This window comes from Oncorhynchus clarkii, chromosome 19, assembly GCF_045791955.1.
Source record: "Oncorhynchus clarkii lewisi isolate Uvic-CL-2024 chromosome 19, UVic_Ocla_1.0, whole genome shotgun sequence".
Taxonomy (NCBI): Eukaryota; Metazoa; Chordata; class Actinopteri; order Salmoniformes; family Salmonidae; genus Oncorhynchus; species Oncorhynchus clarkii.
Genome location: NC_092165.1, coordinates 14,217,289 through 14,268,911, shown reverse-complemented (window position 1 = coordinate 14,268,911; position 51,623 = coordinate 14,217,289). Strand labels below are relative to the sequence as shown.

General features: G+C 42.6%; 1 protein-coding gene and 2 non-coding genes across 3 annotated transcripts; 2 read left to right on the top strand and 1 right to left on the bottom strand.

The window, feature by feature from the left end:
• The first annotated feature begins 17,218 nt into the window (after positions 1-17,218).
• On the top strand, positions 17,219-47,596 carry LOC139375544 (zinc finger protein 208-like). The gene is made up of 14 exons (XM_071117374.1): positions 17,219-17,676; positions 18,088-18,206; positions 23,576-24,728; positions 28,989-29,193; positions 30,694-30,891; positions 34,630-34,937; positions 38,213-38,322; positions 38,556-38,667; positions 38,840-39,951; positions 41,829-41,919; positions 42,206-42,929; positions 45,521-45,539; positions 45,616-45,709; positions 46,135-47,596. The coding sequence occupies exons 1-14, from the start codon at positions 17,418-17,420 to the stop codon at positions 47,112-47,114; spliced, it is 5,484 nt and encodes a 1,827-aa protein (XP_070973475.1). The 5' UTR covers positions 17,219-17,417; the 3' UTR covers positions 47,115-47,596.
• A 206-nt stretch (positions 47,597-47,802) lies between these two features.
• trnak-cuu (transfer RNA lysine (anticodon CUU)) lies at positions 47,803-47,875 on the top strand. Its single transcript has one exon. It is a non-coding gene; the product is annotated as a tRNA-Lys (tRNA).
• Positions 47,876-48,507: 632 nt separating this feature from the next.
• Positions 48,508-48,579, bottom strand: trnae-cuc (transfer RNA glutamic acid (anticodon CUC)). Its single transcript has one exon. It is a non-coding gene; the product is annotated as a tRNA-Glu (tRNA).
• Positions 48,580-51,623: the final 3,044 nt, after the last annotated feature.

The window sequence follows — 51,623 nt, the reverse complement described above, 5'->3', positions numbered from 1 at the left end:
GTGATGAGATCCTGTCGGGCCCATTCATCTACCGCCTTTACGTCATGTTTCAGCATAATAATGCAAGGCCCCACATCGCAAGGATCTGTACACAATTCTTGGAACCTGAAAATGCCCCAGTTCTTCCATGGCCTGCATACTCACCAGACAAGTCACCCATTGAGCATGTTTGGGATGCTCGGGATCTACATGTACCACAGCGTGTTCCAGTTCCCGCCAATATCCAGGAACTTCTCACAGCCATTGAGTGGGACAACATGCCACAGGCCACAATCAACAGTCTGATCAACTCTATGTGAAGGAGATATGTCGCGCTGCACGAGGCAAATGGTGGTCACACCAGATACTGACTGGTTTTCTGATCCACGCCCCTACCTTATTTTAAGGTATCTGTGACTGATGCATATCAGATGCATATCGGTATTCCCAGTCATGTGAAATCCATAGATTAGGGCCAAATGAATTTATTTCAATTGACTGATTTCCTTATATGAACTGTAACTCAGTAAAATCTTTGAAACTATTTTTGTTCAGACCTTAAATCAAATATTTCATTGTTTAAATCATCTATTCATTATTGCTGTTTGTTCCACCCTATTGCTTTCATTTTCTATAAATGTATGTAGTTCTGTTCTTGAGCTGTTCTTGTCTATTGATGTTCGCTATTATGTCATTCTGGATTATGTTTCATCTTGACCCCAGGAAGAGTAGGTGCTGCTTTTGCAACAGCTAATGGGGATCCTAATAAAATACCAAGTACCCTGTTGTGCGTCATTCTACCCTGTTGGGTTGGTATTTTAAAATCAGAATATAACAATACAATCAAATGTTCTGCATATTTTTGTGGTAACTTATAGCGATATAAGGGGTAAACTAAACATTCATCCCCCTTTTAGACTTTTCCTAATTTTGTTATGAGAGTTCAAATGGATTTAATTCTAATTTTTTTCGTCAACAATTTAATCAAGATACTCTGTCAAAGTGGAAGATTTTTTTTAAATATAAAAATTGGATAACTAAAATACACAGTAATCATTGCGTAAGTATTCACCCCCTTTGTTTAGGCAAGCCTAAATGAGTTCAGGAGTACATTTCTATAGACAAATCACATATGTTACAAGGAATCACTGTGACATGATTATGCCCAGACACATCTAAGATAGTCATCCTTCTGAACTGAGCCGCAGGACAGGAATGCAACTGCTCAGGGATGTTACCATGAGGCCATCGGTGATTTTTAAAACTCATTGGTGAGTTTAATGGCTGAGATGGAAGAATTGAGGATGGATCAACACTGTAGGTAATGACAGAATGACAAGAATACAAATATTCAAAAACATCCATCCTGTAAGCAACAAAGCACTAAAGTAATACTACAAAATAAACACAGCAAAGGACGTTTTGGCCTAAATGCAAAGCCTTATGTTTTGGGGAAATACAACAGAACACATCACTGAGGTGACTGCCTCCTTATTTTCAAGCATGTTGGTGGCTGCATTATGGGTATGCTTGACATCAGCAAATACTGGGATTTTTTAGGATGAAAAGAAACAGGATGCAGCTAAGCACAGGCAAAATCCCAGAGGAAAACCTGCTTCAGTCTGCTTTACACCAGACACTCAGAGGAATTCACCTTTCAGCAGGACAATGACCTACAACACAAGGCCAAATATACACTGGAGTTGCTTACCAAGAAGACCGTGAACGTTCCTGAATGGCCAAGTTACATTTTTGACTTAAATCTGCTTGAAAATCTAGGGCAAGACATAAAATTGCTGTCTAGCCATGATCCCCAACACCTTGACAGAGGTTGAAGAATTTAAAAGAATATTGGGCAAATATTGCACAATAGCATACAGGTGTGCAAAGCTCTCAAGAGACTTACCCAAGAAGATTCAACGCTGTAATCACTACCAAAGTATTTACTCAGGGGGGTGAATACTTATGTAATAAAGGTATAATAATGTTGTAGTTGTCATAAATCTTCAAACAATGTTAGAATTTTTGTTCCACTTTGACAGAGTATTTTCAATAAATTGTTGACAAATTACAATTAAATCCATTTAAATTCCAGGTTGTAACACAATCAAATGGAGACGTTTAAGGTGGGCGAAGACTTACGCAACGCACTGTATTGTAATAATTATCATAAGAAGGACCGAAGCACAAGGACAGTTGAATATTTACCTTACTGAGGTGCCGTAGATGGACTCTACATTCTATTATTGTCTCGCTGTCACACTGTTCTTTCTAAGCTAGTCTGCTGTCATCTTGAAAGGTATTGATCATAGGAGATGTGATGTAATAAGCTGTACCGTAATTCAAAGAACAATACACATAAATACTTCATTTAACCACAGCCTTTGAGCTATGACGCCAACCAATAAGAGCCTTTCTCTTCAGTCGATACGGAAGTGAACAGGAACCAATAACAATTTCCACGTTAGCGTTTTTGTTGTTGTTTAGACGTTTGTTAACACCGTGTAACTCAAAATATGACTAATTTAACTGCACAGCATCACATTATTTCCCCCGGGCAGTGTTTACTTTGCGTTGTGTTGGGAATTTTCCAGTACATGTGTGCACATTATACATCTTAGAGTAGTAAGCAGAATAAGTGCACTCTATATGTGTCTAGGTCATTAGGCTAAGGGATGCCATTACCTAGTCCAGTGAGGTACATTAGACGTGCATTAGGAGCATATGTTTGTATTACTTAAGCACCATTAGACATGCACCTGCCTTGGGAGTGTGCATGTCTGTTTATTTTTGTACCATTGCTATGGCCTAACGTTTACTATTGCTATGGGTACGTGAATTATATGAAAAGCACGAATGGATTACATGTGGTGTATATCTATGTGGACACCTGCTTGTCGAACATCTCATTCCAAAATCATGGGCATTAATATGGAGTTGGTCCCCCCTTTTCTGCTATAAGAGCCTCCACTCTTCTGGGAAGGCTTTCCATTAGATGATGGAACATTGGCTGAATGGAAGCAAGTCTCCGCAGCACAAGAGCATTAGTGAGGTCGGGGCACTGATGTTGGGCGATTAGGCCTGGCTCGCAGCTTGGCGTTCTAGTTCATCTCAAAGGTGTAAGATGGGGTTGAGGTCAGGGCTCTGTGCATGCCAATCAAGTTCTTTCACACCGATCTCGACAAACCATTTCTGTATGGACCACACTTTGTGCACTGGGGCATTTTCATGCCTAATCAGAAAAGGGCCTTCCCCAAACTGTTGCCACAAAGTTGGAAGTGTAGAATAATCTAGAATATCACATTGCATGCTGTAGCATTAAGATTTCCCTTCACCGGAACTAAGGGACCTAGCCCGAACCATGATAAACAGCCCCAGACCATTATTACTCCTCCACGAACCTTTACAGTTGGCACTATGCATTCAGGCAGGTAGCGTTCTGCTGGCATCCGCCAAACCCGGATTCGTCCATTGGACTGCCAGATGGTGAAGCGTGATTCATCACTCCAGAGAGCGCGTTTCCACTGCTCCAGAGTCCAATGGTGGTGAGCTTTACACCACTCCAGCCGACACTTGGCATTGTGATCTTAGGCTTGTGTGCGGCTAATCAGCCATGGAAACCCATTTCATGAAGCTCCCGACAAACAGTTATTGTGCCAACGCTGCTTCCAGAAGCAGTTTGGAACTTGGTAGTGAGTGTTGCAACCAAGGACAGACGATTATTACGCGCTACAGCACTCGGCGGTCCAGTTCTGTGAGCTTGTGTTCCTTACCACTTTGCGGCTGAGCCGTTGTTGCTCCTAGAGGTTTCCACTTCACAATAACAGCACTCACAGTTGACCGCGACAGCTCTAGTAGGGCAGAAATATGACGAACTGACTTGTTGGAAAGGTGGTATCCTATGACGGTGCCACATTGAAAGTCACTCAGCTCTTCTGTACAGGCCATTCTACTGCCAATGATTGCATGGGTGTGTGCTTGATTGTATACACCTGTCAGCTACGAGTGTGGCTGAAATAGCCAAATCACTCATTTGAAGAGGTGCTATACAAAAGTATAGCTTGTGAGACTTCCCTACGACATTGTTATCCAATTAGTCTCATGTGCCGGTAATAACCTCTTCTCTTCTTATGTCAGTCTGCAGATTCAGAGGCTGCAAGTCCTGGGGTCAAGCTGGAGAGGACTGGAGGAGAGGAGCACCAACGACACAGCAGAGACATCCAGACTGGAGCTCCCCATGTAGCCACAGAGGTCCCCACCACCTCCGCCCCAGCGCCGCCCAGTACCCGACGTAGCATCACGGAGTTCAGTGGAACCCCGAACGCATTCCTCAAGTCAGAGACCAACACAGAGACTGTAAAACACAGGCTCTTACACCCAGGATCTGACCACGGATCAGACCCAGAGAGACTGGAGCGACTGGTCTGTCCTCCTGCTCCTGGCTCGGAATACTTACCGGTATTTCACCAGAGCCAGAGGACAGTTCATTCCTGTTGTGACACGTTAGACACTGGTGTTGATGATCTGCCTTGCTCTTACACAACAGAGATGGACCCTGGCAACATGCCCTTGGGTTTAGAGACACAGACTGATCTGTCTAAAGGGGACTGGAACCGGTATAGTAGTAGTGTATACTCTGAAGGGTGCCTAGATAAGAAAGGGGAGGTTATAGTCGTAGACGAAGTGACTGTGAAAATGGAGGGCGACGTTCCTCTGACACTGAATGCAGACAAGACTCACTTAGGACTTGGACACTCACAAGGTAGAGATGTCTTAGATTACAGGGAAAGTTTAGAGACTAATCCAAATGTTGCGACCCACTCCCCTTTACACATTCTCAGGGATCGCGACACAGTGTCCACGTCGATGGGGCCTTCCGATTCACACGGCCGCATCCTTTTCTATCAAGTATTGAACTCAAAGGACCAAAGGGCCCAGGCTCAGGAAGGGGGAGCAACATCAGGCAATAGTAAAGAGAAACGGTTCATCTGCATGTCCTGTAACAAAGGCTTCAGCTGCCTCCAGAACGTAAAGACTCACCAGAGGGTCCACACAGGGGTGAAACCCTTCAGCTGTACCCAGTGTCAGATGCGCTTCTCCCACTCGTACAGCCTGAAGAGGCACCAGAGGGTCCACACAGGGGAGAACTCTACAGCTGCCAGTAGAGTGAGAAGCGGTTCTCCCACCAGAACCCGCTGAAGATGCACCTGAAGGTCCACACGAGAGAAAGGTTGTTGGCCTGTACGCACTGTGGGAAGAGATTCTCAGAGAAGAGCTACCTCAGGATACACCAGCTTAAAAACCATTCACTGTACAACATAGAAAGTAACCATTCCACAAGATAGCTTCTGATGTTAGATCAAACCCTGCATTAAAGTCAAAGATTAATTTTCATTATTGTTATTAGAAAAGATCCACAGATGCATTTGGAATAACGAGAGTAACATATTTCAGTGTTGAATATTCCTGGGTAGAATACTGCATCCAGCCAGGTATGAAGGTGTGTGTATATATATATATATATATATATATATAAGCCTAAAAACTCTGTTACTTAGTGTGTGTAGGCTATATGATGGTCACAAATTCCTATTTCATTACTTCCATTCAACTACACTTTTAATGAGAAAATGAAGGCAGTTTATCAAGTTCATGCAGAGTTTTTGTTGAGACGTACAATGCCGTCAGTGTTCTCACCCCTTGACTTTTTCCACATTTGTTGTGATAGACTGAATTTAAAATGGATTAAATTGAGATTGTGTCACTGGCCTACACACAATACTCCATAATGTCAAAGTGGAATTAAGTTTAGACATTTTTACAAATGAATTAAAAATGAAAAGCTGACATAAGTATTCAACCCCTTTCTTATGACAAGCCTAAATACATTCAGGAGTAAAACTTTGCTTAACAAGTCCTGTAAGTTGCATGCTCACTCTGTGCGCAATAATAGTGTTTAACATGGTTTTTGAATGACTACCTCTTCTCTGTACCCAGTACAATTATCTGTAAGGTCGCTCAGTTGAGCAGTGAACTTCAAACACAGATTCAACCACAAAAACCTGGGAGGTTTTCCAATGCCTCGCAAAGAAGGGCGCCTATTGGTAGATAGGTCAACAACAACAAAAACATTGAATATTGCTTTGAGCATGGTGAAGTTATTAATTACAGTTTGGATGGTGTATCAATACACCCAGGTACTGCAAAGATACATGCGTCCTTCCTAACTCAGTTGCCGGAGAGGAAGGAAACCGCTCAAGGATTTCAACATGAGGCCAATGGTGACTTTAATACAGTTATAGTTTAATGGCTCAATTGGAGAATTGAGGATGGATCAACAACATTGTAGTTACTCCACAATACTAACCTAAATGACAGAGTAAAAAAGAAGAAATGTACAGAATCCAACAAATTCCAAAACATGCATCCTGTTTGCAATTAGGGACTAAATTAAAACAGCAAAAAAATGTGGCATTTTTAAAAACTTTATGTCCTCAATACAAAGCGCTATGTTTGGGGCAAATCCAACAACACATCACTGAGTACCTACCACTCTTCATATTTTCAATGTTCTTATCCCTTGCTTGCTAGCTATCCAACTATGGCTAACTTAGTCACATCAAACAATGCAGGCCGAATAACAACAAAGTAGCTGCATTTACATAAGCTGTCTTTTAGTGACATTTATTTGGATACATCCATAACAATGAGCTAAATGAGGCGCGATTTCACCTGGCATAGAAAATGTGCTCTCATGAGGACACTTGTTCAGAGGAGCTAGCTAACAACACAGCTAACACAATCACTTCAAACGGAAGCTGGAAAGACTGAAAACTAGCTGCACTTCGTTTTCGTTTTACCTGTTTTCTTTTGACATTTCTTTGTACAGTGGAGATCAAGTTTATAAATTGTCTGGCTGGGCTGTTGAGACAGCGGATTGCGCAGTGAGATGGAACAGAGTAGATAGGCATTTCAACGTCATAGTTTTAGCCGGTGGTAACTAAAACCTGGAATGCAGATTTAAACAGCTTCCAGGATTAGTCCCACCCATTGTTTAATGATCAACAACTAACTTGACAGAGCTTGAAGACATTTTAAAATAATAATATGGAAGTATTGTACAGTCCAGGTGTGTAAAGCTCTGAGAGACTTACTCAGAAAGACTCAGCTGTAATTGCTGCCAAAGGTTATTTTAACATGTATTGACTCAGGGATGTTAATACTTATGTAAATTACATATTTCTGTATTTAATTTTCAATAAATGTGCTAACATTTCTAAAAACATGTTTTCAGTTTGTCATTATGTCATTCAGTGTTGTCACGATACCAGAATTTTGACTTCGATATCGATACCAGGTTTAGTATCACGATACTTGATACCAAAACGATACCACAAAAAAAAGGCGTATTTGCCAAAGTCACAGAATGGCACTTGATCCAGTCAGATCAACTCAGATACTGCTCTGTTCAATCGTTGGGCATCTTTCGAGTTCAATATCATTATATTTTAACAATTATATTCAAATGTACTTTTTTTTTTACCAATCTAACTAGAAAACAACATAATGGTAATCCTTTATTTGAATGGAAAATCTGTATTGATACACTGGGTAAATCAAGATGTAGCCTAGATCTATTCACTATACAGGTGAATGCATATTATTCAATAGGAGTGTGTGCATGCATTGAGTAATTGAGCTTGTTTTCCTTTCCATTTAGGACATACTTTATTGGCAAGTGCTAAGAGAATATTATTTTGTTGTACTGATTAACAACATTTGCATAGAATAAACAATCTCTTCTTTTATAATAGTGTGCACTGTCTACGAAATTAATGTCATTCGTAGGCAGAATGTGGCTAGAATCTGAGTTTGTTGCTATGGAATCGAATGGAAACCAGATGGGAGGCAAAGGAAGGAAGACAAGTTCATTTATTTTTTGGGGCGAGGGAGACGAAGTTAATTAATAACGTTTTTGGTGACAATCGTCTTTGAAATCAGCTGGTTACTGCATGGCTTTTTCGGTCTGACTGAAGTCACCCTACAAAAGATGCAGTAGTCTCTACAAGCCAGAAAGTTGAGTAAAATGATATTTACTTACTTTAGCAGTTGTACATGTTGTTGGTCCTTTTGGCGGTTGGAGGTTGTTTACCTGACTTTTTGCTGTGCTGGTAGGTTCGGCCATCAGTATTTTCAATCTCTCCATTGCACCTGATGAACAATATGTCAACCTGATTCACCAACTACTTCTCAGATAGAGTTCAGTGTGTCAAATCATAGGGCCTGTTGTCCGGACCTCTGGCAGTCTATGGGGATACCACAGGGTTCAATTCTCGGGCCGACTCTTTTCTCTGTATATATCAACGATGTCGCTCTTGCTGCGGGTGATTGCAGGAACGCACTATTTGCATTTGAGACTAACTGACCAAGTTCGCTATCCATCCCAGCTGGCAGCAGAGGAAGAATTCACTGCAGAAGAGCTCTCATAGACTTTAGTTTCCTGGACTGAGAACTGAAAGGGAGAAAGAGTCTTGGACAACACGCCTTTTTCGTCTCTATCCCGGCTTCATCCTATCCTAACGGAATCCTACTGGGCAGGCAACATACAAGTAAATTACCCCATTGCATTATTAATTTCCTCTGAAAGTGGTGCTTTGTATGTTTAAAGTGGTGGAAGTCATTGGGTGTTGTAAGACTGCAGGTCTAATTTACAAACCCATGGTCAATACTATCCCTGGACTGTCCACATCAGCTGCTAATCGGTAGCCTAGTTCATGTCTATTCCTGGTTGGGGAGCTCTAGAGTTTCACAGTTGCGAAAGCCTATGTCAACATTTTCTCCTTCAATGAGTAAGATCATGCCATTCTCAAAAGTCCTGTGAATGTCCTGTTGTATTTGTCTGAGTTGAGTACGGAAACCTATTTCATATTGACCTGTGGGGCTTCTCACCTCAATAACTGTTGTACCCTATTGTACCCTGTCTTACATTGTGTCTTTAACTACCTAATTTTCCAATTCATTTAGTCTAGCAAATAAAACCTTGACTTATTTGTGACATTGAGTTAATTTGTAAGCGATTTGGTTCTTGAGGTTTCAGAGCTCGACAACTGTTGAGAATGAGAATATAGTAAATTGACAAATGATTAGTTAATTAAACGGTGTCTCTATATCCAAAACTTAATGGTGTCCCTCTTAGATTATTTGGATAACCAAATTCATCAAATAAACCTGATCAATTAATTAAATCAGTAAATTATCTTGAATATTAATTAGCCAAAAGTCACAACACCACCTAAACTGGTCATTTCAGGTGTCCCCGACATGCCTTCAGGCACTGGCCCAGCGGAGGGATCCCCGGCTACTGTCGCAAGGAGTTCTCATGCGCCAGGTGTTGTCCCGCAAGGTGGTCACGGCATGAGTGGAGACTACAGGGCAGACGTAGATCTTTACACATCGTGAGAAAAAGCGCAGTGTCAACTATTTTTCGCAATGAGAGACCCGAGTGCCCCGTTGGGAACGGACCCTCCTTTAAATGTTTCCGCCAGTGGTTCTGATTCAGCCCACATTGGAGAAGGTGTGCCGGGAGGGACCTGTTGTGCCAGGCACGCATGGCTGGAGATTTGGTTCCTATGGGCCTTTCCCCTGAGAGGGCCAATCTGATGGCTAGAGGTTTACCGCTGAATGTTATTAATCCATTCAGTCTGCTACCTTCCAAAAGAGGTCTATATGGTATAAGTGGCAAGTGTTTGATCTCTGGTACCAAGATAAAGGACTTGTTCCTTTTCAGTGCTCTGTGAGGGACATCCTTATGTTCCTACTGGAGATTTTTGAGCAGAAGCAGGCATTCTCCACAATAAATATGTACATGGCTGCTATCTCAGTGTGTCGTGGGAATTGTTGTTGGGGACTTCCACGTGTTATCTGTACACCCTCCGTGTACTCAGTTCGCCTTGGGGAACTCTAAGGTGATATTGCGTCCAAATGTGACCTTTGCCCCAAAAGTCATGTCTATGTCCTACAGTTTTTTTTTAAGCTATTTCCCTCTTCACATCCTCCTTTTGCTTCTGAATAGCAACAGCGGTTACGTGCCCTGTGTCCTCTGAGAGCTTTACGCACATACATTGAATGGTCCAGGGATATCCGGTTATATAACCAGCTTTTTTCCCCCCAGGGCATATAGCAGCAAGGGGCTAGGTTTACCTAGCAGTGTATGCGATCACTTGGGCATTGTTTAAAGGGTTGACTATAGGAGATATTTGTGCTGTGGCGAGTTGGGCATCTCCAAACACGTGACATTTTATTGCTTGGATGTCACAGCTCCCAGTGTAGCCCACAGTGTGCTTATGGCTGTGACAGGGGAAGTAACCAGGCAGGACACTGTGTGCTACATCTGGACTGCCCCATCTAGCGTGGTCAGGTCTGGGGGGGTCTGTCTTGGGCCATTTAATTTAGTGTCCGTTGGGGTGGCTTGGGGCGTGATTTATATATCCCCATAGTATGTTGTACCAAAGTTGACTGACTGAAAGGAAACGTAGCGTCAAGACTATAACTATTGTTCCCTGAAGGAGCGAAACGAGATAGAACACCTGTTTGGCCCCGTGCCGCCCGTTCCAGGGCTTGGTGAAAAGCATTATTCAATTGAAGTAATGAATCTGAGTCTCACGCTTATCATCTGTGGAAGGCAGGGCTTCCAGCTAGGCACGGATTTCATTGGCCTTCTCAGGCGTGATTGTAGATCCTTCAACCGACTCCCCGTAGTATGATGTACCTCATATCCCTCCTTCAGTGAACAGTAGTTAGTCATAACGTTAAGTTTTCTCTGCCATGTTTGTAAAGTCTATTTTGTAAACTCTTCCTGCAGGTGGTTGGCTGGAGGCCAACCAGAGGCGACATAGTGGAGGTCAGTGGATGGGACAGCGTCCACAACTCTGGGCTGGGGATCAACACTGTTAACCACAACCAGAAACAGACAGTCGAACACAAAACAACAACTGAATTCAGTCTCCATGACAACAGACTAGCTGATTCAGTCTCCATGACAACAGACTAGCTGAGATCAGGGCGATGCGTAGAGTTGGTCTGCGTGGACAGGGAGGTGTCCTTATGCGGCTAGAGAGAACAGACACTGACTCGGCTAGCAATGTGCCATCATGCTCCTATAGTTGTAATTCAGACAGACATATGGTATAGAATAACTACCTTCAAAGTAATGACTCGGGATGTCGGGTTTGAAATGAACATTTATTTTAGTAGTACCACTTGTTCACGTCACATTTAACAACTTTAGATTCTACAAAACAATAAAAGAAAGTTGCTAGCGAAAGTCAGGATAATCACTTGTACATAACTGGCGAGTTCTCTCTCTCTCTCTGGCCTGTTCTGGAACTTGCAGTCAATTACCCTCTTAATTAAACTCTTACTCCAAGACACTTCACATAACCATAATATCAGCTAAAGAATGGTTCCCAGATATCCTGTGTACATCTCAAGCCACACTGCTACGATTTCTCCCCATTGTGGACACTCCTGTGTCTGGTAAGGTTAGTCAGGAAGGAGAAGCTCTTGTAACATAGTTTGCACTTGAAGGGCTTGTCCTTGGTGTGAACGGTCTGGTGCTTTTTCACATAGTTTGCCTCATTAAAGAGCTTTCTATACGTGGGGCAGGCGTACGGCTTGTTGGCGTCCGTCGTAATGCTCGGCCTCCCCATGTTGTGACCCAATGACACCAGAGGAGATCGAAGCAGGAGCCACCACCCTCAGGTGGTTAGTCTTTGAGCTCCATCCTCTAACCATTGTTTGGGTGTTGTTGGGATTGTCTGCTGTGTTATAGGCTAGGTACCTCTTGTTGTGAACGTCCATCCTGACCCTGTCTCTATTGGTGGGTAACCCAGAGGCAGCTGAGGAAGGCTAGACCCAGGCTTTCCATGAAACCAGTCACTAGGCATTAGACCAGCGGTCACCAACCTTTTCTGAGTCAAGATCACTTTTGCAGTCAAAAAGCAAGCTGAGATCTACTGCTCAGATTTTTTGTTTTACATTAACCTCACAAAAACAGTTTTGTAGGAATGAGGTTTGGGCAGTAGGGCCTAATACATTATCACAGCATATTGGCTATATGATTGGCCTGCCAATATTGTTAATCAGACCACATTATATTTCAAAACTCGAGCTTTGATAACAAAATAGATCAGTTGGTTTAGCACGTATGAGGCACTGTGGAGCACGAATTTAAATATGAGGCTTTTTTATTTTACTGGACTGATGGTCAACGAGGTCAAATCACGACGTCAGTGATCTAGAAAGATGCCTGAGTTTCTGACTTGGAATTCCGTGTTGGATGATCGTTCAAAACTATTTTTCCCAATCGCCTCTCACGGTCCCTGCTCTCTCCTTCCTTTCCTCCGGCCAGGGAGTGTCTGTGATATCGCAGGATCCATGTTCCAGTTGATAGATCCTATAGAAGGCAGGCTGAAGTCAACACCTGTTAAGGGGTTACCCTTTGTTAACTTGCCATTTAAAACAGTCTTGTGAAAATACCTGTTTTTATAGAGGCAGAAAATCTAGGCTAGAACAAATACAGTTTAATATTTACCTTACTGAGGTGATGTAGATGGAATAAAGTTGTTCATTATTTTCTCCTTTATTCTTGGCAACAATTCTCAGCTTGAAATATACTGAACATCGGAGATTCAGACCTAAACGCAATGGCAAATCTTAATGCTGGCGGTAAGATTGTTTATCAAAAATGTTGATATTTTCACAACTGGAATTATGGGTGCAGTAGCTGGCGGTGGCGTGACAGGGCTGGGTTTTGATTAATAAAGTTGCAGGTGTGTCGAGGCTTGACCCCGGTTGTCAATTGTTACTACATCCACAAAGTCCAAATTGGCCATATCGTAAACATTCATGAATTGTTTGTTTGAATTGTTGGTCTTAATTTAAGGTTAGGCATAAGGTTATCAGTGTGGTTAATGTTAGATTTTAAGAAGCTAAATTGTAGAAGTGTGCAACTGCAGCCCGCAATTCGGGTCATTTCTATATGTGCCATTTTTGATTGGCATGGACCTGAAAAGACAGTGAATGATTCTAATCAAATTTTTATAAAACGAAACAGGAACTTGTTTTAAATAGGCTGTCTAAATAGTTACAGGCACCATAATTGCTCCCCTTGGGCATATATTATTAAGATAACAAAGACTATGGAGGATTTTACACACATGGAAACTTTTCACAGGAGCTGGAAAAAGATCCCGTATAAAGAGAGTACACATATATATATATATATATATATGAGCAGTATAAAGGTGAGTTGACATTCCCCCTCTCTCTTTATTCGGGATCTTTTTCCAGCTCCTGGGAAAAGTTTGCATGTGATATATATATATATCCTACCATTGCCGTTGATATGGCCAGTAGTGACTTGCCACATTAAAGGTAAATAAATAAACATGCTAATATAGCCTTGAAGCGGATTCAGACCCCCGGACAGCGATCAAAATTCCTGTGATTTGACAGTTTGGTCCAACAGGGGAAAGTGGAGGATGTTTTTTTTTTTACAAAATGATAAACAAAAAACAAGCAGTCATTTTAAATAACTTGATGTTCCTAAACAGGCCACTGACACCTTTCATGCAATGGGCATCGCACATGTGTCCAAACTTTTCACAGAAGCAGGACAAAAATAATGTCCAAAATATTTAAAAGCCTTAGACTAGACGTAACATAGTAAACATAAATCCGGGACACTCAAATTATACTGAACAAAAATGTAAACGCAACAATCAACAATTTCAATGAGTTACAGTTCATATCAAGAAATCAGTCAATTTAAATAAATTCATTAGGACCTAATCCATGGACTCACATGACTGGGCAGGGGCGTAGCCATGGGTGGGCCTAGGACAGCATAGGCCCACCCACTTGGGAGACTGGCCCACCCACTGTGGCGCAAGGCCAAGCCAATCAGAAGTTTGCAAGTGCGTAAAATCCTCCATAGTCTTTGTTATCTTAATAATATAGGTTAAAAGTGTCCAGGTGGCTTATCTCAAACGACACACAGGTGAATATGCCGGATGTGGAGGTCCTGGGCTGGCGTGGTTGCATGTGGTCTGTGGTTGTTTGGCCAGTTGGAGGTACTGCCAAATGCTCTAAAACGACATTGGAGGAGGCTTATCATACAGAAATTAACATTAAATTATCTGGCAACAGCTCTGGTGGACATTCCTGCAGTCAGCATGCCAATTACACTTTCCCTCAAAACTTGAGACACCTGTAGCATTGTGTTTTGTGTCAAAACTGTACATTTTAGAGTAGACTTTTATTGTCCCCAGAACAAGGTGCACCTGTGAAATGATCATGCTGTTTAATCAGCTTCTTGATATGCCACACCTGTTAGGTGGATTTGATTGTCTTGGCAAAGGAGAAATGCTCATAAACAGGGATGTAAACAAATTTGTACACAACGTTTTAGAGAAAAAATATTTTTGTGCATATAGAACATTTCAGGGATCTTTTCTTTCAGCTCATGAAACCAACACTTTACATGTTGCGTTCATATTTTTTGTTCAATATAGTATGTTAATTTGGTATGTTACATAAGACAGAAGGTTACTTATGGCTAAAAACTAAAGATGGATTGGAGTATAAAACAAACATTAGCAACCCAAAGGTTGGGTGTTCGAATCTCATCACGGACAACTACATACTACCTTTAACAAAACTCCTGACCCCTAGCCTAGCTAACATTAGCGACAACAAATTGGAATTCGTAACATATCATACGTTTGCAAATTCATTACATGTACAAATAGCAATTCGTGCCGAGTTTGGGAAACCCTATGTTAACCCATACCCAAGTAATGTTGTTGACTCATCCTATAGTCGTTAGAGATGGGGGTTTGAAATAATTTCACTATTCGAATAGTATGAATTTTGGACGGATATTCAGACATGTTTTAACTTGTGTTTTAACCGGAGTACTGCTGAATGAGGAAGAGACGCTGGCTCTCACTTGCAGCTGCGGAGGGGCCGGTGAGATGGTAGTGAGCAGATGGAGGGAGAGAGAGATGATCAAAATCCAGAAAAGACCCGTTAAATTCTACAACCACCTAAAAGGAAGCGATTCCCAAACCTTGCATAACAAAGCCATCACCAACAGAGAGATGAACCTGGAGAAGAGTCCCTTAAGCAAGCTGATCCTGGGGCTCTGTTCACAAACAGACCCCACAGAGCCCCACTTTGTTTACATACTCATCTCATATGTATTTACTGTACTCAATACCATCTACTGTATCTTGCCTATGCCATTCTGTACCATCACTCATTCATATATCTTTATGTACATATTCTTTATCCCCTTACACTTGTGAGGTAGTAGTTTTGGAATTGTTAGCTAGATTACTTGTTGGTTTTTACTGCATTGTCAGAACTAGAAGCACAAGCATTTCGCTACACTCGCATTAACATCTGCTAACCATGTGTATGTGACAAATAAAATTCGATTTGATTTGGACAGGAACACAATTAAACCCAACCAAATCATGAGAAAACTAAAATATATTTACTTGACACAGAGGATTTTTATTTTTTAAACAGAGCAAACTAGAATGCTATTTGGCCCTAAACAGAGAGTACACAGTGCCAGAATACCTGACCACTGTGACTGACCCAAACGTAAGGAAAGCTTTGACTATGTGTAACGGATGTGAAACGGCTAGCTAGTCAGCGGTGGGGTGCGCTAGCGTTTCAATCGGTGACGTCACTTGCTCTGAGACCTTGAAGTAGTTGTTCCCCTTGCTCTGCATGGGCCGTAGCTTTTGTGGAGCGATGGGTAACGATGCTTTGAGGGTGACTGTTGTTGATGTGTGCAGAGGGTCCCTGGTTCGCGACCGGGTATGGGCGAGGGGACGGTCTAAAGTTTTACTGTTACATATGTACAGACTCAGTGAGCATAGCCTTGCTATTGAGAAGGGTCGCTGTAGGCAGGCCTGGCTCTCAAGAGGAGACATACTATGTGCACACTGCTCACAAAATGAGGTGGAAACTGAGTAGCACTTCCTAACCTCCTACCAAACGTATGACCATATTTCCCTCAGAATACACAGATCCACAAAGAATTCAAAAACAAACCCAATTTTGATAAACTCCCATATCTACTGGGTGAAATACCACAGTGTGCCATCACAGGAGCAAGATTTGTGACCTGTTGCCGCAAGAAAAGGGCAACCAGTGAAGAACAAACACCACCCATATTTGCCTGTCTTCACTGGAGTATCCTAGACAGCTTGGCTTGCCAAGGTGCTATCTTCTACCCCATTCTGTAATCAACAGTCTACCTATTGGTTGCTGGCCAATTACGTAATTGTATTCCATTGTACATTGCAGTAGTGAACTGTCACGTAGTTGAGACACATTGAGCCTATTTGCCAGTTTGATTGGCTACACGTGAAGTCTACCGGTTGGCTACTAGTCTTTACGGGGCGCACGTCATAACTACATTGAAAAGTTTGTTTTATTAAATGAATAATTTAAAATGATTGTCAGAGGGTGGGTATAATTTGGGCAACGTTACAACAGGACTCTGTTCCAAAAACTTCGTAAACAAGGTTGCCACCAAACAACGCATACAAAGTTGCTATTTAATGTTTCACTCACCATGTTTATTACGAAAAATGTCTGTCCTCACTCTGGTAGCCTATGGACAAACATTAAGAATAAGCTACGTGGTGATTTGATGCCTATTCGGCAGCTAGTTGCGACGTGAATTGGCAAATCTACTCTGTATGTGTTGTTTGTTGGCAACCTTGTACATTACGAAGTTTTTGGAACACATTCCCGTTCTACAAATTATACCCACCCATTGTCAGACGGATGTTTTAATTAATGTATTTATACTCACAACTATTCGCATACTGTGGATATTCGAATAACCGTGCACATCCCTAATAATCGTATTTGTGGCCAAAACATACATTTGAGAAAACACTTAAAACCCCACCTTAAACTTTTCTCAATCAAAGGTTTAAAAAAGCTTGCTATTTCCTTATAGAGGATGAACTACTCGCGTAAATGTTTACGACCGGTATATGTTCACACCATTCCAACACAAAAAAATGTGATTTTTAACATAATAATTACAATTTTAAGCAGCACCGTATTTCAAAGCAGGGTACGCATATTTTTTATTTATTTAACCACACCCTTTGAGCTATGACGCCACCCAATAAGATCCTTTCTATTCAGTGTAAACGGAAGCGACCTGTAACCAAGAACCATTTCCACGTTAGCGGTTTTATTTAGACGTTTATTAACACCTTGGAACTCCGACTATGACTAATGTAACTGCACAGCATCACATACGTACCCCACGTACTGTTTAATTCGCGTTCGACTTGGTTGATATATGTTATCTCGATAACGGTAGCTAGTAGCTGCTAACAATGGCTAACTGTATGGTTTTTCACACTCAAATAGCCTCCATCATGGAGATTCTAGCGAATTCAGCTGTGGCAGAGATTTGTAAACTCGTAGACGACGACTATGCAGTGTTTCGTTTGGAAATAACTCAAAGCCAGAAAGAAAACAGGGCATTGCGGAGGAAATTACAGCTACAAGAACTGAAGGTGGCACGGGAGCGCGTCCTCGCAAGTCGTCCCAATAGTGTCAAGATCCTCGAACGATACAAAGGAATGACAAGAGGTACATTTTGATTTTGCAGAAGTCGGGGGCTGTTGCCATGTTACCCTCACCACGTGTTCAGATGCGTTACCCAGAATTGGGTCTTGGTCAGTTTCTGGTCACTTCCCCTGATTACTTGGCTATCTTGCACATTTTATTTTATTTGATCAGGCAGGTCAATTAAGAACACTTTTATTATTGCACAAAGACACAATATAATATTCTAACAAGATTATTGATTTACTGAATTGCCTATTGTCATATTCAAAAGAATGTGAGCATGGAACATAGTAAGTCAATCAATAAATAGTGTATCAAGAAGTTATGAGGTGTTTCCTTACATCTTTGCCAATTGTAGACTGTGTACAATATAGTTTTGAGCATTGACCGTACCTAACTTAACCACTCCTTTTTCCTCAATCACTCTCGCAGGTGAAGGACATCTCACTGGAAGCCACAGGAGCTTTGTGAAACCAGCGTGGAGAGATGACCAACCCGTAGCTCCACATGAGAGGAGTGGAACCTCAACTCAGCAGGTTATCGTGATAGAGGTTAGTGTCATAGTGTGACATAAAAAATTACAGATAATCAAACATGGCCCGTTTATTTCAGAAATGCTCGCCTCAGCCATGGGCGCCTGACTTTTTCTGAAAGTGACAGTGCAAAAGATTTGGCGTCTGGGGGATCTCTCCAAGAAATTCTTATCATTTAAAAAAAAAAAAAATCCTGCCATTCTACTTTGTTTCTTAACAGGGGGAATACATATGAACAGAACATAACTATTTTTTTTAGGTTTTATATTGAAAATGTGTTTTAATTACTAGAGTACTCATCTTCTCCCTTCCCTGAAAATCCCACCCCTAATAATGAATTGACAGATCTGAAACCTAAACATGCCTGTGACTTTCAAATATTCTGCTCCTCCCCTGACAATCCCACCCACCGTGATTGATTGACAGGCCAAACTGTCAAGGATAAAGCATAATAATGAAATCAAAAATGGGAGGAATGATATTGTTTTATTCAATAAGGATTTAAATGTTGTACTTGGCAGATTAATAAAAAACATTGTCAAATTGCACATTAAATTTGCATTATTTGTGACAAAAAAAGATGACATCACCTTTTCATTCATAAATGCTACTTCATACGAAAAGAAATGTACTCAGATGCAGACTGCATACTAGTAGCCTCCTACTCTAACAACGATACAACAGCACAACAAAATAGATAAACAATTTTATTTTGCAGATTCCTTTTCATGTTAAACACCAGTGGTGCAACTAGTGCTTTCTAACTGCACTGAACCAAAACAGTGGCACGTGGAAACGAAGCAAAAACTTTAGTGGTCAAAACCATTCATCTTGAGGCGACGGGAGGAGGCGGTGCAAAATGCCATCTGTGAGCTATTATATCCTATATATAACATGGACATGAACTACATAGCCAAAGGTATGTGGACACCTTCTTGTTGAACATCTCATTCCAAAATCATGGACATTAATATGGAGTTGGTCCCCCTTTGCTGCTTTAACAGCCTCCACTCTTCTGGGGAGGCTTTCCACTTGATGTTGGAACATTGCTACAGGGACTTGCTTCCATTCAGCCATGAGCATTAGTGAGGTTGGACACTGATGTTGGGCGATTAGGCCTTGCTTGCAGTCGGCGTTGTAATTCATCCTAAATGTGTTAGATGGGGTTGAGGACAGGGCTCTCTGCAGGCCAGTCCTACAAACCATTTCTGTATGGACCTCGCTTTGTGCATGGGGACATTGTCATGCTGAAACAGGAAAGGGCCTTCCCCAAACTGTTGCCACAAAGCTGGAAGCACAGAATCATCTAGAATGTCATTGTATGCTGTAGCGTTAAGATTTCCCTTCACCGGAACTAAGGGGCCTAGCTTGAACCATGAAAAACAGCCCCACACTATTATTCCTCCTCCACCAAACTTTACAGTTGGCACTATGCATTGGGGCATGTAGTGTTCTCCTGGCATCCGCCAAACACAGATATATCCATCAGACTGCCAGATGGTGAAGCATGATTCATCACTCCAGAGAACGAGTTTCCACTGCTCCAGAGTCCAATGGCGGCGAGCTTTACACCACTCCAGCCGACGCTTGGCATTATGCATGGTGATCTTAGGCTGCTCGGCCATGGAAACCCATTTCATTAAGCTCCGACAAACAGTTCTTATGCTGACGTTGCTTCCAGAGGCAGTTTGGAACTCGGGTAGTGAGTGTTGCAACCGAGGACAGACAATTTTTTTGCTCTTCAGCACTCGGGGGTCCCGTTCTGTAAGCTTGTGTGGCCTACCACTTTGCAGCTGAGCTGTTGTTGCACCTAGACATTTCCATTTCACAATAACAGGACTTACAGTTGACCGGGGCAGCAGGGCAGAAATTTGTCAAACTGACTTGTTGGAAAGGTGGCATCCTATGACGGTGCCACGTTGAAAGTCACTGAGCTCTTCAGTAGGGCCATTTTACTGCCAATGTTTGTCTATGGAGATTGCATGGCGATGTGCTCGATTTTAAACACCGGTAAGCTACGGGTGTGGCTGAATTGTCCGGATCCACTAATTTGAAAGGGTGTCCACATACTTTTGTATATTTAGTATATCGATTTTAATACAGACTAGCTCAAAACGTTACTAATCATTGAAAACAACATTCATTTTCTGGTATAAAAGTGGGTGCGCAACAACATCAGTTTGCACCCCTATTTTGAAAGTGGGGGTGCAGCTGCTCCATTGCTCAGGCACCTATACCTACAGCTATTAATTTGCTTACAAGTACACCGTTATTTATCTGCCATAGGGGAGCTTGTGAGTAGGGCTATGGCGGTCACGAAATTTCATCAGCCAGTGATTGTCAAGCAAACCTGGCTTCCACACAAAGCCTACAAAGCCACTGATGCAGACCTTTGGAACATCTACATTTAAAAAGTCTAATAAATCAATTTAATATAGCCTACACCTTCACAATACATCCATGTAATATAGCCTACACCTTCACAATACATCCATGTAATATAGCCTACACCTTCACAATACATCCATGTAATATAGCCTACACCTTCACAATACATCCATGTAATATAGCCTACACCTTCACAATACATCCATGTAATATAGCCTACACCTTCACAATACATCCATGTAATATAGCCTACACCTTCACAATACATCCATGTAATATAGCCTACACCTTCACAATACATCCATGTAATATAGCCTACACCTTCACAATACATCCATGTAATATAGCCTACACCTTCACAATACATCCATGTAATATAGCCTACACCTTCACAATAAATCTTTATTTTAGACAGGTCTAAAGAAGCATGATATGAAGAACATGTTGTCTATTTCACAAGAACAGAATAGCATACTCTGAGTTGTCCTTATGTTAGGCCCTGATGTGGCTATGCCAAATGGCTGTGGGCTACACTAGTTCATTTAGCAGACAAGATTTGCTTAGGATTCCGTGGCATCGTTTTATAGTATGAACAATACAATTGAACAAAGCTGAATAAAATCGAAAGGATATTTTCACACCTATTTGATGGAGTGCGCACATGCTGTTGAGCGGTTAACAAATAAGTAAGTAATCCTATATTCTTAATTTAGTTATTAATATAACTTTAGTTGTTCTACAAACGTTGGGCTATATGTTTTGAATTGTAATACATTGTAAGGCTAATGATTTTTTTTTTAAGTCGCTTGAAAGGCATGAGCTCTACTTAGTTTTTTTGCGCAGTACACACTTTATCAGTCTCTCATTTCACCGCGGCATCCCCTTTGTGTGGCCATAATGCATCCTTGAAAAAAATCCATACCTTTTGAGGCCAGTGGCGGTTGTGCCCTTGGCCTGGAGTGCTGCGTTGTGCCCTTCATATTGAGTGCTGCGTTGTGCCCTTCATATTGAAGGGATCCGAAGCACCTATCACTCGCATGGCTCTCCAACACGTGATTGGGTCTTTGTCATAGACTACAAATGAAAACTGACATCGTGAACGCAACTGCGTGCATTCTTATCCAATTCCAAGGTGCATATTAAAGATTTTGGAAGAACTGTCCACATTTACTTTGTCAGCCAACAAGATAAATAGGCCTAACGAACAGCAAAAGCACTAGCCTATGTCAATCTACTATCACCAATAGTGCAAAAGTTGACCTATTCTGTGCGAGAAATAAATATTCCAAACGTAGTCTGGGACAGTTGTGGGATGCGATAGATCCCAAATTAATACAACCACTAGCAATAAAAACAACTTTTTTACACAATGTGGCTGACGCAACAGCTTTAAATCTTGATAAACTATTAGGCTATTTATTCACATAAGCGCAGCAATGCGCACACTGCAGCGGGCTATAAGCGCAAATGTTCCATTAGCGGGAAACACCATTATCAAAAGTGACCGCAAATGCGACAATGCTTTTAGTATAAAGGTGCATTTTTATGGTGAAAATGATCTTCCCCAAACTTGAAACTCACACGCTGCTTGTGTATGTCAGTTAGGCTCTACACCCCTTGTAAAGCAGATGAATGTGCTTCATTTTAAGACGTTATTTGGCACTCGTGATACGCTGACCAGGTCGCAAGGTGTTCGGTGTTTCCTCCGACACATTGGTGCGGCAGGCTTCCGGGTTGGATGTGCATTGTGTCAAGAAGCAGTGTGGCTTGGTTGGATTGTGTTTCGGGGGACGCGTGGCTCTCGACCTTCGCCTCTCCCGAGTCCGTACGGGAGTTGCAGCGATGAGACAAGACTGTAACTACTACCACTTGGATACCACGAAATTGGGGTGAAAAATAAATAAATAAATAAAACATGAGTTGTGCGACAATGATTAGAAAAAGTAGTTCAATAAAAACATTGTTTCTTGCCTTATGCTGGGCATCATTCACAAGTGATAGGCTAATATTGTCACCCATCCCATTTGTCAAAATGTTGTTACCTTAGCCTTATTCTAAACTGAATCCAATCAATACAAAATCATCAGCAATCTACACACATTACCCCATAGTGACAAAGTGAAAACAGTTTTTTAGAATTTTTTGCAAATGTATTCAAAATAAAACACGGATACCTAATTTACATAAGTATTCAGATCCTTTGCTATGAGACTTGAAATTGAGCTCAGTTGCATTCTGTTTCCATTGATCATCCTTGAGTTGTTTCTTCAACTTGATTGGAGTCCACCTGTGGTAAATTCAATTGATTGGACATGATTTGGAAAAGCACACTGTTTATATAAGGTCCTCCACTTAACAGTGCATATCAGAGCAAAAACCAAGCAATGGGGTCGAAGGAATTGCCCGTAGAGCTCAGAGACAGGATTGTGTCGAGGCACAGATCTGGGGAAGGGTACCAAAACAATTCTGCAGCTGAAAAAATACATGTCATCTATGCACTTAAACAGCGAATGGAGGACGATTTTCCCGTGGTTCATTTTCATGCCAGCCAGGTAGATTATACTCCTGTTGTAAAGATAAACGATGTGCTTAATATTAGGAAACTTGAATTAAATATAGTAGGCCTAGCCAATCAAAAGCTGATGGGATCCTCTTTTTAATAGAGGCCATCGCTCTGTTTTTTCCCGCGCAGTTGCATAGCCTATAGAAATGTTGCGCAACATGAGCTCATGGGCTCTCATGACGTGTTTGATTTAGATTTCCAATTACATTTGCATTAATGTCAGAGTGATTAGAGGGACAATAGAGTGCTGAGCACCAGGCAGTTAGCAAGTTTGGTATTCTACTAATGACTATCAGCAGCATCAGAGCTTGGAGAAACTGCCTTTGTGACTCGTAACCACCGGTGTGGCGGTAATACGCTCACCGCAACAGTCCTACTTGTGAGACTTACCTACTTCCCTGTTATCCAATTCAATAACCTCCTCTTTTTGTGTCAGTCTGCAGATGCAGAGGCTGCAGGTCCTGGGGTTAAGCAGGAGATGTTTGAAGGAGAGGAGGACCCACGGCACAGCAGAGACATCCAGACTGGATCGGCTGGAGCGCCCCCGATAGCCACAGAGGACACCGCAACTGCCACCGTGCCCCAGGCCAAGACTCAACGCAGCATCACGGAGGTCAGTGGAGCGCCGAACGCCGTCATCAAGTCAGAGACCGACACAGAGACTTTAACTGTAAAACACAGGCTCTTACATACAGGATCTGACCACAGATCAGACCCAGAGAGACTGGTGCTGGGAAGACTGGTCTGTCCTCCTGCTCCTGTCTCGGAATACTTACCAGTATTTCACCAGAGCCAGAGGACAGTTAATTCCCGTGGAGATGGTGACGCGTTAGACACTGGTGTTGATGATCTGTCTTGTTCTTACGCTACAGAGATGGACCCTGGCAACATGCCCTTTGGTTTAGAGACACAGACTGATCTGTCTAAAGGGGACTGGAACCAGTACAGTAGTAGTGTATACGCCAAAGCGTGTCTAGATAAGAAAGGGGAGGTTGTAGTGGTAGATGAGGTGAAAGTGGAGGGCGATGCTCCTCCCACATGGAATGCAGATTGTCACCAAGTAGAAGGACAATCACAGGGCAGAGGTTTATTAGATTACAGGGGAAGCTTAGAGACAAATACAAATGTTGTGACCCACTCCCCTGTACACATGTTCTGGGATCGCGACCCAGTGTCAACGTCGATGGCATCTTCTGATTCACATGGCCGTGTACTTTTTGATCAGGTATTGAATTCAAACGATGAGGCTCCGGGAGGAGGAGCCACATCAGGCAATAGTAAAGAGAAACGGTTCCTCTGCATGTTCTGTAACAAAGGCTTCAGCTGCCCCCAGAAGGTTGAGGTCCACCAGAGGGTCCACACAGGGGTGAAACCCTTCAGCTGTACCCAATGTGATATGCGCTTCGCCCAGGCTGGCAACCTGAAGAGGCACCAGAGGGTCCACACAGGGGAGAAACCCTACAGCTGCCCCCAGTGTGAGAAAAGGTTCTCCCGCCAGCACCAGCTGAAGATGCACCTGAAGGTCCACACGGGAGAGAGGCTGTTTCCCTGTACTCACTGCGGGAAGAGGTTCTCAGAGAGGAGCTACCTCAGGATACACCAGCAGAAAAACCATTCCACTCCATAAAATAGAAAGTAAGCATTCCACTCAATAGCTTTTGACGTTTAGATCAAGCCCTGCAGTAAAGACAGATTAATTGTCATTGTTGTCAGCATAAAAGAGCCACAGATGCATTTGGAATAATGAGAGTAACAGATTTGACTTTAGAATATTCCTGGGTAGAATATTGCATCCAGACATTGTGTGATTTATAAGGCATATATACTGAAAAAAATATAAACGCAACATGTAAAGTGTTGGTCCCATGTTTCATGAGCTGAAATAAAAGATCCCAGAAAAGGGTTAGAGTGTTGTGCCAGTAACCGAAAGGTTGCTGAATCGAATCCCTGAGCTGACAAGGTAAAAAGTTGTCGTTCTGCTCCTGAACAAGGCAGTTAACCCACTGTTCCCCGGTAGGCCGTCACTACTGTAAATAAGTATTTTTTTCTTAACTGGCTTGCCTAATTAAATAAAGGTAAAATAAAATCAAGAAGCTGATTAAACGGCATGATCATTACAAATGTGCACCTTGTGCATTGGCATGCTGACTGCAGGAATGTCCACCAGAACTGTTGCTAGGGAATTGAATGTTCATTTCTCTACCATAAGCTGGCTCGAATGTCGTTTTAGAGAATTTGGCAGTACAACTGGCCTCACAACCACAGACGATGCGTAACCATGCCAGCCCAGGACCTCCACATCCGGCTAATTAATCTTCGAGATCGTCTGAGACCAGGCATCCGGAAAGCTGATGAAACTGAGTATTTCTGTCTGTAATAAAGCCCTTTTGTTGGGTAAAAGTCAGTCTGACTGTCTGGGCCTGGCTCCCCTGGCACCTCATTCATTTGAAATCCATAGATTAGGGCATAATGCATTTATTTCAATAGGCTGATTTCCTTATGTTAATTAACTGTAACTCAGTGAAATCGTTGGAATAGTTGCATGGTGCTTTTTTATTTTTTTGTTCAGTTTATAAGCATAAAATGTCTGTTCAACATTGTACTGTGTAGCCTATAAGATGTTCACAATGCCTGTTTCATTACTTCCATTCAACAACTTAATTTTTTTGCTTCATTTTTTCCCCCCAATACACTTTTTAATGAGAAAATGTATGTAGTTTATCAAGTTTATCGTGCAGATTTTTTGTTGAGCTGTGTATGTGTGATTTTCATATGGATGGTTAATAAACACCAAAATGGGACTTTTCATTCTAAGACTTTCATTGAGACTCTCTTCAGTATACGTCACATCTGATCTCACCCTATTTTGCATACACCAGACAGCTCAACGTCAACAGTGAAGAGGCAACTCCGGGATGCTGGCCTTCTAGGCAGAGTTGCAAAGAAAAAAACATATCTCAGACTGGCCAATAAAAAGAAAAGATTAAGATGGGCAAAAGAACACAGTCACTGGACAGAGGAACTCTGCCTAGAAGTACAGCATCCCGGAGTCGCCTTTTCACTGTTGACGTTGAGACTGGTGTTTTGCAGGTACTATTTAATGAAGCTGCCAGTTGAGGACTTGTGAGGCGTCTGTTTCTCAAACTATACACTCTAATGTACTTGTCCTCTTGCTCGGTTGTTTACCGGGCCCTCCCACTTCTCTTTCTATTCTGGTTAGAGCCAGTTTGCGATGTTCTGTGAAGGGAGTAGGACACAGCGCTGTATGAGATCTTTAGTTTCTTGGCAATTATTTGCATGGAATAGCCTTTATTTCTCAGAACAAGAATAGACTGACGAGTTTCAGAAGAAAGTACTTTGCTTCTGGCCATTTTAAGCCTGTAATCGAACCCACAAATGCTGATGCTCCAGATACTCAACTAGTCTAAAGAAGGCTAGTTTTATTGCTTCTTTAATCAGGACAACAGTTTTCAGCTGTGCTAACATACTTGCAAAAGGGTTTTCTAATGATCAATTAGCCTTTTAAAATGATACACTTGGATTAGCTGACACAACGTGCCATTGGAATACAGGAGTGATGGTTGCTGATAATGGGCCTCTGTACGCCTATGTTGAAAATCCATAAATCTTCCGTTTTCAGCTACAATAGTAATTTACTACATTAACAATGTCTACACTGTATTTCTGATAAATTTGATGTTATTTTAATGGACAAAAAAATTTGCTTTATTTTCTAAAACAAGGACATTTCTAAGTGACCCCAAACTTTTGAATGGTAGTGTATTTATGTCCACCATGATGGATTTAACAACAATGAAGTCATTCTGTAACTACAGTATAGGACTCAAACGTAGTGGGGACGAGTAAACACTCCATGTTGAAAGTGTGTTTTATTATCTGTGTGTGTGTGTGTGTGTACGTACCCGAGGGAGTGTATGTCTGTGTAATCTGTATCACCTCTCTTCCAGGTGGAGGAGGGTCCAGAGGTGCTGCTGGTGAAGGAGGAGGGTCTGGGGAACACTGTCATGGAGGACAACCAGAATACACCTTCTCCTGAACCCACAGAGGAACCAGCTGAGCAGCACAGGACCACACACAGTCTCACTGAGGTGAGCCCACTGTAAACAACTGTCTGCATTGCATTAGGTCAGGGCCTGTATCCACAAAGGCTCTCAGAGTAGGAGTGCTGATCTAGGATCAGTTTTATCTTTTACATCATAATGAATAAGATTATATGGAAAGATATTCGATCGGCACGTTTGCATAGTATCAAATCAACTAACATGTTTGCATAGTACTCAGTACTCAAGTACTCATCCCCTATTGCCAAGTCAGCAGATGCTCCATAGCAGGGTGCTCATATCAAATTTCTTGATCCAACATCCTCTCACTCTGTATCTCTTACAGTCAGTAGACATGGAGGATGGAAAGCCTGATCTGCTACTAGTCAAAGAGGAGACAATAGAAGACGAACCAGAGAGCATTGACCTGCTGAGTGGAGTAAAGATGGGGGGGCAAGGTAAGGGAGAAATACATATAGCCTCCATACAGTAATACATCTTCAATGGGAATAGTGATGCGCCTGGCTATTATAATTTCTTCGTTATCTCCCTCACCAACTTCAAACATCTGCTATCTGAGCAGCTAACCGATCGCTGCAGCTGTACATAGTCTATCGGTAAATAGCCCACCCAATTTTACCTACCTCATCCCCATACTGTTTATATTTATTTACTTTTCTGCTCTTTTGCACACCAATATCTCTACCTGTACATGACCATCTGATCATTTATCACTCCAGTGTTAATCTGCAAAATTGTAATTATTCGCCTACCTCCTCATGCCTTTTGCACACAATGTATATAGACTCTCTTTTTTTTCTACTGTGTTATTGACTTGTTAATTGTTTACTCCATGTGTAACTCTGTGTTGTCTGTTCACACTGCTATGCTTTATCTTGGCCAGGTCGCAGTTGCAAATGAGAACTTGTTCTCAACTAGCCTACCTGGTTAAATAAAGGTGAAATAAAAAAATTAAAATAAAATGAGATCAGAACAGTTTATGTTTACATACAAAAACACATATTATGATGTATGATCGTGACCAGGTAATTGACCCCCCAAAAATAGTTTTCTCTGCCATGTTTGTAAAGTCTATTTTGTAACCTCTTACTGCAGGTGGTTGGCTGGAGGCTAACAGAGGAGACTGGGCAGCCATCTTGCATTCCCAGACCCAGACGGGTGCAGCCAAGGGCCCGGGGGACAACATTACTGAGCAAGACAGGACCAGCGGCGATATAGTGGAGGTCAGTGGATGGGACAGTGTCCTCAACTCTGGGCTGGGGAACAACACTGTTAACCACAACCAGAAACAGACAGTGGAACACAAAACTACAACTGAACTTAGTCTCCACGACAACAGACTGGCCGAGACCAGGGCGAGGCGTAGATTTGATCTGCATGGACGGGGTGGTGTTGGTATGAGGCTGGAGAGAACAGACACTGACTCGGCTAGCGATGCTCCGTCCTGCTCCTATAGTTGTGATTCAGAGAGACTGATGGCGCCTCAGATTAACCCCCTAACAGATGCTGCCTTCAGCCTGCCTTCTATAGGATCTATCAACTGGAACATGGACCCTGCGACGACACAGACACTCCCTGGCCTTCGTCCTCCTCACACTCTTCTAATGTTAAACCAGACCTCAGACAATGCCTGTGTCTCAACACTTAATGGCTACACAAGCCCATTGACACATGATAGTAGTAGTAACGCTATCAGTAGATCCGGTGGCAAAGAGAAGCGCTTCCCGTGTTCATTCTGTGGGAAATCCTTCAATTTCCCCAAACAGATGGAGATCCACCAGAGGATGCACACAGGGGAGAAACCTTTTGGCTGCCACCTGTGTGAGAAGAGATTCTCCCACCAGCACCACCTGAAGAGGCACAAGAGGGTCCACACAGGGGAGAAACCCTATAGCTGCCCCCAGTGTGAGAAGAGGTTCTCACGCCAGGACCAGCTGAAGATGCACCTGAAGGTCCACATGGGAGAGCACCTGTAACCACTGAAGGAAGAGATTATCAGAGAGGAGCTACCTCAGGATGCACCAGCAGAAAATGCACATGTAGTACTAGTTAGTTTGTAATTCATTCTGCTGGTTTTGGATGTAGTAGGGAAGTATGTAGTAAGTAAGAATGAGTATGATGAGGCAGAGTAGATAATATGCTGATGGTGTCTGTAAAAATGCTTAACTGATGAAAAGTGACAACTATGTCTTGTAGTTTGATGCTGGTGTTTTATAATGAGGAAATGATAGTGCCTTAATTCATGTTTACTTTACATGAAGTAGTGAAGATGTGTGTAATGTTGAACCTTTTCCAAAGTATTCTAAAATACATTTTATCAAAGCGAGGGTACCAGATTTACAGAAAGGGTGTTACCATAGTGAGAAGTGAAGTTTTTGTACTTGTCACGTATCATTTTGTGCAATAAACGTACTGTACTTCACGTTATGTGAGTGTTTGACCATTTTATTGAAATTAAATACAAAATTGACTGTGCTGACCCCCTTGTTATTTTTGTGTCATTGCGTGGACTTCCCTTATCTCAGTCGAACCAAAATGTATTTAATTCTGGAATCAACACGTGGAAATGTTTTTATAATACTCTCCAATCGCTCTATATTGTTGGGTACTTGAATCAGTGTTAAAGATGGGCTTGACTGTGGTTAAAACATTTTAATGTCATGTTTCTGTGTGTACAACAAAGAGTTTCTTATATAAACCTTTATACTTTCCTGTTCAATTTGTTATTACAGTCTGCAGTCCATGAGGACCTGCTGATATCCAGGGTTGCTGGAGGGAGAGACTGGAAGTCTAAATCGTCTTGTCACGAACCCTGGTCACGGATCAGAATGCTGGATCAGGAGCCGTCGCTCTTCCTTCCTGAGTCGGAACCAGGACCTAACCATGAGGGACAGAGACTCCACCACCACACAGAACACAATCAGTGGACAGGTAGACTGAACAACCTCAGTCCTGGTGGTCATCAGAGAGACAGAGGCTCCAGTCAGGGATCCAGTCTGCAGCCCAGACCCTTCTCTTCACAGTCTCAGTGCAGGGATGAAGCAGGGCCTGGAGCTGATAGAGATGGACCCTCCTGTTCCTATGATACAAACACCACAGTATCTATGATGAACAGAGCAGGTCACCCTGGGCTTCAGCCTTCAGAGAGAGTGGTGGGAGACCCCCCTGGTGGGAGTCTAACAGGAAGTCTGTCTTCTCCCTCAGGGTCTCGTCTAATGCTTGGTGACTGGGTTCATAGAAAGCCTGGTCCTGGGTCTAGCCTTCCTCAGTTACCTCATGGTTACCCCACCAATACAGACAGGGTCAGGATGGGCATTCACCACGAGAGGTACCTAGCCTATAACACAGCACACAATCCCAACAACACCCAAACAATGTTTAGAGGTCAAGGAGGGAGCTCAAAGACTAACCACCTGAGGGTGGTGGCTCCTGCTTCTACCTCCTCTGGTGTCATTGGGTCACAACGTGGGAGGCCGAGCATAAGGTCGGACGCCGACAAGCCGTACGCCTGCCCAACCTGTGGAAAGCGCTTCGCTGAGGCAAACTATGTGAAGAGGCACCAGACCGTTCACACCAATGAGAAGCCCTTCAAGTGCAAACTATGTTACAAGAACTTCTCCTTCCTGACTAACCTTATCAGACACAGGAGTGTCCACAACGGGAAGACATCGTAGCAGTGTGGCTTGAGATGTACACGGCATATCTGGGAACCATTTTTTAGCTGACATACTGAATTATAATGATCATGTGAAGTGTCTTGGAGTAAGAGGTTTTTGGTTTGATTACTAAGCCCCTCAGTTGAGCATCTGGGTTTGCTAACATTCTCAGATGATACAGACCTGTTGTTTGGTGTGCTGGCATAGCCAAAACACGGTCATTTTATTGAAATGTAACTATATCTCCCCTCTGAATTTGTTTTTTTCCTATGTCCTATACCCTCTTTTTTATAATATATTTATAACACCCCATAACATCATTGGGCATAAGCAGGTTGTAGCTGTTCCTTTATGTACTAAAACAATGTGATCAAATCTGTTAATAAATTAGGAACCATTTTGTCCTTTTGATACACTACATGACCAAAAGTATGTGGATACCTGCTCGTCCAACATCTTATTCCAAAATCATGGGCATTAATATGGAGTTGGTCCTCCCTTTGCTGCTATAACGATTTACTCTTCTGGGAAGGCTTTTCCACTAGACGTTGGAACATTGCTGCAGGGACTTGCTTCAATTCAGACACGAGCATTCATGAGGTGAAGAGCACTGATGTTGGGTGATTAGGGCTGGCTCGCAGTCGGCATTCCAATTCATCCCAAAGGTGTTTGATGAGGTTGAAATCAGGGCTCTGTGCAGGCCAGTCAAGTTGTTCCACACCAATCTCAACAAATTGTGTTTGTACACAGGGGCATTGACATGCTGAAACAGGAAAGGGCCTTCCCCAAACTGTTGCCACAAAGTTGGAAGCACGAAATTGTCTAGAATGTCATTGTATGTTGTAGCGTTAAGATTTCCCTTTACTGGAACTGAGGGACCTAGCCCGAACCATGAAAAACAGCCCCAGACCATTATTCCTCCTCCACCAAACTTTACAGTTGGCACTGCATTCGGGCAGGTAGCGTTCTCCTGGCATCCGCCAAACCCAGATTTGTCCGTCGGACTGACAGATGTTGAAGCGTGATTCATCACTCCAAGGAACGAGTTTCCACTGCTCTAGAGTCCAATGCCGGCAAGCCTTATACAATTCCAGCTTGGGATTGTGCATGGTAATCTTAGGCTTCTGTGCGGCTGCTCGGTCATGGAAACACATAGTAGCCTACTGGTAAAAAATGTAAAGAAAAATAAATCATTACTTTGATGGTATGATTCTTGTTAATTTACTGGTGCGATTGTTCAAGGATGTAATTTTGAAATGTAATGTTTAAAAAAAGTCTTACAGTATTTTTGCACTGTACAAATTGCACTGTACAGGAAAAGCAATGCCCATAAAACCAGGGTCCAGTCTATTCACTAGATCCTTTAACCTCCATGTTGATAGGCTATAGGCATAATTGGGGTTATACTAACCTATAGCAGCATCAGCTTACTGCCTCAAAAATTTTTTTAAATAAATGTGTTGTCTAGCCAAAACGCTTGACCTGATGCACGTTTTGACACATTAAGGCTGGCCTTGGGCTGATTTAAATGTAAAGTCTGCAGCCTGTTCATCATCAAAAGGATAATGTAGGTAATTTATAGGTATGCCAGTCAGTTAACACCCCATCTACTGGTCACATTGTTTCCATTGGGTAAGAAGCTAACTGCTTCAAATAAACAATCACCTGCTTATACTAGTAGGAATTCTGCGCCTAAATTATAGTGCAAGTCTGGTATGGAATGGTGTTTTCTTTCACACTGGTATCAAACAAAGACTAAGCTAAATTAGTTCCTTTATTGTTTTGTTATTTGGACATAGTCCTGAATTAGTCAGTCAGCAGAGTTAAAGTGCCAGTACAAAAATGCAGATCTATGATTTAGACTCAACCAACATGAGTTCACTGATCTCATAGCCTGTTTTGCATGTTATTTTGGCATTAATAACGGTCACATATCAGTTTTCAAACAATGCAAAAGAGAGAGAGAGAGAGAGCTCATCATCATTAGGTTAAACTATATAAGTTGTTTACAGCAGGATTTCCCAAACTTGGTTCGATTCTCCGGTTGGAACATTATTGAAGTTTTATTTTAAAAACATCCTAAAGATTGATTCTATACATCGTTTGACATGTTTCTGCGGACTGTAACGGAACTTTTGGACATTTCGTCTTCTCCTAGTGAGCACAATTCGTGACTTTGGATTTGTTTACAAAACGTGCTAACAAAAGTAGCTATTTGGACATAAATTATGGACATTATCGAACAAAACAAACATTTATTGTGGAACTGGGATTCCTGGTAGTGCATTTTGATGAAGATCATTAAAGGTTTGTGAATATTTATAATGTTATTTCTGACTTCTGTTGACTGCACAATATGGCGGATATCTTTTTGGTTTGTTGGGTCTCTGAGCGCCGTACTCAGATTATTGCATGGTTTGCTTTTTCCGTAAAGCTTTTTTGAAATCTGACATAGCGGTTGCATTAAGGAGAAGTTTATCTAAAGTTCCATGTATAACACTTGTATCTTCATCAACATTTATTATGAGTATTTCTGTAAATTTATGTGGCATTCTGCAAAATCACCGGATGTTTTTGGATCTACTGAACATAACGCGCCAATGTATACAGAGATTTTTTTTATATAAATATGAACTTTATTGAACAAAACATACATGTATTGTGTAAGATGAAGTCCCATGAGTGTCATCTGAAGAAGATCATCAAAGGTTAGTGATTAATTCTATCTCTATTTCTGATTTTTGTGACTCCCCTCTGACTGGAAAAAATTGCTGTGTTTTTCTGTGACTTGGCTCTGACCTAACATAATTGTTTGTGGTGCTTTCGCTGTAAAGCCTATTTGAAATTGGACACTGTGGTGGGATTAACAACAAGATTACCTTTAAAGTGGTATAAGATACTTGTATAAGATAAGATACTTGTATGTTTGAGGAATGCACTTTCACTGGCTGTTGTCATATCGATCCCGTTAACGGGATCTCAGCCCTAAGAATCTCTAATCTCACATATAGGCCTGCAGTGAATGGAGTGGGTGGAGTAGAAAGTGTTGCTGGGTATTTACACCTCAGTCCCCATAAAATAACACTATATATAGATTCTGCAGACCATGGAGAGTTATCCCAACCCCACTTTTACTTTGGCACATAGAATAGTTCTCTCTATTAGCCCATATGTAATTTATGGGCCTATAGTGTATTGCATTGCGACCAATGGAGTGGGTGGAGTAGAAAGTGTTGTTGGGCATATATAAATTACATCATATTCTACAGACACTGGTGAGTAATCCCAACCCCACTTTTATGTCGGCACCTAGTTCTCTCTATAAACCAATATGTATTTCACATACAATGTATTGTATCGGGGGCATTTATTTGACCTTGGAACATTTTTTAAAACCCACATTTAATGCAAATGTCCATAAATATGAATCATTATTAATGTTTAGACAATTATGTTTCATATATTGTGAATAAAAACAGGTTAATTACACTTTTCTACTATTACGTAGGGAACTTTTATTTTGAAAATTTCCGAATTTCCCTGACCCGGAAATATTTTTTATTGTTGCTGACGAAAGACTGGTAGCACAGAAGAAGAAACTGGAGCTACAGTGCTATCAAACTACTGGTTTTAGTCCACTATTTACGTTTAAACACTTCGTCGTTGGCGATATTTGAAGTGAGCGTGATTCAATATATCCAATATACATCGCATGAGACTGTATTTATCGACTTTTAGTGCTCGCGAGTCAGTCGTCCGAAAATGTCGAGTCGCCTTGCGTTCCAGACACAGCTAGCTTCCATTATGGAGGTATTGGCCAATGCAGCCGTGGCAGAAATCTGCAAACTGGTAGACGACGACTATGCGGTTGTAAGTTTGCAAATGTCACAATGCCAAAGGGAGAACAAAGGTTTGAAGCGAAAGCTGAATCTTCTCGAGCTGAAGATGGCCCGTGGTTACGCCGAACGAAGGCTACGGGAAAGCGCAATGAACAGCCGTCCCAACAGCAGAGTTCATATCAACACCAATGAAAAATTCAGAGGGTCGTCTTCATCAACTGGTAAGAGAACTGTAATATCATACCATGTCTGATACTAGTTTATTTGATTACCCTGCTGATAAAGTAAATAAAATAACACCACTGGAAAATAGGTCTGGGTGACATGGCCAAAATATCATCAATATAGTATTTCTTTTGTATTTTTAACGGTATGACTATGACGGTTCTGAATAATACAAGTTATAAATATGCTTTCTGGGTAGTGCATAAAAAAACAAGTGTTTTTCAATGACTTTTTCCATCCGGATTGCTTTATACTGTTCTATCAAACTAGATCCAAAAATAATAGGACGACTGACAGTAGTCATTTTTGTAGAACATGACATAGGAATCAAAATCCTATTTTGTAGCCTCACTCTGGTACTCGACCAATTGTTACAATTTGCATAGTTATTTGTTAATTTCCAGTATTCATTTCCAGGATTTTAATCAATTTCCTGCACTAATTTATAATTGTATATTTTCCACGCTAACGTTGTCTTAGTATGCCTCTATTTCGTAAAATCGAGGCATTTTGTCGGACGATTTTCGTGGGTCTATTGAAGTCAAAAGTTGATTTTTGTTTTTAGCAATTTAGCTAACCCTAACCGAGGGATCTCCAACAGGTAGATGACAGATCGCAAGCTACCAGTAGTAGTTCTCATCCCACCTATAAGTAGCTCGCTAAGCAATTGTGAAAGTACATGCATTTTTTCCCCCATGTTCCATCGCAAACTGCCAAACATAAAGCTCCTCCCTACTACTATCAAAGCTACGTTGACATTCTCACCCGTTTAGCCACTATTGGCATAAAAATCCAAACCTAACATTATCTACCAATTCATTTCCACAAATATTGCCCGTTTGTCTGTTTGGTGCACGCTTTTGTCTATCACTCTGTATGTAGCCAGTTAGTGATGCTAGTAATGATAACCATCTTGTGGGTAGACAGACTTTCCCCAAAAAACCTTGTTAACTGCAAATTAGGCTTACCTGACAGAAATATATTACCGTTATTTGTATCAATCGGATGGCCGTTTTTTGCAAATTCTGCCATGACGTGCTGCTGCAGTAGGCATCGCGAGACTCACACATTCCTCTTTGTCCAAATGTGCAATTAAAAGGGTATTGCACTCAAATCAAAACCTGTTCGGTTTTTTTCCAGACCTAAAAATTGGTCTTCTGATGGGATATAAGCATTGACATGGACTCAGAACATACATTTTCGTTGTTTCTCTATGAATAATTGTAATATTGAGAGTATAAACAAAACAATAAAAAAATAACAGAATTCCCGGAAAATACAAAACATAATTTTATGGGGCTTCTTTGGCCTTATTGCTTAAATAAACAACTGACAGTCTGTGGCATATGGCCAATATACCACATAAGGGCTGTGCTTAAGCACGACACAAAGCAGAGTGCCTGGATACAGCCCTTAGCCGTGGCATATTGGTCAAATACCACAAACCCCAGAGGGGCCTTATTGGTATTATAAACTGGTTACCAATGTAATTAGAAGAGTAAAAATAAATATTTTGTCATACCCGTGGAATACGGTCTGATATACCACAGCTTTCAGTCAATCAGCATTCAGGGCTCGAACCGCCCAGTTTATAATAACCATTATTTTACAAGGTATATTGACAGAACACATCTCTTGTACACCAAGGATCTGGGGTTGCAGGGTAAAGAAGTGAAGACTGTGCCAATAAGAAAGCTATCAACAAAAAAAAGTAGCTCATGTTAAAAAAAGTTGGAGACCCCTGCCCTAACTGTTTTCTTAACCTTAACCTAATTCTCCTAACCTGCTATGTTAATTATCCTAACCTGCTGTTGACAAGCTGTATCCTTTCTAAACAAAACCCTTGACCACCCGTAGTTGTTGACTTGTGCTAGAAAGTTAGTTAGCTAGCAGTTTTCAGCTGTTATGCATTTTTATCGGCAGTTAGGAAACTGATGATTGCCATAATTTTTTTGTCATTACGGAATAATTTCATGTAACAAATCAAACATTAAAATAGCGTTATAGAGGTTAGTCAGCATTTTTACATTTTACGCCCAGCCCTACTGGAAAACCATCAACTTGTGTAATATTGACTTTTTCCCCCCATTCGGGCCACATATACAGTCATTGGGGCCACCTTCACTGAGTGTACAAAACAGGAACACCTTCCTGCAGTAAGCTGAATTCGCTGTCATGTTCGTGGAACCATTCCTGGACAATCCTAGCCTTGTGGCATGGGGCATTATCCTGCTGGAAAAAAATCTATTCACAGATGGATACACTGCTGCCATGAAGGGATGCACCTGATTGCCGACGATGTTCAGATATCCTGTGGCATTCAAACGTTGCTCCACTTTTATCAAGGGGCCCAATGTGTGCCATGAAAACACACCCCACACCATCATGTCACCTCCAGCCTGTATTGTTGACACTTGGCATGATGGATGCATGTACTCATGGTTTTCTCCATACCGTAGGCCTCTCCTCAGTGTGAAACAGCAGGAACCATGCTTCATCCAACCAGGCAATGTTTTTCCAATTCTCCAGTGTTTTCGTTCCTTAGCAACCACAGTTTCTTTTATTTTGCTGAGAGAAGTGGAACTCTGTAAGGTCGTCAGCTGCCATACCCCATTCGTGTCACGGACCAACGAGTTGTACATTCTCTTATGGGTCTTTGGGCACCAATGTTGTAGTGAACTGTCTGTTTCTCTGCACAATTCGTGTCAACCTCCTTTGTCCTCTTTCATCAATGACCCGTTTTTGACCACTGGCATGTCGTTGGCTGGATATCCTTTTGGTGGTGGACCATTCTTGATACACACAGGAAACTGTTGAGTGTGAAAAACCCAGCAGCGTTGCAGTTCTTGACACACGCAAACCGTTGCGCCTGGCACCTACTACCATACCCTGTTCAAAGGCACTTCAATATTTTGTCTTGCCCATTCATCCTCTGAATGGCACAATCCATGTCTCAATTGTCTGAAGGCTTACAAAAAAATCCTCCTTTAACCTGTCTCCTCACCTTCATCTACACAGATTGAAGTGGGTTTAACAGGTGACCTCAATAAGGGATCATAGCTTTCACCTGTATTCACCTGGTCAGCCTCATGAAAAGAGCATGTTCCTAATGTTTTGCACACTCACTGTATACAGTCATTGGGACCCACCTTTGTTTTGGTCATTCAAATCTGACAAAGCTCATCTAGGCCAATGTGGGCTCGAGTCAACCTGCAATTTCTTTTACAAGTAAGTTTATTTATTTATTTATTTATTTATTTTTTAATCGTAGGTGGTGTCTACGACATACAACTAGATCACATGGGGATGTGGTCAGGAGGCCCTGGAGCCAGTAATGATCACAACAGTCCTCAGATGCATCCCAACCCCATCCGAGACAAGGTAAGTTCAAGAAACCAAAACTGTAATACTGGTTGTCAAGGTCTTACACACTTCAAGAAAAAATATATACTTGGTTGCTCACCGTTATATTCCATTATAGCATAGTCCTACAGTACACAATGGCCCATTTGAACCATTTTGAGCACTTGGCAGCATCAGTCACCAGTAGGTCATTATCAACCATGTTGTGGTGTATATTTATGCGGTTAATTCCCGACTTTTCGATCTTCCAGTCGCCAGATCTGCAGCTTGTGGAGCCTGAGTCTCTGCTAGTCAAAGAGGAGAGGATGGAGGATCCCCTTGGAGACGCGGAGGCAGACGACGTACCACTGATTGGAGAGGACGGTGAGTGTGTTAGTCCGTCTCAACTTTGGTTGCTGTGTTGCAGATATTGCAATTACTCACCCCATGCATTTGCTCAACATCAACACTCCATTCTCACACTACTCAACCTGGCCATACCTTTGACTTGAGTTAACCATTAACTTGCTCTCATTAACCTTCCTCTCTCCTCCAGGAGTGGTGGAGTGTGGACCTCGTGGAGGCAGCGATAGAACTGGCCCTGGGGACTCCACATCCCATCCACCCACTTCAGCCCATGGCCCAGAGCAGCTCAGCCAGCCTCAGCACCCCGAGCAGCAGCAGGGCCCCAGGAACAGGCACCGTGTGGAGGTCAGTGGCTCGGCACCTCTCCTTAAGTCTGACAGTGAACCCCAACACGCAGGACTGCTGCACCAACCCCACCCTGCTGCGTTTGATATGTACAGTGCTGATGACGACAGAGGGGACGGTCTGGGGCAGCTGGGCTCGTTCTTTAATGAGCGTGACCAGGCAGAGGCGGCTGGGGCTGGGCAGCCATCTTGTTCGTACAGCACAGTCGCCGAGGCTGCTGCGTCTTTTCAGTCCGGGCACCGCCGTGCACTTCCTGCTTCGGTCACCGTCCACCGCCATCTCCCGGGGAGCCGAGAGGAGGTTCTGAACGTCGACTCGGAGGAGGAGGATGGAAAGGCGCCTCTGGACAAGTGGGGTCGCGACAGTGGAATGTCTGCAATGTTTGGGGGAGGAGGCAGGTTCCAGGGTAACCATGGCAACATGGCTGCCCCATCACAATCTCACTCCAATGACATTGCGGTGCCGTCGACTTCTGACGCGAACGGGTGGACACACGGTGGCGGGGGCAGAAACACTGGCGGCGGCAACACTGGTTTCCTCCTGACGAGGGACGGCAAGGTCCCCCACAGGACCAGTGCCCGGGAGAAACTGTTCATCTGCAACTTCTGCGGCAAGGCGTTCAACCGGCCCAAGAAAGTGGAGATCCACCTGAGGACCCACACTGGGGAGAGGCCGTTCAGATGCAATACCTGTGGGAAGATGTTCTCCGAGGCTGGCAACCTGAAGAAGCACCAGAGGGTCCATACAGGGGAGAAACCCTTCCACTGTGAGCTCTGTGGGAAAGGATTCGCCTGGATACGCAACCTCAAGACCCACCACGAGAGGAACCATCCAGACGTATATCCCCCGGACACGAGTCCTAGTTTTATCCCACCTGCACTACTGCCCACTCATATGGTCAGGTGCCACAAAGAAGAACATAGGCAAATTACAGTTGACCTAGAACCGAGCAGTACGGCTGGCCCTTAAATGTACGCTGAGCGTTAATATCAGCAACATGCATGTCAATCTCTCCTGACTCAATGCAGACGAGAGATTGACTGCATCCCTACTTGTCTTTTATGAGCGGTATTGACATGTTGAAGGCACCAAACTGTCCGTTCAGACAGCTGACTACATGGAACTCTCTTCCACATCAAAGTAACTCAAGCGAGCAGTTAAATCTTTTATTTTTTCTGTATCAGATAAAACAACACCTTATGGCACAGTGTGGACTGTGAAGACACAAGCACATATGCTAACACGTTAACACACTCTAATATGCTAACACACTCTACTCACGTATGCATTGTAATATTGTGGATGTGTAGTGGTGTAATAATGTGTTGTGTGATGTATTGTTTTTTTATATTATATTTTGTGATGTTAATTGTTTTAATCCTGTTTTGCCCTCCCTGGGCAGCAGCTAGTGGAGATCCTAATGAATACAAATTAGCATCACCTAGAGCAGGGTCGGGACCCTAACTTACTTATTAAGCAGTAAACTCATCACATAGAGCAGGGGCGGCAGGGTAGCCTAGCGTTGGACTAGTAACCGGAAGTTCAAACCCCCGAGCTGACTGACAAGGTACAAATCTGTTGTTCTGCCCCTGAACAGGCAGTTAACCCACTGTTCCTAGGCCGTCATTGAAAATAAGAATTTGTTCTTAACTGACTTGCCTAGTTTAAATAAAGGTCAAATAAAATATATATATTTTTTAGTTTTCCTTACTCATTAAGCTAATCAAGTTTCCACTGTGTTTTAGAAACCAGACTGTTTCTAGCCAGGAGGTCTCAACCTTATGCTTAAAAATGAATCAGGGGTGACCTACCATTTGGCAGACAAAATGAACAATGATCTAGGGTCTGTCATCATGAATCACAACTCACAGGTGCTCCGATAGATGAGCACGCGTGGAAATGTTTTTGGGTATGATAGGTGGTTTTGATTATGCACATAAGACATTTCATATCAGTGGACTAAGGAAGGGTGAATTTGTTCCAAAATAAGCTACCGATTTAAGGTATTCATGGTAAATGTCAACCTTTAAAATGTAAATCTGGAGAGGATGATGCTGGTTCTTTGTGTACATATTTAAAATGGTTCTGTATATCTAATGTTAAGGGGCTATTTGACATTGGACAGATTCACTTTTTAATAAGTTATTTAATGCCAGTTTATGAATGAGTGGCAGTTTATTTACTATAACAATCTTTCCCCTAAATAATAATCATGTATTACAATGCCTCTTCTATGTTTTTCTACATATGGAACTATTATGAATAAAATACATTCCTTACACTGAGGTTCCTGTCATTATTGAAATGAATAGGCAAGACAAAGGAAAGCTGAAGTGATTCAAACAATTATCCAATAAGAAAAGCTCTTCTGGGGCTGCTTTACAAGTCTGTCACACACACATATCTCCCACCACCTGCAAGAACACTCATAAATAGCTAATATTTGATTAATCATTGAGCAAGACACACGTTTTGTTAATCTTCCAGTAAATTCTAGGTCACTTAGTCTTTGTTAAATAATGTTATCACTCAAACCATAAGGTCACTTATAACCACTATATTTCATTGGAGATGTCCTGTATTAAGAGGTTCTGAGTAACATACATCCATTCACCAGTCAAATGATGCAACAAGATGCATATAACATATCAGTAAACCTCTGTAGCTACACAAGATACTTGTTGCATGAATGTAAGATGTACACAATTTGTAATCCGTTGGTCCATAGATTTATTCCAGTCACACAGTTCTAGTGTGTGATTTAGAAATGAATACGATTCATTGCATAATAGTAATTGTGATGCCTAATTCCTGGTCCGTCCCTGTGTTTCCAGTCTGCAGCGGTGGAGGACAGAGACCCTGACATCCTGCTGATCAAGGTGGAGGATCTAGACCCACGGGGTGGAGGACTCAGCATCCAGGAGGGTGAGTGGAGACTGCAGGGGTGGAGGGCTGTGTGTGTGGTTAAAGTGGGTAGTGGCGCTAACAGCAGGGCTTGATAATCAACGGTTTAGACATATGACACAAGGCTAGTTAGATCCCATGTGAAGACTACACTGTTGCATCCATCCCTGCCTGTTCCAGAGCATAAAGCTTTGAAAACATGTTCTAATGGCATTGACATTCCACAAGTTTAGCTCCATGGTGAGATCTCCCATTGATTTCAACAACAGCCAGTGGTGTGATTGTGACGCTGTGTTCTCTTTTCAAGGGGCGGAGGAGTCCAGCAGAGACGACTACAGAGGAGGAGCATTACCCCTGGAGGCCACCCACCACACCTCACCCCCAGACCACACCCACCACCACCCCGGGCCGACCAGGCACCACACCACGGAGGTCAGCTATGGCCGTGTGTCGTACGAGAGCCACCCCCTTCCGCTGTGGACCAATGGGGGCAGTGGTGGTAGTGGTGACGTTAGCGTCCCAGGGCCATCCTCCCTCAACCTGTCCTACCCAGCAGGCCCAGGCATGCTGATCATGGGAGGGAGGATGGGGCCTGCTGGCTCTGAGATGGGTCAGCACAGGGGTTTCACTGTAGAAGGCTCCGGAAGCTTCTCAGGTTCTATGGGTTCTAGAGAGGGGTCAGAGATGGCTGGTTATGATGTCGGAATGGGGGGGTCGGATGAGGCACAGGGGGGTCAGGAGACGTACAAATGCGGGAGGAAGAAAGTGGTAAGGAAGAAAGCATACCTCTGCAAGTTCTGCGGTAAAGGGTTCTCCTCCCCGGCGAATCTAGAACCGCACCTTAGAACCCACACGGGCGAGCGGCCGTTTGGGTGTACGGTGTGCGGGAAGCACTTCTCTCAGTACTGGAACCTTAAGATCCACAAGAACGTTCACACGGGGGAGAGGCCGTACGCCTGCCCGCTCTGTGGGGAACGCTTTGCCGACCCTAGCAATCTGAAGAAACACCAGAAACGACATCATCCTCAGCAGTAGTACTACGACCTCATCCTCAGCAGTAGTACTACGACCTCATCCTCAGCAGTAGTACTACGACATCATCCTCAGCAGTAGTACTACGACCTCATCCTCAGCAGTAGTACTATGACATCATCCTCAGCAGTAGTACTACGACATCATCCTCAGCAGTAGTACTACTAGATTGGACCGGGGTATTATATCAACCATCTATTTCAATATGAGAAGGGCCAGGTTTTTTTTCTCCTGAAAACTCAGATGGTAAAGAATTGATCTAGGGCCAGGAGTTGTCCCTAATCACTTGACCTGACCAGAAACACCTGATAGTTATAGGATAAAAATAGGACCCAGAGTTTTTCCTCTGGTCAGGTCACATGATCAGGAATAACTCTTGGTCATTGATATAGACACTATGTTGATATTAGTAAAGGGGTTTAGGGAAGGGTTGTTAGTGAAATCTCTCGTGGACAGACGCACAAGCAATATTTTAAATCTGAGTGTCCGAGATTGGTGTAGTCTGGGTAATTTTGTCTTTGTCTTTTCTTATCTGATCAAGACAGTCCTTTTAGTAATTAGATTTTGTTCCGGTAGTCCTAAAGCTGGTGATAGTAATAAGCATATTTATTTGTTTTCTACTCATAAAGCTGTATGAAAATGATAATATGTGGTGAGAATAGTGCATGTTTGATTCCCCTTGTAACACCAAGGTATATAGGTTCAACATACTCCATAAACCAGTAAATGGGTTGAAGTAACAATATTTGTTAGCAGTAAACGTGTAAATATCTTGTTGGGTGATTTTTTTTATTTTGGGTCCAAAATGCTCTACGCTTATAAGGGATAAGTCTATTGTGTCACAATTCTGTGAAACTTTGATCGATGTCCTTCTCTTGTAATGTTAAAAGAAGATTAAAATGTTTCTTTGCAAAAATGATGAATGAATGAATGTGGTTATTGACATTACATTACTCCATCACAGGACATTCAATTTCCTCAACTGTGACACAATATCAATATCTTAAAGAGCATTCATCACATCCACAATATTTGCCTGAAATGGAAGTCAAAATAATGATCACTTAAAAGATATTCTCTGGTTCTTTTGTATACTTTTTAGCCAGTAGTTCTGAAAGTAGCGCCCACGAGCCAAAAGTGGTCCCGGACAATTGCGTTCTACATCACAAATGTGCAGATGTGTGCACCACGTCATTGCTCTCTCTCGCTTTACTCTGAGACTGTCTTGCTAGCTGTCACTCAAATGGCGAGGGGCTGAAGCTTATTGGTTGAAATTCAAATTGCTAGGGGGCTGGTCCGCGTGGGGGTAAATGTAGGGAAAATGGCGCCACACAGCTTCCAGAAAAGTAAGGATTTTGTGGATAATTGAGGTAAAACCGTAATTCTGCTCATAGATTATGCGTGTATGAACTACACATTGACACATCCAGCCCAAAGCGGAAGGGTTAAAAAATACTTACTATATACTCGCCAGTACCGGAACATGTCTTTAACAAATGTACTCACTTTAATGAATTATTATTTATTGCTACGGAAGTCAAAATGGTGAATTAGACTTTCCTAAATATATTTTTGATTTGCAGTACACTGAGTATACAATCGGGCACATCCCGTTCATGGCAACAATGTATCAATCTGCGAATTGCCACAAGACTAGGATTGTCCAGGAATGGTTCCACGAACATGACAGTGAATTCAACTTATTGTAGTGGCCTGCCCAGTCACCAGATCTCAATCCAAGTGAGGATCTGTGGGATGAGATGGAACGAGTAGAGATCCACTACCAGCCAACTTGACACAACTGTGGGAAGCATTGGAGTCAACATGGGCCAGCATCCCTGTGGAACGCTTTCGACACCTTGTAGAGTCCATGCCCTGACGAATTGAGGCTGTTCTGAGGGCAAAAGAGGGGGTGCAACAGAATATTACAGCAACACCTCTAAATTAAATCGAATTTCATTTGTCGCGTACAAATATTTAGAAGATGTTATCGCGGATGTAGCGGAATGCTTATGTTTCTAGCTCCAACAGTACAGTAATACCTAACAAAATACAAAGAAAAACGTGAATGTAAAATTCCCCAAAAGAAAAAGAAAGGGATTAAGAAATATACAAATATTAGAAGGAGCAATATCACAGTCCAGAATATAAATATATATGTATACGATGGTGTGTATAGACATATGAAGTGGGTAAAACAGTATGTAAACATTATTAAAGTGACCAGTGTTCAATGACTATGCACATAGGGCAGCAGTTTCCAAGGTGCAGGGTTCTAGTACCGGGAGGTAGCCAGCTAGTAACAGTCACTAAGGTTCAGGGCAAGGTACTGGGCGAAGGCCGGTTAGTGGTGACAGTTTAACAGTCTGATGCCCTGGAGATAGAAGCTAGTTTTCAGTCTCTCAGTCCCAGCTTTGATGCACCTGTACTGTCTCCGCCTTCTAGATGGTAGAGGGATGAACAGGGCGTGGCTCGGGTGGCTGAGGTCCTTGATGATCTTCTAGATGGTAGAGGGATGAACAGGGCGTGGCTCGGGTGGCTGAGGTCCTTGATGATCTTCTTGGCTTTTCTGTGACACCCTGTGCTGTAGGTGTCCTGGAGGGCAGGCAGTGATGCGTTTTGCTGATCGCTATCTATCTAGTGTTTAGTTTATCTCATAGGCTCTTTCTCCTCTCCTCTTCCTAGCCTGCAGCTCCTGAATCAACTCCATCAACACTAAGACTGGAACAGAACCTGGGAAGTATCACAGCAACAGGAGGACCTGACCTGACAGCAGAGTGTAAGTGGAGAATGAAAATAAACCAGGAATGCATGACAACTGTGTCGGCGCCCACCAGACAGTGTCACTGAGCTACTCACTTATAACAGTTTACTAAAAGCTATTTTCTTAATGAGGGAAACGAGGCCAGTTCAGCCCCCCTTTAAGTTGAATGCACTAACTGTAAGTCGCCTTGGATAAGAGTGTCTGCTAAATCAGGGTTGTCCAAACTCGGGTCCTGGGGTCCCCCCTGGGTGCCCGTGTTGGTTTTTGCCAAAACATGCACCCAGGGGGGACCCCAGGACCGAGTTTGGGAAACCATTACCAAAGTGTACATGTAAAAGCCCTCTCTAGCTTATCATCATTTACCATGTCTTTTAACTCAGAATGAGCGTCTCAACTAGTATTTACAATAAACATGCATCTTTTCTATGATCTTTCTCCAGGTACTGGGGAGTCCTCCTCACAAAAAGGTATTGGAACCACCAGTCCCACAGCGAGCCTAGGTAATAAAGCCAATATACCCAAGGGAGCACCAGACAACACAACTCCAACCCAGACCACACAGCAGCTCAGCAAGCAGAGAGCAGCCAACACGCTAGGCTCTGAGTACTCAATGTTTGAGCTGGAGACCTTCTTCACGCGCTGGGCCCCAGACACATCGGCATCAACATCGCCCTCCGGTGGGCCCTCGTGCTCCTACACCGACGACACTACGGACACTGACCCAGACTGCCTCATAGTCGACCCAGAGCCTAAGCCCCAGCTCCTCTCAGCGAGGCCCACAGGGGAGGGTGTGCCTTTCTCTGGGCATCAGGGAGTACAAACAGCCACTCTGGGTGTGGGTGGGGGCATCCAGGGGCATCCCACATGGAGCAGGGCAGCCATTTTGAGAGCGTCTCAACAAGCACATCAGCGGCAGCTTCAACGACGTCTCAGAGCACAGCAGCTACAACAGACTCACCCAGAAAACCCAACTACCTCCACCACCAACACTACTAGTACCGGTATGTCTTCCCAATCCCTTCACTCCCTGGTAGGTCTACCACCAGGAAGAGGGACCACGGCCAAAGGCTTTGCCCACATCGAGGTGACCCTGGCTGGGCAGCAGGCAGCCCAGCTGGCCCAGCAGCACTGCGATGCGGCCGGGAGGAGAAAGAGCTACGTGTGCAGAGCCTGCGGTAAGGCCTTCACCGGTCAGTCCAACCTGGAGGCTCACCAGAGGGTACACACAGGGGAGAAGCCGTTCAGGTGTGCCACCTGTGGGAAGATGTTCTCCGAGGCTGGCAACCTGAAGAAGCACCAGAGGGTCCACACGGGGGAGAAACCCTTTGCCTGTAGCCACTGTGGGAAGCGCTTCGCCTGGATATGCAACCTCAAGACACACCAGCAATCAGTCTGTGGAGATGGGGGAGAAGGGGTGTGAGGCATAAAATTAGAATCAGTAGGCTGGACGGACATGGTTCTAAAATCTACGATAGAATATTGCTGACACAGACATCAACGGGAATTCATTCTAATCGTAATGATGTGAGACCGACAACCCCCCAAACCTCCAAAACAAACACTACAATATAAAGGAAATGTAGAAGGGATTAGCAGAAAGTTGTCTTTACACTTTTTTCCTCTGTTCAGCTCCAGATCGTTGTTACAGTAGTTAAAGTAACTATGTTAGGCGATAATTAGATAAAGTATCTTTATTTGAAACTGAAATGTGGAATTAATATCTAATATCATGTGCATATTATATGAACAAATGTGTTCCAAGACATGTATTTTTTTATATTATTAGGTAAACTTTTTTTAATTATCAAGATTTGACGTCCTTAATAATTGCCAATCTGCGTCCGTCATGCAATAGCAAGTAATGTGGCCACAGACAGTGACATCAAAATAAACATTTTCTTAACACAATAAGGTAGTACTAAATATTCGCATCGATTATGAACTATTCTGTTCTTTTGTGAGACCAGCAGGTTCGTTTGAAAATCAGCTTTTGTTATTGGGGCCAAGTCACTATGAAATACTAAATGCAACCGCAATGTGGCAACATTTTGTTTTCAGACTTTCCCGCCCTGCTTTCAAAATCATCTGCAAAACCAGTCTACTGGTAGGCCCGGCTAGCTCAGTCGGTAGAGCATGAGACTCTTAATCTCAGGGTCGTGGGTTCGAGCCCCACGTTGGGCGCTATTTTTTCTTTAAACCTTTGAAACGAAAAAAAGCATATTATTAGCACTTATGGGTGTGTACTTTTGTTTTAATTACGCTGCATTAGCTATCGCTTCATACTCCATACATTCATCGTGGAAAAGAAACGCTAGTGGGCGTGGCGTTTGGCCAGAGCGATGTGGATAGAGCAAGTCAGGTTCATTTTTCTATCGCTTCCCTTAAAAAGATAATTAACATAACATACGCAATTACATGATATAAATAAATATACCACAATCCATGATGGTGAAAAAGGTTAGCAGAGGATGGTTTCGATCCATCGACCTCTGGGTTATGGGCCCAGCACGCTTCCGCTGCGCCACTCTGCTCCGCAGCGTTGAAGTAAATAATTGTGTTAATAAACCTAAGGAGTCGCACACGTAACTTTATCAACTGTAGTATTTCTTTGGTACTCTTTTCTTGTTTCGATATTATTAGATTATATTTATTTTTGTACCAATCATTTGTCATCATTACAGTTCTCAAAAACTAAACCTTTTCAGAAGGTAAACATGTATATTCAGATATACAATGCGCATAATATATAAAGCAAATGAATTATACACGGGCCGGTCGGTCCGAAAATGACTGAGAATGAAGAAAAGATATTGTTCCCTGACCGGGAATCGAACCCGGGCCGCGGCGGTGAGAGCGCCGAATCCTAACCACTAGACCACCAGGGAAGGCTAGAAAACTCAGTACAGTTTGACTATCGATCTGTGTTACTACTCAAACCCTGTCTTTACAATTACTTGATCGTGGATGATGTTTCCAAAGTGAAAAAAATATTCACTTTAATTCGATTGACCAACTCGCGCAGCTCTCCTGCATTAATGTACATAAATTGCATCATTTTGGGTTACTGGAGTTAAGTTTTGTGGCACTCTAACTAAAACCTCGGTCTTCTTAGTAGAGTAACGGGTCGCCAAACGACCGATAGTAACTTCACTTTCAGGCGATGTGATTGAAAGCTTAATATCAAAGACTTTTCATGCCACACCCTTAATGTACCCGCGTGACCTGTCATTGTAAAAGGCGTCTGATATACTTAAGCAACAAGGCCCGAGGGGCAGTGTTGCCAACTAATTTTCAGGGTATGTTGCTAGAGGCAGGATGATTTGTTGCTAAAAGTTGCTAAATTACGTTGTGATGTCATTGCGTGATAACGTAAAACTGCGTTGTTCTGGTGCAGACTCCTATCCCACTCTTTTCTGTATTTCTGGCTGTACAATTTTGATTGAGACTTGTTGATTGATGTTGTAAGTTCTGTTCAAGATCAAACATTCGTGACCAACAGTATTCATTGGGTTTGGCTCGTCGAACCCGTACTACTGCGGCAGTCAGCCAACAATGATTTGCAATTTGCTGAAATTGCTGCTGGCCTGCTGCTGATGTCACTCACAATGCACTTTTGCAGCCAGGCACGTGTGTTGTGACTGAGTGTGTGACAGAGAAAATAGTATTTGTGTCATTTAGAGGGAAAATGCGTGCATTTTAGCATTTGAGTCACGTTTCAAAAGTTGCTAAAAGTTCCAAATACATTTTTAAAAGTAGCTAAATTTGTTGCTAGGTGTTGTTTGGAAACAAAGTTGCCAGGGTAGTCTGAAAAGTTGCAAAATCTAGCAACAAAATTGCTAAATTGGCATCACTGCCAAGGGGGTGTGGTATATGGTCAATATATCAAGGCTAAGGGGTATTATAAATGAGTTACCAACATAATTACAGCATTAAATATAAATACACCTCATGTAGCCTAGCCCATAGGCCTATAACGTGGCCAAATAACGTCTTAAAATAAAGCTCATTAATCTGCTTAAGCAGCGTGTGAGTTTCAAGTTTGGTGAAGATCATTATCACCATAAAAATGCACCTTTATAATAAAAGCATTGTTCCATTTGCGGTCACTATAATGGTGTTTTCCCTCTAATGGAACATTTGCGCTTACTGCTGCAGTGTGCGCATTGCTGCATTTATCATGTGAAGAAATAGTCTAATAGTTTATCAAAATGTTAAGCTAATCGTTCTGATCTGGTGTGTCAGCCTCATTGCTTAAAAAAAGTGTTTTTGATGCTAGTGGTTGTATTAATTTGTCCCAGACCATGTTTTAAATATTTATTTCTCGCACAGAATATAATAGGTCAACTTCTGTATTATGGGTGATAGTAGGTTCCAATATCTTCAATGTGCACCTTGGAATTGGATAAGGATGCCCGCAGTTGTGTCCCCAATGTGTCTGTCTTCACTTGTAGCCTGTGAGAAAGACCCAATCACGTGATGGAGAGCCATGAGAGTAACAAGTGCTTCGCAGCAATCAGGGAGAAGGGAATTCTAATTATTATATTTAGCCCAAGGGCACAACGGCCACTGGCCGCAAAAGGCATGGATTTCTTTTAGGGTGCATTATGGCCACACAAAAAATGATGCTGCCGGGAAATTCGAGGCATTATCAAGTGCTTGTCAAATTGTGAATGAGAGACTGATGAAGTGTGTACGCCTGGCACAAAAAAAACAAAGCAGTGTTCATGCCTTTCAAGTTCCTTTTTTCAAATAATCATTAGAGTCGCATCATGCAGCCTTACAATGTATTAAAAATCACATCATACTAAATGGAGTGTCTCGGTTTTTCATAGAGAATAGTACGAAATGCTCTGAGAACAGGTTGAGAAAGGGCATGTGATTCTCCAACACACTTGGGTGAAGCAATAGCCAATAGAAAGGCAGTCTTGACTGAGAGCTCACATAGCTCAATTGAAGACAGGGGCTCAAATGGTGGGCTCATAAATGATCGTAGGACAACATCTAACTCCCATGAGGGTACTGAAGGCGCCCTGGGGGGCAGTAGCCTGCTGGCACCTTTCATGAATTGGGATACTAAAGGGTGTGCCTGCGCTGAAGACATCTATATCGGTCCACAAATACAGGACTAACAAAGGACCAGTGCACTACTTTTGTGATTTTGTGAAAACAAAAGGTATTGCATTGTTTACCAGCATTTGTAACTTCAGTCTGAAAGTGATCTGTACAAAACAGTTAATCTGATAATACTTGTGGAATATAAAAAACTTGCTTGATATGCCTATATGTTTTACAGTTTCTTGAAATACTTTGCAAATGCAACTTTTTTCTAATGTTTCCAATGTTGTTCTAATGTTCTAATCGACCTGGCCGGGGTATCCTGGAATGACATTGACCTCATCCCGTCAATAGATGATGCCTGGCTATTATTTAAAAGTGCCTTCCTCACCATCTTAAATAAGCACGCCCCACTCAAAAAATGTTGAACTAGGAATAGATATAGTCCTTGGTTCACTCCAGACCTGTCTGCCCTTGACCAGCACAAAAACATCCTGTGGCGTTCTGCATTAGCATCGAATAGCCCCCGTGATATGCAACTTTTTTGGGAAGTTAGGAACAAATATACACAGGCAGTTAGAAAAGCTAAGGCTAGCTTTTTCAAACAGAAATTTGCATCCTGTAGTAGTAACTCAAAAAAGTTCTGGGACACTGTAAAGTCCATGGAGAATAAGAGCACCTCCTCCCAGCTGCCCACTGCTCTGAGGCTAGGAAACACTGTTACCACTGATAAATCCACTATAATTGAGAATTTCAATTTCAATAAGCATTTCTCTACGGCTGGCCATGCTTTCCACCTGACTACCCCTACCCCGGTCAACTGCCCGGCACCCTCCACAGCAACCTGCCAAAGCCCCCACCATTTCTCCTTCAC

What these genes read in the sequence shown, in the direction of transcription:
- LOC139375544 (XM_071117374.1), top strand. Translation starts at nt 17,418, where the DNA reads ATGGCTAACTGTATGGTTTTTCACACTCAAATAGCCTCCATCATGGAG. An exon ending in GTCCACATGGGAGAGCACCT is followed by an intron (nt 29,194 to 30,693) that starts GTAACCACTGAA and finishes ACAACGTGGGAG; the next exon opens with GCCGAGCATAAGGTCGGACG. An exon ending in ACCACTGATTGGAGAGGACG is followed by an intron (nt 38,668 to 38,839) that starts GTGAGTGTGTTA and finishes TCTCTCCTCCAG; the next exon opens with GAGTGGTGGAGTGTGGACCT.